The sequence below is a fragment of the Dermacentor andersoni genome, chromosome 5, assembly GCF_023375885.2.
Source record: "Dermacentor andersoni chromosome 5, qqDerAnde1_hic_scaffold, whole genome shotgun sequence".
In the NCBI taxonomy this organism is placed as follows: Eukaryota; Metazoa; Arthropoda; class Arachnida; order Ixodida; family Ixodidae; genus Dermacentor; species Dermacentor andersoni.
The window spans coordinates 8,734,094-8,806,182 of NC_092818.1; the positions used below are offsets into that span (position 1 = coordinate 8,734,094).

The 72,089-nt window shown below is 46.7% G+C and overlaps 1 long non-coding RNA gene across 1 annotated transcript; it reads right to left on the reverse strand.

Annotated features, from left to right (window-relative positions):
* Positions 1-4,655: 4,655 nt before the first annotated feature.
* On the reverse strand, positions 4,656-35,777 carry LOC129384517 (uncharacterized). Its single transcript, XR_011894578.1, has 3 exons — positions 35,422-35,777; positions 8,915-9,169; positions 4,656-4,779 (listed from the first exon to the last, which is right to left on the reverse strand). It is a non-coding gene; the product is annotated as an uncharacterized lncRNA (long non-coding RNA).
* Positions 35,778-72,089: the final 36,312 nt, after the last annotated feature.

Here is a 72,089-nt window from a genome sequence, read left to right on the forward strand (position 1 = left end):
AAGTCGTCAGTCCTCACATCACCGACAACTGCGCTTTCCGTGCTCGTATGTTGACATTTCTAATTGCATTGCCGGACATTTATGTCATTCTTCTGCCTGTCCGTGTCGAGGCTTGGTTAAGATGTCCTCTTTGCCACATTAGGGCGAGAAAATTGTTTAATAAATCAAGATTAACATAAAATACATGTTTTCTTTAGATCGTTGCTTTGATCTAGTGCCTCACTTGACCCCCCCCCCCCCCCCCCCCCCAATGCTTCATAGGCCTCATCGCCTCTTTTGTTTCATGGTGGCGGCCAACCAGGCTCCAGTTACTTCAGCGTCCAGTGCAGGTATGACATGGAGCAGCAGTGTCTGCCTAACCGGGCCCTTGAATCTGATTTGCAACTAGAGACAAGTTTTACATTTAAAATAGCTTGAGGCTTGGAACCGATCTGATAGCACTGCAATGCATACTAATAATGCGGCAGAAGTCGACCGTGAGGCAGCCCTATTACACAAATCCGGACTTTACCTTAACACGCCCCTAAATCAATTTTCCATTTCGTTTTCTTCAAAGTGTGGTCGCAGTAGCAGATCCGGCGAAATGCATAGATATTTCAGTGGCATGAACATAATGGTCACACTTCATCATTACCTCCGTGCATTAGCTTGAGAAGCGGCTAATCACTTTGAGCACGCTAAAGTAAACAAAAATTGAGGGCTCACTAGAGCATCGAAGCACTGCCATGAAAGAGCGAGCTACTCGAATATAGAGCCGCATCGTGCTCGCAGACACTTTTCAATTGCTATCTCGAAGCATAAATTCATATACGGTGTAGCAAAGTAAAAAAAATCATTTTTTTGTGTGTTTCCGTTGGTATGATTGTTGGCACCCCAGCAAAAAAAGACCCCTTCTTTCACACCGAAAATATGCGCAGTAGTGCAGAACATTTGTGATACGTGAAAGCAAATAATTTTGCGGTTGGCTTCAAGTAACAAAGCAAAATTCATGCCATTTCTGTTTCTCTAAGCAAGAGCGTGCATGCAGTTTCGATATTATCACAACACTGGCAGACCGGTCCCACCATGCCAGTGTTGACTCAACTTGCCATGCGAAGCACTGATAGTTCTGGCTCCAACCTGGGTAGTGCTAGAAGCTTGTACACTATTGTGAAGGGAGACATCTGTTTTTTATAGGTTACACTTAATGAATTGGCACACAGTTATTTTTGTAGAATGTCAAAATATAGAAAAATGAAGAAATTTGTTCCCCTCAACCTAAGCAATCTGAAATCCAAATTTCTGCAGGTAAGGTGACGCGGTTCATGTTTTGAAACGAAAAAGAGATCACCTTGGACTATATTTAAGTGGTTGCTACAGTAACAGCAGCGACTTATTTATCACTGATGGCAAAATGAGGCCGATTAGATCGACAGGCTTTTCAAAGCAGGTTTATCCTATAGGCCATGCGTGCCATGGCCGATTCCATTTCCTGAAAGCTGAAGAGCAGCTCGACAAGGACTTGCTAATCAGATTGAAGCGGGACAGACGCCACTGACATGAGGTGCACAAATTGTACGCCTCATGCACAAAATGTGCAATGTACAAATATATGCATAAATTTACCCACAGCTTCAAGAACATGCCTGCTAGATACAATGTCCCGATTGTTCCTTTACACACCTGTCAAATTAGCCCAATTGTGTTCTGGTACCGCGAGACAAGGGTGTATGAAAAATCACGCCAACCATTTTGTGCACTGTTCTGTGGATTGGTCTATAAGATACCTCTCAGCTGTAGCCAGTTCTATGCGGACCAAACGGCCTAATGCCTGAATGACTATTTGAGGGAGAATTCAAACAATTTAAATAAAACGGATGGTGCAGCGCACATTGCAAGGCCTGCTCACGTGAGCCGTGCTTTCTCACATTATGATCCTGGGCAGGAGTAGCAACAAAACAGCACATGAGCTCAGGAAGGTATATTTATCAGAAAGTTTGTGCACATGTTAGTAGCACTTCAACTGCCTTAATTCCCCAGAGGTGCACTTGTTTAATGCAGATTTGTAATATTACTACACAAACTAGCACTGTAACAACAGTTGCCTCTTGCGTGTATGCAAAATTTGTACCCTATGTTGAATCCTCTGAATCACTAAACCAGTTGGTAGTTCGCACTTTCATGTGTCTTTCCTCTATAAATATCTTTTTGCGCACAAAAACAATGTGCAGCAGACTTCCCCAACTTGCCCAAGACAATGTCCTAGTCCGACTCAAAAATCTCCTTCAGCGATTTTCATATTGTAATGAGAATTTGTCACTGCACGGCACTCTGTTCGAACACTCTTCAGTGATAAGATGGGAGAAAAGAAAGGTTATAGACGCAAAAATTGTCCCATTATCACCCAGATATATCCCCTAATGCAATGCCCAAAAGATTTTTTTTTTTTTTTGTTGAACAAGAAGAGCAGGGTAAGACTCAAGACCTATGAGCATTATTTTGCACAGATGAAGGGATTAACCAAACAAGCCCTGCGAAGTCCAGGAAGATTCATATAAAGGAAACTTAGCATTTGCTTGAGAGTGGCATGCATGGACCTGCAAACCCACACCGGTCATATTAGCCTGCATCTCACATCTATAACCTAATGCAGGTTCCTGCAATGAACCTACATTGTGTTTAAAAACAAGTTGCGAGGAACATTTGCGTGAACCTGGTACCTCGCATGGCGCCATCAAAAGAAGCAATACTATATAGGAGCTTAGCAAACTAGCTGGAATAAATTGAAGAAAATATCTTGGTCTTCAAGACAGTCAAGCTTTACAACAAAATTGAGGCAGAGTAGAACTATGAGCGGCTGGGCCACGTTCTGCAATATTCGTCTTCATAGTTTGCATTTGGGTTGCTGAACATGTGCCTTTTGAACTGTGGTGAGCAGGTGCTCAAGCAAGTCGCGATTCGCTAGCCGCCAAAATCCGAGTTAAACAAGGAAAGTGTATGAACATGCAAGACAAGAAACCGTAGAGGTAAATGCAACATCGAATGACATAAAAATTGCAACAGCTCACCTACTAAGGCTATCTGCAACAGCAATCCTACGAAGGATGCAACAATTTTTTTTTTCGCGATCGATGCACAAAACTAAGCGGCAACTGCACCAACAAGTGCTTAGAACGAGTTTTAAAGTTTTTACCGCAACAGAAAAAGTGCTGCCAAACTGAGAGCCCACATATGCCCCATTCACTAGCTAGCTGCCAACGTCTTAGCTGATGCAGGTCCTAAAACACTATCTGTTAGGGCCAGACACGCCCGCTTAAAATTCATCTACCAACTAATGCACGACAGTTATAAGATAGACCGAACTAAGTACGCTACTTTGTCTACATCACGCCTGTCACGAAAAAATCACACATTTACACTAAACCAGTACAGTATTCGTAATGACACGTTCAAGTTTTCACTTTTCCCACGTGCGATCAGAGAATGGAATCTCCTCCACTCAGACATAGTTTCCTCTCCATCACTTTCATCGTTCATCAACCTACTAGAGACATCAAACAGAGAAGACACCACTTAACACACCCACATATCTGTAATACTTATTTCTGTGCGTGGAATTTCTGCATTTCAACCCCCAAACTCGCCGCTTCTGCGCGGTTATCTCTTAGCTGCATAAGCTCTCTAATCTTACAGGTGTCATTCATTCGCTATTTTTTATATAAATTCTAGTAATACATTATTGTTATATTGTTATACCAACTACATTCTTATATTGTTATAGCCATATTGTTATACCAACCAAAAGTATTGTATTATTGGTGATTTCTGCAGTAGTTAAGGGAGCGTTTTCCTTTTTTTCTTCTTTTAATGTACCATGTAACATGACCTGTTCGTTTCTTTCTGTAAAATTGTGCCCACCTGCTTTGGTCTCAACTGAGACTGGCAGTATCGCAAATAAATAAATAAATAATTCACAACAGCAAATTCAACAAAGAAGAGCAAAAGCACTAAAAAACGGTAACAGGAGCTGCACAAGACCGCACTGCCAACCATAAACGCGCTGCAAGGCATAAGGAAATGAGCTGCTCCAGCGTTGCGCCCAAGTGTCGCTAGAAATAGCAAGCTCGAACACCATCCGGTTCTTCCAGCGCAACTAAGTAGAACAACATTCCAGGGCACAATACAGTAAGAAATCGTAAGATTGTGTTTTAGCTAAGCTGAAAAGCTGAAGCAGCTCCAGCAGCGCGAGGAAAACTATAAACCGGACCACGCCATACTTGTTTAAACAACGTCATCATAACTGAGACGTTACTTCCGTGCGTTGCAGCAGCGTTTTCGTATGGTATTCCGCTTCTACCACGCGCGTGTCACCAGTTACCGCCAAATATATTGAACAAGAGCAGACACTCCCGTAGAGCACAGCGGCCAAATTTGCTGTAGCGCAACAAGGGGTGGGATTAACTCCTTCCGCTTGTGGTTTTGGACGCGTGCGTTTTGAACGCTAGCTGGCACGTGTTACGCCGGCTGCGCTATTCGGGGCCTTTGCTTCTGCTGCTCAATCACGCGCGGTCTTAGGGCGAATCGTTTAATCAAAGTGACTGCGAATGGTCTTTACGAGCCTCCATCGAAGATGTGCCACGTGCAGTTTCATAAAGTAGACACACAACCCCTTGTAAATGAGGAAATGTTTATTTCTCTCTATATAAATGCTCCTTCCGGGATTTTTGTGCGTTGATCCACCGTTGTGGGACCATGTAAGCAGCAGTAGTTCCCGTACGTATCTCCACCAGACGGCATCAGCTGAAAAAATTAAATTACAAGCATGTGTCATTTTGCCATTTAGCCATTACCGCAATACTACATGCAGAGTGTAAACGTCCGAAAGTGGTGATTAGGTGACATTACAAACAAAAGCAATTCGCTTTTACGTACATGGCGTCGAAAATACCCGTCTTATTCCAAGCCGTACTATAAATTATGAAGAAAACATCTGACTTCTATACAAGGGCACACATACAGGAGCGACTACGCGTTTCCAAAACAACTTGGCCACAGCCGACGCGATAGTACGCTATATACACAGAGGTGGTGACAACGCAGGTTCTCAGCCAGACCATGCTAGACGCTCGCAGAAGTCGTACTGCTCACATTCGAGAGAAATGCTTGGGTTCAGCCTGTTTTAATTGCTATTTATTTAGAAAATACGGCCGGCCTGTTACAAGCCTTAGGCAGGAGTGGGGTACAGAAATAATAGAAACAGAGAAAACGTACATTGCAACAAAAGAAGCAAACAACAAGACTCGACCAGAGTACAAAACACAGTAGAATAAAAAAACAAAACACTCTACTCAAAACAAATTACATGTGTGCCCCATTGTTCACTCAGGGCTTGTAAAAACAAGTTCACCGTTTCGGAACTGACCACGTTTCCAGGCAGATCATTCCACTGAACAATGGTGCGGGGAAAAAATGATTATTTAAAAACATTTGTTTTACACAAAAATGCGCCGACTTTTTTAGAATAATAGGAACGCGTAGGGCGGTGAGTAAGGGGCTGAACTAAAATGCCTTCCTCTAGTTTTATTTTATTATGATAATATAAGTAAAATAATTTTAGTCGTTCGCGGTGACGTCGGATGTCCGACTGTTCGAGTCCTGCGGTGTGCAGCAGGGCTGTTGGGCATATATTCCAGCTCTAACAATTAAATATAAACCTGACCTCCTCGCGTTGCACATTTCCTAGCTTCACTTTGTTACTTTCGGTCCAGGGATCCCATACTGCCGCAGCACGTTCTAATAGCGGTCGTACATAGGTTTTATAGGCTAAAAGCTTTATTTCTTGAGTAGATTGTGCTAGTGTTCTCCTCAAGTAATGCTGTTGTCTTAGGGCTTTTTTTTTGATATACGAGATATGCGCATTCCATCGAAGATCAGAGGTTATGTGAATTCCTAAGTATTTAAAGCTTTTTACAACTAAGACAGGTTAGTTGACTATGCCATATGTAAAACTTAAGGGATTCTTTTTACGTGTGAGTCATTGCTAAGGTCTTTTTCGAATTCAGAGTCATTTGCCACGTTTAGCACCAATTTTCTATTGTAGATAGGGAATCGCTTAAAAGCAGTTGATCGTCAGAACTAGAAATTCCTTGATAAATTATACAATCTGCGAGCAGTCGCAGTTTAACACTAGAAAGAAAAGGGGACCTAGGACAGAGCCCTGCGGAATACCGGAATCCACTGGGACCGCATCAGAAAGGACACCATCGACAACTACACTTTGACGTCTGTGCGAAAGATACGCTTCCATCCACGAGAGAAGGCAATCGTGTTTTAGTCTGGGTTTTAATTTTAGCAATAAGTTGTGATGTGATACGCGGTCGCACGCCTTCTCGACATCAAGAAAAATAATATCGACTTGACTTTGCCTATGTAATGCTGCTGCCAGGTCGTGGAGAGTTGCGAGCAGTTGCGTAATAGTGGAAAGACAGCGATGGAACCCATGCTGTCGGTTATCAATAACGTGAGTCGCCTCGAGAAAATTGGTTATGTGTTTACAGATTAGGTGTTCTAGCAATTTTACGGAAGTACAGAGAAGAGAAATCGGCCTGCAGGAAGAAGGTGCTGATGGGTTTCGTTCTTTAGGAATCGGAGTGATTTTTGCGAATTTCCAATCTGACGGCAACTCTGAACGTTTCAGCGATTTCTTAAAAACTAAGGTTAAGTACTTTGCACACCACTCAACATACCGCACTAGAAAGTTGTTGGGTATTTCATCGATAAATGGCGACTTATTGGTGTATAAGTTGAGCAGAAGAGCTAACACGCCTTCCTGAGTTATACAAATGTCAGTGATTGGAGGTAAATCAACCATGGAATAAGACTGCGGTGTGAAACCGTCGTCATGTGTGAATACCGAACTAAAGCACTGGTTTAGCGCTTGTGCAATTTCTAACTTGTCGTGCGTAGTCGCGCTATCAGTAGAGAGGCCAAGAACCGATTTTTTGCGCGGCGCGATATACCGCCAGAACTAATAAGACAAGAATGTTTTTCATATGCACAGTGTGGAAATAATGTTTAGCCTTACTGATAGAGTGCCGTACCGACTGACGTAGTGCGGGAATCTTATCGGCTGTGGTCTGTGAAAGACGTTTTGTATGCTGACATCTTCCTTTTTTCAGTTTACGCCCCAGACGCGCAATGTCCTTTGTCATCCATGGATTGCAGCTGTGCACTATTTTCCGTTTTCTTGGCACAAAATCATTTATGCATCGGTGAACTAAGTTTTTGAAGAAGGCCCACATGTGTTCAACAGAAGAACTCTGTGATTCATACAAACAAGAAAAAGAAGAAAACGAACTGTATAGTTCATTTAAAATATCGACGTCACTTGCTTGTGAGAACAAGGGAATAACTATCTCTTTCTTCTGAAGCTTTGGTGTTGTGTGCAGTTCCAAAGTTAGATTTAGCATCTTGTGATCTGATATTCCTTCTAAGACATTCACATGGGGCTTACGACGTAGAAGGTTGGCGGTAACAAGGAAGAGGTCCAGAGTTCACTGTGAGCAATTTTGTACGCGGATTGGCTAAGTGACTGGCTGAGTCAGATTATGCAAGAGCACAAGAGCACCACGTCGAGGAATGATTGACCGGCACTAGTTAAAGCGTCTGGAGTATCGGTTAACTAAATTATAGGCGGAAAGTTCCCTATCAACAACCAGTTAGCAGAACGGATTTCAATTTGGCATAAGAATTCATTGTGCTTTTTTTTACGAACGCATTATAGGAGTTCGGGGGACGATAAAATTGGCCAATGATTAAATGGAATGCCTCGAGGAATATTTTGACTATTACACTTTCTAGCCCGTCAATGTTTGGTAACCTTGAAACTCGCAGAGATTCTTTGTATATTATTGCGACGCCACCACCGCGACCACTTCTGTCACTACGGAAAATATTTAACTGCGCGGTGTTACTTCACTGCCATAAATATCTGGATATAGCCACGTTCCCGTCACAACTACAAAGTGAGGGTGATGTGTTAAGACAATGCTATCTAATCAGTTAATTTGTTCGCTATACTTCGGGCATTGACATTGATGCACCGGAACGTCTTTTTAGGGCAATCATTTATTCATTGTGTTCGTTTTACACTGCAGCTTTCTAGAGCAATTGGAACCCTTTTCATCAAAGTGCTGTCGCATTGAAACATGTCATCATCTATCCTAATTTTATCGTATACAAGTTTCCCTTTCTTGCCTTCTTTTCTGTCCTCAGATGCACTCACCCAGAGGTTTCTTCAACTTGGCCTTCTAGCAGCGGAAAAATCCTCAGACACAGAGATTTTCCTTCCCTTAAATTCATGACAATCTTTAACTATATTCACGTTTTCGCAGTGATTGAAGAGTTTAAGAATTATTGGCGGAGATGCGTTTGCTTGTTGGCGCCCTAGCCTATGGATTCTCTCTATCGAGGAGACCTGTACGCCTAACTTGTCCTGAAATAAGTCCACCACTGTCTCAGAAAGTGATGCCGAAGTTTCGTGCACCTTTTCGCTAATACCAAATAAGATAAGATTCATGCGGCGGCTTCCATCCTCAAGGTCGACAAGTTTTCTTTCAAGACATTGGACAGTGCTTTCCAAACCGGCAATCTTAGAGCCCAGTTCTTTTACAGTTGACATAGATTCTTCTACCTGTTTTAACTAAATTTCTATTGCACCCAACCGTTTTTGCATGGTTTTCTGTCCTTTCAGTACCTGGCGAAGCAGTTCCTCAGTACTACGGGGCCCAGGGTTACACTCAACGTCCCCGCAGAGCATGAGAAGAGCAACAAACATGTTCCATAAGTGCGAAAATAATGTACACAAATTACGAGGGCACATCAGCTGGACGAAAGAAGGATCACTCTTTCGAATAGAACCATATTTGTTACTAACCTGCGTGAAAAGCAGGAATGGATTCATCGTGATGTTGTTGGGCTGCCAGCCGGTGTGCCCACTGAAGGAATCCCAGACCAGGCTATTCCTTATGTAGAGTGAAGACGACGACGATGAAGGGTATGGTGTCCAGCTGTTGGCGCCGACTTGATGCAGCAGTCCTTGTACGCAGACTCCGTTCGAGTGACCCGAGCCGACTCGACACACAGCTTCATTCGTTGCACTGGCCGTCTCTGTCGTTCCAAGTGGAAATACCTGCGGGAAAACCAGGAATGGATTCATCGTGATGTTGTTGGACTGCCAGTTGGTGTGCCCACTCAGTTGTTCAGAAGGCAGAATTTTCGAGTTCTTAGTTTTTCAGCTCCTCCGCGTTACCTTTTGCAAGTTCTGCCAGCGCCAACAACACACTCCAGTGTCATCACCCTTGGCAATCGCTCATCGCGTCTTAGACGAGCGTGAGTACCGAAAGAAGGTATACGTTGCAGGGACATAGAAAGCGTCACAAACTTGTCTCACTAATATTGTCACGTGGTGGTAACGTAGAAGAACACAGTAGCAATACTGTGAACGACAAAACTAACTTTTGTTGGGCGAACCTGTGCACACAAGACAGGCTACACTTATAGCACAACGATAGCGGCGAACACGGTCAGCGATCGTCGAAAATCTGATCAGCGGGTCAAGCGCGTCGACTTTTATACAGCAGTCGTCGAATGTTCCAGACTAATCGTAGGGCCCCGCATGCCTTCCACAAAGTTCTACACCATACGAGCCACGCGATGAAATCAGATAACATAAAGTTTGGCGACAACAGACAGCGGATAGAAGCATCGATAACGTTCCAGAAACTTCCGATACATGCAGGCGCGTCCCGCGCTGTGCGATAACATTTGTTGGGCGGCGAAACGTGGTCGCCTGATAAAGATAAGCACACGTGTCATCAAAAGCATCGACCCGATGCTGCAAACAAACAAAAGTAATAAACAAAAGCACTCGTAGCAAAGAAACAACAAAAATAAGGAAGTTTGTCAGCGTCCGTAAAAGGGTTTAAGGCGCACTACGTGGACCACTTCAGATCGTGCGCGGCGCCGCTGTGAATGCGAAATGCCGTCTGGCAAGACCTCATAGTTCAGAGCGCCAATACGTCGGATGACCTTGTAGGGTCCGAAATAGCGTCGGAGTAGTTTCTCACTGAGTCCTCGTCGGCGTATCGGGGTCCATACCCAAACACGGTCGGGCTGGTACTCGACAAAGCGCCGTCGGAGGTTGTAGTGTCGGCTGTCGGTTTTCTGCTGGTTCGTGATCCGCAGGCGGGCGAGCTGGCGGGCTTCTTCGGCGCGCTGGAGATAGATAGCGACGTCAAGATTGTCCTCGTCAGTGGCGTGCGGCAGCATGGCGTCGAGCGTCGTCGTCGGGTTCCTGCCGTAGACCAGCTTAAATGGCGTGATCTGTGTTGTTTCTTGCACCGCCGTGTTGTAAGTGAATGTTACGTACGGCAGGACGGCATCCCACGTCTTGTGCTCGACGTCGACGTACATTGGTAGAATGTCGGCGAGGGTCTTGTTCAGGCGCTCTGTGAGACCATTCGCCTGCAAATGGTAGGCAGTTGTCCTCCTGTGACTTGTCTCGCTGTATTGCAGAATGGCTTGCGTGAGCTCTGCGGTAAAAGCCGTTCCTCTGTCGGTGATGAGGACTTCTGGAGCACCATGTCGCAGCAGGATGTTCTCGACCAAAAATTTCACCACTTCGGCTGCGCTGCCTTTCGGTAGAGCTTTAGTTTCAGCGAAGCGGTTGAGATAGTCCGTCGCCACAACGATCCACTTATTCCCGGATGTTGACGTCGGAAACGGCCCCTACAAATCCATCCTAATCTGCTCGAATAGTCGACGAGGAGGTTCGATCAGCTGTAGTAACCCTGCTGGCCTTGTCGGTGGTGTCTTGCGTCGTTGACACTCTCGGCATGTCTTGACGTAACGGGCGACGTCAGCGGTCAGACGCGGCCAGTAATACCTTTCCTGTATCCTCGACAGCGTCCGGGAGAATCCGAGGTGCCCTGCGGTTGGATCGTCGTGTAAGGTGTGCGGTACTTCTGGACGCAGCGCAAACGGAACACGAAGGTAGTTGGCGCGGGCTGGTGAGAAGTTCTGCTTCACGAGTAGGTTGTTTTTAAGCGTGAACGAAGATAATCCACGCTTACATGCCCAAGCGACAACGTCGGTTTGCCCTTCCAAATACTCGACAAGGGATTTTAGCTCCGGGTCCCCTCATTGTTGATCGGCGAAGTCTTCCGCGCTTATTATTCCAAGGATGGCGTCGTCATCCTCGTCATCTTGCGGCGGCGGGTCAATGGGGGCGCGTGACAGGCAATAGGCATCCGAGTGTTTTCGTCCGGACTTGTATGTTACAGTGATGTCGTATTCTTGTAGTCTGAGGCTCCACCGTGCCAGCCGTCCTGAAGGGTCCTTTAATCTAGCTAGCCAACACAACGCGTGATGGTCGCTGACCACTTTTAATGGCCTGCCATAGAAGTAAGGGCGAAATTTCGCTGTAGCCCAAACGATGGCGAGGCATTCCTTTTCGGTTGTAGAATAATTGCCTTCCGCTTTTGACAACGACCGCCTAGCGCAAGCTATTCCGTGTTCATGTCCATCTTTTCTCTGGACTAGGACTGCACCGAGGCCTAGGCTACTGGCGTCAGTGTGTATTTCGGTATCGGCGTGCTCGTCGAAGCGCGCCGATACCGAAATTGAGTTCTTGAAATGCGTCGGCCTGCGGTGTTTCCCACTTGAACTCGACGTCACATTTAGTTAGCTTTGTCAGCGGCACAGCGATGCGTGAAAAGTCCTTGACAAATCGCCTGTAGTAGGCACACATGCCAAGAAATCTACGCACTGCCTTCTTGTCGATGGGCTGCGGGAACATTGCGATGGCAGCTGTCTTCTGCGGGTCGGGGCGGACTCCACACTTGCTGATGACGTGGCCTAGGAACAGAAGCTCATCGTAAGCGAAGCGGCACTTTTCTGGCTTCAGAGTGAGCCCTGATGACTTGATGGCCTCAAGTACTGTTGCTAGCCGCCTAACGTGATCGTCGAAATTTCCGGCGAAGACAACGACGTCATCCAAGTAAACGAGAGAGATCTGCCACTTCAATCCTGCCGAAACCGTGTCCATCATGCGCTGGAACGTTGCAGGCGCCTAGCACAGTCCAAATGGCATAACCTTGAACTCGTAGAGGCCGTCTGGGGTGACGAAGGCGGTCTTTTCGCGATCTCTTTCGTCGACTTATGTTTGCCAATAGCCAGACTTGAGGTCCATCGACGAGAAATATTTAGCGTTGCAGAGCCGATCCAACGCGTCGTCTATCCGTGGGAGGGGGTATACGTCCTTCTTCGTGATCTTGTTCAGTCGACGATAATCGACGCAGAAATGTAAGGTTCCGTCTGTTTTCTTCACCAAGACAACAGGGGATGCCAACGGCCTTTTCGACGGCTGGATGATGTCGTCGCGCAGTATTTCGTCGACTTGTTGTCTTATAGCTTCACGTTCTCGCGGCGAAACTCGGTAAGGGCTCTGGCGGAGTGGTCGAGCGCACTCCCCAGTGATTATGCGATGCTTGGTGACTGGTGTCTGTCGAATCCTCGATGACGTCGAAAAGCAGCCATTGTATCGTCGGAGCAGACTTCTGAGCTGCTGTTGCTTAATCACGGGGAGACTTGGATTAATGCCGTAGTCCGGGTCGGGAACCATGGTCGCCGGGGTACATGCGGTGGAATCCGATAGGACAAGCGCATTACTGGTTTCCAGAATATCCTCGATGTACGCGATCGTCCTGCCCTTGTTGATGTCCTTGAACTCCTGGCTGAAGTTTGTCAGCAACACTTCAGTTTTCCCTCCATGCAGTTGAGCGATCCCTCTGGCGACGCAAATTTCACGGTGTAGCAGTAGACATTGGTCGCCTTCGATGACGCCCTCTACGTCGGCAGGTGTTTTGGTGCCGACGGAAATGACAATGCTGGAGCGAGGCGGGATGCTGACGACTTTCGAGCACGCTTAAGGCATGGTGACTACGAGAGCTCGCCGGCGGTGTCGCTCCATCTCCCGGCAGCACTATCGACTTCGACTTCAGGTCGATGATTGCGCCGTATTGGTTCAAGAAGTCCATGCCGAGAATGACGTCTCGTGAAGAATGTTTAAGGATAACAAAGGTGGCAGTGTAAGTCCAGTCATGAATGGTGATTCTTGCCGTGCAGATTGCAGTCGGCGTAATGAGGTGTCCTCCAGCGGTCCGAATTTGGGGACCCTGCCATGCAGTCTTAACTTTCTTCAACTGGGCGGCGATGTGTCCACCCATTACGGAGTAATCGGCCCCTGTATCAACTAAGGCGGTGGCTGCGTGGCCGTCGAGAAGCACGTCGATGTCGGTGGTTCCTTGTCTTGCATTACAGTTAGGTCTTGGCGTCGGATCACGGCTGCGTCGTGTTGAACTGAAGCTGGAACGTCGGGTCGTCGTCTTTCGTCGGTGTAGTCTTGGCTTCCTGACTTCGTCAGGACGGCGGCGTGTCGTTATTATGTCGTCGAGATGGTCTTTTCGTCGTCGTCGTCGATGGCGCAGGATCTTCGTCAGTTCGACGAACAGCAACCGCACCTCCATCGGTTGCTGCTGTTAGTTTTCCCGGATATGGGGTCGCAGAGCGGCCCCGGGCTGGGCCGGTGTATGGTCGGCGCCGCGGCGACAGGTAGCGGCTTGGTAACGGCGAACGGGACGGTCGTCGAGGGCTCAACTGAGTGGCGGCGAGGTAGTCGGCGATATCGCGAGGTCGTTCGCCAATCTGTGGTCGCGGCGCGTTAACGGCGAACGCTCGGAGTCCCATCTCCCGGTATGGGCATCGGCGGTAGATGTGCCCGGCTTCTCCGCAGTGATAGCAAAGCGGACGGTGGTCGGGGTCGCGCCAAACGTCAGTCTTTCTTGGAATGCCACGTGGGGTGACGGGTTGGCGTGCTGGCGACGGGGGTGGTGATGGACGACGAAACTGTGTCTTCACTGGGCCCTGCCTTGGGCGCGGAGAGGGAACGTGATGGCGGGCTGCAGCGGCGTATGTCATAGCCTGCGGCTGAGGCTGCGGCGTTGCAGGGGCTACTCCGAGATGTTGTTGGAGCTCCTCAAGTACGGTGTCGGCAATCGAAGCCACTTGAGGCTGAGATGAAGTGAACAGATTTTCTGCTCCTCCCGCACAACCGCTCGGATAGTCTCGTGCAGGTCGTCGGTGGCCAGTGACTGAACTCCGGCGTTGTTTGTCGAGGTAGTGCGCGGTTGAATTGCCGGTTCCGCATTTCCAGTGTCTTCTCAATGCTGGTAGCCTCGCGATGAAACTCGTCGACGGTCCCCGGTGGCTCCATACCATTCCGGCGAAAAGTTCCTCCTTTACACCACGAATTAGTAGGTGGACTTTCTTTTCCTCGGATATTTCCGGTTCGGCGTGGCGGAACAGGCGGTTCATTTCTTCTGTAAAAATCGCGGTGGCCTCATTAGGCAGAGAAAAGACGACGACGACGAACGTGCCAGTAAGCGGCGAAGACCGGCTACCGCTTCTGAAGATAAGTTCGGTGATTTAATTTTAGCCCAGTTCGACTATTTCAATGCCAACGGACTCTTTAAGTTGTGGCGATCCCGTAGACACCCGACTCTTGAAGGTGGGTGGCGTTGTTGCGATTTTATCGGCCTTTTCCGTCCAGACCACGCCGCTGCGACGCTAACCGAAGCCGCGCTGGTGTTAGCGCGGCGAGGTGCTGCTGCGGCGTCCGCTTTTCTTGTCAGTGTCTGCAGTGATGGAATGTGAAGTGGAAGGGGAGCTTCTGACTCCCGTGGAATTTTCCAAAGATCCCGGATGGTAGAGAGAGAGAGAGAAAAAACATTTATTCGAACCATCGAGGTGGTTGCTATGAGGTCGAGTGGGTGGTGTCCTCATTCCAGGACTCCACTGGCCATGGCTGCTCGACGTACGTGCTGGACGAGAGCTTCTTGTCCCGCCAGGGTATCGCCGGTCAGCTGTACCTCCCACCGCTCAAATGACGTGCTAGGCGTCTTTAAGTGTTGAGGTTTGCCCCCGCACCCCCACGAGATGTGGAAGAGTGTAGGGCGTGTGTCGCCGCACCAGGGGCAGATGCCGCGATATGTATGTGGGAACATCTTACTGTATTTGTGTAGGTTAGGAAATGTGTTTGTCTGAATAAGTCGGAGAGCTACGGCATCTTCAGTGCTGAGCTTTCTGTGAGGCGGAGGATAAATCCTGCGGTTGAGTCGCTGGATCTCCAGTCGGTCGCAGTAATTGGACGGCAGGGGCATGAAGGTAAATGGTGGGGATTGATGAGACGATTCGTCTTGCCCCGCTCGGTTGATGAGCGCTCGAGCTAGGGCGTTCGCCCTCTCGTTCCCCTTCAGACCCGCATGGCCCGGCGTCCACGTGATTTGATGGTATTCTTGCAGCCTCGGGCCTAGAATCTGAGCCGCCAGCAGCGGTGTTCGTCCGTTGGTAAAGTTACGGCAGGCCTGTTGCGAGTCGGTAACAACATGGACTTCCCTACCTACCCTGTCTTCTTGCTTTATTACCAGCGCCGCAGCTATGGTTTCAGCCGCAGCTGGGGTCTCTGCCCTTACGGAGGCCGCGAGAGTCAAGGAGTTGTCTCTCCCGTTCACGGCGGCTACCGCGAAGAGGCCCCCACAGGGTACGCCGCCACGTCCACGTACGTTACGTACGGGTCACCCTTGAATTGTCGGCGCTGTCTGTCGACGCGAGCCTTGCGTCGTCCTTCATGGAGTTCATGGCTCATGTGCTTCGGTATCGGGTTCGCCTTGATCTTGCCTCTGACCTCAGGCGGGAGTGATCGTTGCCCATCGAGGGCACGGAGCTCCGTTGCCGTTCCGGTCCGGTGGAGGATGGCTCTGCCCGCCGCCGTGTTCTGTAGTCTGGCCTTTTGCGAAGCCATAACCGCGTCCGACAGCTCAGCGAAGGTGTTGTGGATCCCGAGGGCAGCTAACTTCTCGTTTGAGGTGGTGACAGGGAGACCCAGGGCCGTTTTGTACGCGCCTCTGATGATGGCATCGACTTGTTCTTGGTCGCGTTTGTTTAGCGAGTGATAGTGATACGGCATGCTATACGTGATTCTGCTGATCACCAGAGCCTGGACGAGGCGAAGCGTGTCCTCTTCTCGCATGCCCTTGCGGCTTCTTGTAATTCGTTTTATAATCCGCGAGATCTGGTTGGTGGCAGACCTTAGGGTTTGGATGGTGTGGGAGGCTTTCAGGTTGCTCTGGATCCAAAAACCCAGAATCCTAGTCTTATTGCCTTCCGTGATCTTCTGGCCCTCAAGATAGAGGTCGATAGGGCCGGGGGACTTGTAGATTCCTCCTCCGTGCACCCGGATCACCTCGGACTTTTCTGGCGCACAACGCATCCCGCTCGCTGCCGCAAATCTCTCCACGGCCGTCGCGGCCTCTTGAAGGGTCGCCTCTTTTCGCGCTAGGGAGCCCTTGGTGGCCCAGAGCGTGATGTCGTCTGCGTACAGGGCGTAACCTAGGTCGGGGATCTTCTGCAGCTCTTTGGTCAGCGCTAGCATCGCGACATTGAATAGAATCGGGGATATTATCGCCCCTTGCGGTGTTCCTTTGTTCGGCATGTCGATCGTATCCGATCGAGTCTGGCCTATTCCGATGGTTGCCGTCCGGCCCGTCAAGAACGATTTAACGTGATTAAAGATGCGCTCCCCGCAGCTGATGTCGTTCAGTCCCTTGAGAATGGCCTCGTGAGAGATGTTATCGAAGGCCCCTTTTAGGTCGAGTGCGAGCAGGAGATGTTCTCCTCCCTTCGGGATGCCCTTAAGAACTTCTTCCCTTAGGATTAGGAACGCATCTTGCGCAGAAAGTCCCGGCCTGAAGCCAAGCATGGTGTGCGGGAAGAGGTCACCGTCCTCTATGTAATGTTGGAGGCGGGTTTCGATGACCCTCTCGTACAGCTTGCCGAGGCACGAAGTCAGCGAGATGGGACGCAGGGCGTCAATCGCGGGCTTCTGGCCGGGTTTGGGAATGGTCCCGATTTCCGCGTGTTTCGACTCGTTCGGCACGTGGCCCTTGCTCCAGAGTTCCTCGTTTAGGTATTCGGTGAAGTCCTGGATGTGCATCGGGCTCAGGTTTCTAATCATGGCATTGGTGATTTTGTCAACTCCGGGAGCAGTGTTGCGCTGTGAGGCTCGTGCCGCGGCATACACCTCTTCCTCCGTGATGGGAGCGTCCAGTTCTGGTCTTGGTTGTCCTTCATATTTTAGGAGGCAGGGTTGTATGGGGTCGCTACCAAGGTATCTGGTTTTTAGGGTGTCAATCAGATCCTGGTCGTTTCCGGGGAACTTGTGAGCGATTTCTAGGAGCGTCCGACTGGTTGTCGATTTCGCCTTGTCGGGCTCGATCAGGCAACGTAGGATGGCCCACGTCTGCGCCGTACTCAGGGTACCCTTGAGCGAGGTGCAAAACTGTACCCAATTTTGCTGCGTCAGCTCGTTTGCGTAATTTCTGGCTTCGTCTGTTATTTTCTCGATTCGTAGACGTAGCTTCCGGTTTAACCGCTGTCGCTTCCACCGTTTGAGGAGGCCCTCACGGGCTTCCCACAGGTGTAAGAGCCTGCGGTCGACTTCGGGCGTCTCGACCGTGCGCTGGATGGTTTTAGTGGTTTGGATGTGGGCGTCCCGGAGGTGCAGCATCCATTCCCCTATGTCCGTTATACCGTTTTCGGGCGGGGGGTACTGCCTGAATGCCTCCCAGTCCGTAAGCCTAATTTCACCAATTGTTCTCTTGAGTTTCGGCGTGGATACCGAGATGCTGAGGATGTAGTGATCGCTGCCCAATGTTTCGCCCAGGTGCGCCCATGAGTATTCCCTTACGTTTTTGACAAATGACAGGTCCGGAAACGTGTCTCGACTTACACTATTGCCTACTCGGGTTGGTTGGAGGAGGTTGGTTGTCAATTCGAGGCCCATTTGGTCAACCGCATCGAGGAGCGACCTTCCCTTTTGCGTGTCTTGTTGGTAGCCCCAAGTCGTGTGTCTAGCGTTCATGTCTCCCACCACTACCAGCTGGTTGCCGCCAGCGGCTCTCACGCTCTCGTAAATGATGTTGCGGAAGTCGTCTTTCTGAGCCCTCGGTGGACTGTACAAATTCAGGATGAAAGTGCTACGTCTACCCCTCTTCTGCGGGAGGACTTCCACTAGCATATGATTAATGTCATGATGTTGATAATGTTGTCCCACGGCCGTCACCGTTTTGTGAACTAAAACCGCGACCTTCGGTGATCCCGCGTGTTTAATTACGTAGTAACCCCGCAGCCTGATCGGCTGGTTCCCGACCTCCTGAAGGCAGATGACGTCGGGGGGGTATAGGTGATTTTGGATGAAAAGTTGGAGTGAACCTGCCTTCTTGTTGAAAGAGCGACAATTCCACTGCCAGATCACGAGGTGTTCGGGCGCGCTGCGTGTGGTGTTAGCCATTGCTGACGTTCATGGCACCGCCGTCGCAGTTGTCGGCGTCCCTGATGTCACCCGTGTTGTTTATGCGCCTGTACGCCTTGATGCGTGGGTTGCTGCTCTCGTCGTCGACCCGCTTGCGCGAGCCAAACTCAACCTTACGTATTCTTCTTTCAAGGTCTTCATGGCTTAGTGTGGTCTCCTTGACTTTATTGTTTAATTCACCCATCTGGTAAAGCATCTGTTGTATCGTAGCATAAATACCTTCGAGGGTGACTACACTTGACTGACCTGCCGCTGCCGAGGCCGCACCGGGAAGCGATGAGGGCGTGGTGGTTCTTGAGGGGGCAGGAATGGAGATGGCGGGCTGGTGGCCTTTCGTGCCGCTTTGCGGCCCTGTCTGTGTGTTGTTGCTTGTTTTGCTTAGCAACGCTTCTAAGCGTTGCATGCGTTGGTTTAGGTCGTTAACCTGAGCCTTGAGTTTTTTATTTTCTTCCCTGATGCGCGTACATTCTGGGGAGCATTTACTATTTTCACTGGTATTTTGAGCGGAGGAGGTACTAGACTGATTCCGGCTCACCTTGTTGTTGTTGGCTTGGTTCTTCTTGCCCGATTGGTTCTTCTGCTTCGACGTGGATGTCGAGGTAGAAGGCTGCCGCTGCCCTTGCTTCTCTCCTAGCTTTGGCCACTCCGAGCGGAATCGGGATCTGGACCTAGACTGGGACTGGGACCGGGATCGGGACCGGGACCTTGACCTGGACTGGGCCCGGGACCTTGAGCGGCTCGCCGAGGATTCTGCCAGGCGCTCCGGAGCCAAATCGGCGCCCGTCGAGCGAGTTGGTGCGATTTCTACCGGCGCTAAGCCAAATGACAACGCGACCGCAAAGGGTCGCCGAGACCGCAGCAGCGCTAAAGCCAAAATTATTCGGGGTGGAAGGATGCCTCCGTTGCCCAAAGAAGACGCGAAGATCATCGTCAGCCCGAAAGGAGGTCTGAACATCAGCAAGGTGGGGCCGACAGTTGTGGCCGAGGCCATATGAAATGCAGTCGGTTTCGACCAGGCGAAGCGGGACTCAGACACGATGTGCCCGAATTTCCAACAAAATATCATGGTCATAAGCACCCCCACCAGAGAGAATGCGACCCTCTACGTCAGGGTCGAGTGCATCGCTGTTGGCACGATGGCACGAGGTGAACGCGTACAAGGCAGCGCCCAACTCTACGTGCAAAGGCGTCATCCGCAGCATCGCACCGAGTGCAGGCCCGGAGGAGCTCGATCGCAAGATTGTCAACTCGAAGAACCCGCTGGCCTTGGGAGCCAAACGAATCAAGAGTACGGGCACCGTGGTTGTGGTCTTCGACGGCTACAAGGTGCCAAACTACGTGTCATACGGCGGCACACTTCTCAGGTGTGCATTATATAGGAAGCAAGTGGAGGTGTGCTATGCCTGTGGCCGCCTCGGGCATCGAGCGGATGTCTGCCCCTCGCCGGACGAAACTATGTGCAGGGGATGCGGCATCGCCAACCCGGACGAACAACACAAGTGCGACCCCAAATGCAAGCTGTGCGGAGGCCGACACTTCACCGCTGCCAAGGAGTGCAAGCAGAGGTACCAGACGCCGTACCTCGTCAGACGCAGGCGCGGGGACCGATCCCGAGCCACTGGAAGCAAGTCTCCGGCCCTCGCCATGGGCGAGCGACAACTCCCGGCCGCCGCCGGTCTCTCCGCGGCTCGCGGGAGCTCTAGATCCAGGAGCCCATCACCGCCTTCCGGACGCCGTTCCAGGTCCAGGTGAAGATCCGGGTCCATGGGCAGATCTATGTCCAAGGGCACATCCGGAAGCCGCTCCAGGAGCCGCTCTGTCTCAAGGGCCCAGTATGGGTCCAGTGCCGGCCAGCAAAGGAAGAGAAAGTCGACGCTATCGTGGGCAGATATGGTTGCTGGCGGCGCCCACGCGAGATCCTCCCGGGGTCCACGCCACCCGCTTCCAGATCAAGCCATGGACGCCGAGGTAGCGCGCCTTATGAAGGAAAATGGGGACTTAAAAGAAATGATTCGAAAGATGGCTAGCGAAATGATTAAGAAATTGGTAATCAGTCAGAGTGCTACATTCAACGCGTCGGCGCCGACCGCCACAGAAGCACCAGTTCCGGCCTGCGACTCGGCCGGGGCCGCCAAGCGTAGGGCAGTTTCCAGTAAGGACGATTCAGATTCGCAAACTTATGAGATCAAAGGCATGCTGGCCACGCTCACTAAGAGCGTGCAGCAGTTACAACAAGGCTTAGCACAGGTGCAAGTCGCCCTAGGAGACCCGAAGAGAGGCCTAGGCGCGTTGGCCGATCGCATGGACGCCCTCGAGCGTCTGGTGATCCCAAATAATACGTCCGTAACTCCGACGCAGGTCGTTGTTCTGAACGCGTCGGGGACTCAAATCAGGGCTACGAGCACATCGGCACGTCATAGTGGGGGGAACTTCTTGCGTGCACCTGTGCTTACAGCGGGTACCCCAGACAATTTATTTAATCATGGATAGTTCCAAAGAGGAGTTCAAAATTTGGCAGTGGAACTGCAGGGGGTACTCCAATAAGAGGGCTCCGTTGCAGCAATATTTAAGATCGCTACCTAACAAACCACAAGTAATGGCATTACGGGAAACCCTCGTCTCTGCTGCATCCCTCTCTGGTTATCGTGCCGTCTCCGTGCAGGCCGAAGGTCGGCGAGTGTGCACGTTAGTTGACAGGAGGCTTACACACTTGTCTCACGACCTGAAGCTGGCGAGTTGCATGGTCGAATACGTCATGGTGGAGGTTCTGCTCAACACGAGACAACGCAACCAGCGGAGAAACAGCGTGTTTATACTCAACTTCTACAGCAATCCTTGGGGCTCGCAACAGCAGTTCAAAACGATACACGAAAAGTCCGCCGACCTGGCTGGCAACCATCCCCTGGTCGTCGTCGGAGATTTCAACGCTGCGTACGGCGTGTGGGGGTACGTCTACGACACGAGCAAGGGCCGGGGTCTGTGGCAGAACACCAACGAAGTGGACCTCACGCTCATCACGGACAAGGCGTTCCCCACCCCAATCGGCAAATCGGTGAGCCGGGACACCCCCCCCCCCCCCCCCCCGCCCCCGATCTGGCGTTCGTGAAGAACATCGAGGGAGCCGAGTAGAGTAACACCGCAATACATTTTGGTAGCGACCATTATGTGCTCGAGACCCGCTTCGAAGTCACCCGAAGTAAATCCAGAGAATTCACTGTCACGGACTGGGACCTTTTTCCCAAGCTCCGCGGCAACGACAGCGCACCCGTCCCCAAAGACCTGGAAGATTGGTGCGAGCGAATCAAGAGTGACGCAGAGTCATCCACTAAGAAGATCGTCAGCGACCTGGAGGTAGAAAAGATGGACAGTAGGCTGGCCCATCTGATCGAGGCCAAGCAGGCGCTGCTTCTAAGATGGAAGCGACAAAGGTTTCACCGAAGATTGAGGAAAAAGATCTCCGAGCTTAGCAAGGCCATCGAAGATCACTGTCGGACCCTCGGCAAGCAGCAATGGGACGAGGTCTGTGACTCGATCGACGGGCAGGTACGTAACGGCAAGTCCTGGGGCATGCTAAAACATCTCCTCGACGAGGGCAGCACCAGACCCAGTCAGAGACACACGCTCGTCAGAGCCCCTCACGAAGCTACCACATCCTGTTCCGGGAACGAGCTGGTTGCCAAGCTCATGAAGAAATACCTTCCCATAAAGCACGGAGACGAGGAAGAGTGGTTTCCCGACTGCCTCGGCCCAGCCCGTCCGGAATCGGACGAAGACTTCACCGTGAAGGAAATTAGGCAAGCCATTTTCGCGCTCAAGGGGAAGTGTGCGCCAGGTGCCGACAGAATCACAAACAAGATGCTGCGGAACCTTGACGACGGTTCGATCGCATACCTCACCGAGAAGATCAACGAGGCGTGGAAAAACGGCAGCGTCCCAGAGCAATGGAAGACCGCCAGCGTCGTCCTCATCCCCAAACCCGGCAAGGCTCCGAACGTGGACAACCTCCGACCGATCTCTCTCACCTCCTGCGTCGGGAAAGTGGCGGAGCACGTCGTCCTCAACAGACTAAACAGATATCTCGAAGACAACAACATCTATACTCACAACATGATTGGCTTACAATGTTCTCCACGAATACATTCTGGCCTCCGTGGCAGACCTCGACCTGGGCCCCAGATTATATAACTACGTCCGTTCGTTCCTGACGAGGAGGAAAGCGAAGCTGCGGATCGGCGACTTTCTCTCCGACGAGGTGATCCTGGGCCCACGGGGCACGCCGCAAGGCTCAGTCATTTCGCCTGCTCTCTTCAACATCTGCAGGATCGGCCTCTGGAGGAATCTGGCCCAAGTTGAAGGTATCAAACACACCATCTACGCAGATGACATCACCATTTGGTGCACCGGCGGTAGCGAAAGGCAAGTGGAAAGCGCCATGCAAGAGGTGGTAGACGTCACGGAGCAGTACCTGCTACCCACCGGACTCAGATGCTCCTCGACCAAATCTGAGCTGCTTTATAGAAAAGAAAAAGGCCGCAGACCCAAGGGCTGGAAACCGGTCGCGGAAAGTGACATTCACCTGTTCACTCGGAGCGGTGACCCGATACCCAGGGTCGACACCATCAGAGTTCTGGGTGTGTTCATAGAATCACGCGGCGGCAACGGCACTGCGTTACGCAAGATAATTGCGAAAACCGACAATGCTTTTCGCCTCGTCCGAAGGGTCACGAACAGACAGCGCGGACTCAAGGAGGACAATCTGCTTCGGCTCATCAACGCCTTTGTGCTGTGTCACTTCACCCACACGGTGGCCATGCACAACTGGCTCAGAGCCGAGCGGGAAAAGCTTAATGCCCTCATTAGAAAATTCTTCAGGAGAGCCCTCGGGCTGCCCGTCAGAACGCATACAGAGGACCTCCTTCGGCTCGGCATGCACAACACCATGGAGGAGATAGCCGAGGCTCAGGAACGGGCCCAGCTAACTCAGCTGTCCACCACGCCGGCCGGCAGGCGATCGAGGAGATCGGTCTCGTACCCACCAAGAACTTGGCTGAAGACACCCAAATCCCCAGAGAAATCGGGGAAAAGATCGCGGTCGCCCCTTTGCCCCGCAACTTTCATCCCGTTCAGAACGCAGGTCGTCGCAAGGCAAGAGCATTGAATATACTAAAGCAAATAAACAAGGACAAAATCGCAGCAAGCTTCGTGGACGCAGCTGCATACCGAGACGGCAAGGCTTTTCCAGTTTCCGTCGTTGACACGCTGGGCAACGTCATCAACTGTGCTTCCGTCCGGATGACGAACCCAGAGGTGGCCGAGCAAGTGGCCATTGCACTCGCCATGCAAGACGGTCGAAGAGACAGGGTGTATAGCGATTCGAAAGCCGCCATCAAGGCATTCCAGAAAGGCCGGGTAGCCCGGCAGGTAGTTCAAGTTCTGAAAGGCGCCAAACACGGCAACACCTCCATGCACTCGATCCTTTGGTTTCTGCACACTTCGGGGCGATTGAGGGGGTTCCTCTGAGCCTCAACGAATCTGCCCACGAGGCTGCGCGTGGCTTTACCGACCGCGCTGCCCTCGGATCGGGCGACTCTCTCCCCGGACAGAGAGACGCTCCTCTCACACACAACGAAATCACTAAATTCTTTTACTTAGAGAGAAGGGTTTTCCCCCGCCGCACTCCAAGCTAAGCAGGCCGCAAGCGGTCACACTAATACTTCTGCAAACGAACTCCTACCCAAATCCGGCGTCCCTTAATAGCATATATCCCGAGATTTATCCGAATTGTTCTTGCGTGGCCTGTGGTGAAGTAGCTAAGTTGCCTCATATGCTCTAACGGTGCGGGTAGCTGGGCCGGAAGTTCACCAAGGAAGAGTGCGACGCGCTCCTGCGAAGTCCCCTCTTTGAGGACCAAATCCTGGCCGTCCAGCGCGCCCGCGATCGGGCCGACAGACTAGATCTGTCAGTGCCGTCATGGGATTAGCCGGGTGCGCGTTTTATCGCGCTTTGCTGGACCAAATAAAAGTTTATTCACTCACTCACTCACTCATTAGGCAGCTGCCCTCGGGTTTCTAGTAGTGCTTGGGCTCCTTCTCAGCGTACGACGCTTGTGAATGCCTGCAGGAAGCCGCTTCGGAAAATGTCCCAGATCGTTAAGGTAGCTTCTCGGTTCTCGAACCACGTCCTGGCAGCGTCTTCCAATGCGAAGAAGACATGTCGTAGTTTGCCGTCGCTGTTCCAGCTGTTAAATGCAGCGACCCTCTCATACGTCTCAAGCTAGGTTTCCGGGTCCTCGAATATTGAAACGCGGAACGTCGGAGGCTCCCTGGGCTGCTGCAGCACCATGGGGGAAGCTGGGGCTACCATTGGGGTTGCCTTGGCCACAATCTTCTTGGTCTTCTCAGGTAGAAGTCCGTGCTCCCGGGGCAGCTGTTGAAGACGGCGGCTTGCTCGATGGTCCGGCACTACGTTGGTGTTCTCTTTGCAGTCCGGGCTTGGATCACGGCTTGTCGGGGGCGTCCGGTACATGAACGAAAAGCGCCTCCACCAGATGTCACGTGGCGGTGACGTTGAAGAACACAGTAGCAATACTGTGAAAAACAAAACTAACTTTTATTGGGCGAACATGTGGCCACAAAAACAGGCAACACTTATAGCACAACGATAGCGGCGAACACGGTCGGCCATCGTCGAAAATCTGATCAGCGGGTCAAGCGCGTCGGCTTTTGTACAGCAGTCGTCAAACGTTCCAAACTAATCGTTGGGACCCGCGTGCCTTCCACAAAGTTCTACAGCATTCGCGTCAGGCGATAACACAAGGTTCGGTGACAACAGACAGCGGATAGAAGCATCGATAACTTTCCAGAAACTTCGGATACATGCAGGTGTGTCCCGCGCTGTGCCATAACATTTTTTAGGCGGTGAAACGGGGTCGCCCGATAAAGATAAGTACATGTGTGAATATACTTAAACACTCTAGCAACCAATTTACCCGCTTTCATATTGATCAGCCATTCTTCGAAATCATTCGTACTCTTAGCTTCCTTCACTTCCAAATTTCTTCATCCCATGACCGTCCAATGAGAGGCGCCACACTGACTTTGGCTGCCATCGAGTCCTGTGTGTACCCCTGACTACCAAGAAACAACCGCCTTTGCATGTGTAAGCCCTGGAACCATTACGCATTTCCACATACCCCGAGTCACCTCATACTTGTATTCCCATAGCTGTTTGCGTTGACTACGGCCGCATTTCTCTTCACCTTTGCTATTACTGGTATTTCTTGTGTTTCCTTATATTTATGCGTTTTGCTTATCCATACACAAAGACATTTGTATTCTTGCAACCGAGGAACTTTCTGGACCTGTATTGACGCTGTCTGCTAACTGCTTTCGCTGAATACAATAAAACCTGTTTTTAACCCTAAGTTTCAGTCCTAAATTATGATCTGTTTATCCGCAGATAATAAAGAGCCAGACGTTGCACATCGCTTAGCTTGTTAGAAAGCAACGCAATGGATTCCGCATAAAACAAAACTCAAAGGTACTGCTCCGCTATTGTGCCACCTGTTTCTATAAGATTAAAACGGATACTGGATCTTTCTAGCACCCTTTTCATTCTTACCATGTGCAGTCGGCGTGCCACTTGTGTAGAGCTCGGAAACGGCGGCCTCTGGGGCGCTCCGAGGCAGCCAGTGGCCTCTAACGTTAGCTTCTGGGCCCGACGTCAAACGGTAACTCCTGGGAACGTTTGAGCCCAGCAACTACCGTTAGAAGTTGCTGTTTGGCTCCTGAGCGCTCCGGAGGCCACCGTTACCGCGCTCTACACAAGGGCGACGCCGACTGTACATGACAAACAGCAGCGGAGCAAACGGCACCGCACCCTTGGTGGTATTACGTTTGTTCTCGCTCATCATCCATTCCGATTCAGCGCAAACGGTATTTTCTAAGTGCACATTCCTCAACAGCTGTATGCACTGGTTTCCTAAGCCTTCCCCTTCTAGAATATCCAACAACACGCTGCGCTCTACGACACCCTCCAGTAATGTCCAGGAAAGCCCCATATTATAGTCTGCTTTCTTCTCTGGATATTTTAATATATTGATTAAGAAAAAATCTACGGCCACTTAGGTATCCTTACGTCATTTGAATGGAAAAGCCTAATGACTTCTGTAATTAATTGGTTACGTCCATGACGTCATACATTGTTATGTATACTTCATAATTCTACCTTATAGCACCTTGTTCTAATGTATCAATCTTAATTCAATTTAATTAGCTTTATTTGACCTTAATCCACATTATTCCACCTTAATCTTTCTTGCCCTAATTTGTATCATCCTTAATCTTGCTCAATCCCCTTTAATCGACCTTATTCCATTTTATCTTCACATTCATTCACTTTAAATCACCTGAATTCCCTTTTCTCCACCTAAAGTCACCTTACTCAAACTTGTTCTAAGTTTAATTCTGCATTACTACTAATATCATCCATGACGTTGATGACGTCCCTGGTGAATATGATCGTTTTAGCACTCGTTGACGACAACGCCAGCTTTTCAACCTCATGGGACATATAACGTTTTCGCGGTAATAAATGAGTTATCACGGCCACGGCGGCCGCATTTCCATGGGGGTGAAATGCGAAAACATCCGTGTACTTAAATTTAGGTGCAGGTTAAAAAACCCTTCGTTGTTGAAATTTCCAGAGTCCTCCATTACGGCGTGCCGCATATTCGGGAATTGGTTGTGGCGCGTAAAACCCCGTAATTTAATTTTAAATGTGTTATCAATCAGACTCCTACCGATTGTAACGCCATTCTTAAATTCTCCAATATGCTGTTTAATCTGCTTATGCTTGCAGTTTTAATTTAATCGCTTGCATTGTTACCTCAATATCACCGATGTAATGGTCAACGGTCTATGCAGATGAAATTGTATATTTTCCACCTTTACCTTTATAAACTCAATTTACTCAACTTTTTCTCCAACAGCCTAGTATTTTCTTCCTTGTAAGCGTTCCGTTCTGTTTACTGCGCAATACTGTTATGCAAAGAACAAAAAAAGCGACTGAGACACATGCGTGCGAAATTTCAACTGTTCATTATTCGGTGGCGCACGACAAATATATAGACGACAGGGCGACTGAAAGCAAAAAGAAAACATCAAGTGATAGACACAAATGAAACAAATCTACGCACATCTGGTTTAACAATTACAAGTGTGGCTTGACCTAACATTCGTCTATGAATTTAAAAGCGGTTTCCCCCAGCGCCAGAGATGGTGTGCTAGCATGATTTCTCCGAGTCATTTTTTACCATGGAATACGCCTGCTAGTGTTCACGTGCTTTTTTTTAGAGCTGCAACGACCGAAAGCTTTCGTTGCGTAGAAGAAAAGCTTGCAGTCGCATCGTGCGCAGTGTGTCGGCAAATGTCCTCGTGACTGGAGTATTTCTGTCACATATGTGTGCTCTCTAGGCCTAATGTTATTACATCTGGCTGTCTGCCCTATGTGTGATTTTCCGCACGTTAAAGGGACCTTGTAGTCAACGTTGTCGACAACATTCCAAATGCCTGTTTCTGTGCTATATTTGGCATTTGTGCATGGCTGAATTTTTCGTTTCGGTGTTTACTTTTTTACATGCGCCTTTCATTTTGAAAGGAGCTCAAAAAAAATAAAAATACTTGTGTGCCGTACTTTACGCCAGCTTTTTGAGGCCATGCGAAATTTTATGCATATAAAGGATGAAAGTTTTTCGCTATCTTCTAAGCTTTTTTAATGCCTTCAACTGCGTTCATCTGTGCCCATGTATCCACCCGCTCGCTTTATTTATTTGTTATTTATTTTCAAATACCCTTGGCCCTTCCGGGCTGTTACAGGGTGGGAAGAAAGGTGTAGGATTGTGTTTGTGGGTGAAATATGCTTTACTGCTTTGATAACAGCGCAAGCGCAGCAGAGGAGACAAAAGAGAGAACAAAGCACTAAAAGCGCTCTATTCTTGAGTGCTTTGTCTTCTCTTCTGTCCCCTCTGCTGTCCTTGAGCTGTTATTTAAACTGTAAAGGGCAGGAAGGGTACATTCAATTAATAGAGCATAGTTCGAACTCTTTTTCAAAAGCTTCTATTGAACAAGCGTTATCAAATACACGTCGCTCAGCACTTTTTCATTCAACGATTATTGTAGGCAGAAAGGAATATTGCACTCTTAGCACGTAGGACATAATTGCAAAGGAATGTTTGATGATAGTCTACTGCGCGCCCTCAAGTACACGGGAATCCAAATTGAATCTGTTCTGATAGAGCTTGTAAAGGTACTTCAGCCTAGCAATTTTTCTGCGAACAGCAAAAGTTTGTGGCTCTGCGCGTGAAAGAAGTTCTGTTACAGACTGCATTCTTCAGGAACAGGAAAATACGGACCTGGCTGCCAATCTCTGAACAGGTTCAAGTTGGTCAACGAGCTATTTCTGATTTGAATCCCAAATTATACTTGCGTATTCCAGTGCTAGCCTTACTATTGATTTATATGTATTTAGTGTGACAACGATGGTGCATCTTTTAGCTTCCGCCGTAGCAATCTGAGCTTTCGTTGGGCTGCTGCACATATATTTTGTACATGATCACTCCAGTTCATGTCATGAAAAATTGTAATACGTAAATATTTTAATTTACTGGAACGTTTTATTTCCGTTATGTTAATTATGTACGCGAACGCAAATGACACCAGCATAGATGTGTCAAAGTGCCGTGATTTTGAACACCAGGTCTTCGTCGGTCACTCCTTGTTCCAGTTCATGTAGCATGCCTGCAACGACGTCTTAGGAGATTTTGATATACGCACTTGACTTTGTAAACGATTCCTCCTACTTCGATTTCCTGGATCACGAATAGCACTTTGTGGGCAATTCAATGTCTGGTATGCTGGGTAAACTACATCATCTTGCTTTGGCGTTTATTGTACTGCAGTTTTGTCGTTGAAAGTGTGCGGGGATATTCCACATGCCCTGTCTATTGCTTGCGCTATGGTGAGCTGCTATTGTTTACCAGATTGCAGAAATACCTGCCATCGGTAGACAATCTTGTCTTACTCTCTTGTTAGTTGGGAGAATTGCGACCTCCACTTTTTTTCCCATTTGTGGTTTTCTCAGAATTGCATGCTGCTGCAATGGTTCCTCTTGTTGGGACTGTTCTACGTCCGGCGGTTTTATAACATTCTTCTTTTCGCCTTAGTTAACCACGGGCCTTGGTTTTCGGTGGTTTTTTCGCTGCTTTCGCCATAAATATGTTGTTGCTATCAGCTTTCACTATCCACTTGCACCTCTTGGTGATTTCCCACTTGAAACATCAGAAAAAGTGAAAAAATCCGCCCCCATTACACTTTGTGAAAGTCGATGTCCAGCGAAGCTGGTGCGGGCGTTGGACGACGATACACAGGCACCAGCACCAGAAGCGAACTACGTCACGCTCGCATGTACGCGCGTGGAAGTACCGCATACATCGTCATTCTTAATGCAAAGAAGGGATAAGGCGTGCAGACACGGACACAAAAGGAGAGAAGTGGGCAGCACGAACGCCACAATAAACTGAAGGACACAGTGTGGCGAAAAAGAGAAAGAAGACACAAACTCCTCTGCGCGTGCTCTGGAAAGATAGCACCACATGGCAATCGGGTACATGTGCCGGTCTACGTGAGGGGTACGTAAGGCATTTGATCTCTTCCTTATTTAATATAACCGAAGTCTGACTCACGCACGCACTTCCTCCATTATAGATATGCCATTCTTCAACTACAAGACGCGTTTCTTCATTCCTATGCCTGTACAATATCGCGCATTCGTCTAACTTAGGCGTGCAGTTACGATCTTGGCACTCTTCGCAGCGTAAGCAAAATTTAGAAGGCGATCCACCGGTTCATGACCGAATCATCATTCTTCCAGGACGTCCGCCAACATCAAGTGCCTTATTGAACTAACTTAATGGTGAAAACTAGATTGCCTCAGAAAGTGCGTAAGGTACGACTTCAGCACAAGCGGCAGACACGACAGCTTCAAAATGTTATTCGAATGTACGAGAAAGCCTAAATCTGTTAAGCGGTATCTCATTAGTCAAAGCCTTTTTGAAGCGGCCATTTGAGGTCTGCCTGAGTGCCTCCGCCGCTAGGTAGTGTTACCGTTAGCACATCATCATCACCATCAGCCTGGTTACGCCCACTGGAGGGCAAAGGCCTCTCCCATACTTCTCCAACTACCCCGGTCATGTACCAATTGTGGCCATGTTGTCCCTGCAAACTTCTTAATCTCATCCGCCCACCTAACTCTCTACCGCCCCCTGCTACGCTTCCCTTCCCTTGGAATCCAGTCCGTAACCCTTAATGACCATCGGTTATCTTCCCTCCTCGTTACATGTCCTGCCCATGCCCATTTCCTTTTCTTGATTTCAACTAAGATGTCATTAACGCACGTTTCTTTCCTCACCTAATCTGCTCTTTTCTTATCCCTTAACGTTACACCCATCATTCTTTGTTCCATAGCTCGTTGCGTCGTCCTCAGATTAAATAGAACCCTTTTCGTAAGCCTCCAGGTTTCTGCCGCGTAAGGGAGTAGTGGTAAAAGACAGGTGTTATAGACTTTTCTCTTGAGGGATAATGACAACCTGCTGTTCATGATCTGAGAATGCCCGTCAAACGCACCCCAGCCCATTCTTATTCTTCTGATTATTTCAGTCTCATGATCCGGATCCGTGGTCACTACCTGCCCTAAATACATGTATTCCCTTACCACTACCAGTGCCTCGCTACTATCATAAACTGCTGTGCTCTTCCGAGACTGCTAAACATTACTTTAGTTCTCTGCCGATTAATTTTTAGACCCACCCTTCTGCTTTGCCTCTCGAGGTGAGTAAGAATACATTGCAATTGGTCCCCTGAGTTACTAAGCAAGGAAATATCATCAGCGAATCGCATGTTAGTAAGGTGTTCGCCATTTATTTCTTTATTTATTTATTTTACCCTCAGGGCAAAGCATTACAGAGGGGAGTGGGTAATACATAACACTGAAAATACAAGCAACAGCAGAGAACAATTACCAAGACATAGATAAGTTAGAATAAGTGATCAACACAATATATCATTCAATAGAAGCGGTAACAGCCGTCCGAAACAATACAGGGTCAGGAATTGTGGCAATTGAGGAAGGAAGGTGGTTCCAGTCATATGATGTGCGAGGAATAAAAGAATCCAAGAATGTTTTAGTTTTGCATGTAGAAATGCCTACCTTATGTATGTGATCTGTGCGGCGTGAAACATATGAAGGGCGAAGAAGCAACTCGTAGCCAATGGACTCATGATGAAATATTTTGTGAAAAAGGCACAGGCGTGCAATTTTGCGTCGTGATGCAAGTGAAGTTAGGCCCAGGGTAGTCTTCATAGTGGTTACGCTTGATGTACGCCGAAAGTCAGAAAGAATAAACCGCGCTGATTTGTGTTGTAACATCTCCAGTAGGTCGATCGAATTCTTAACACCAGGGTCCCAGATTGACGAAGCATATTCCAGTTGTGAACGTACGAGTGTGGTATAGAGTAGAAGTTTGATGCTAGTTGGGGCTGCGTGAAAGTTGCGTTTCAGATATCCGAGCGTGCGATTAGCCTTGTTAGTGATGTGCTCAATGTGCGCGTGCCAGCTAAGGTTAGACGTAATATGAATTCCGAGGTACTTGTACCTTGTAACAGGATCAAGTACCACACCATTAAGAGTATATACTGACAATTCACTATTAACACGAGAGATGCGCATAAGTTTGCACTTTTCAGCATTTAAAGTCATATTCCAAGTTTTGCACCATGTTGAGATAGCGTTAAGGGCAGACTGAATCATGTGCTTATCACTATCATTTGTTATTTGCCGAAAAAGGACGCAGTCATCGGCGAAAAGATGTACAGAAGAAGAAAGGTTACTGGGTAAGTCGTTGATAAATATAAGAAAAAGCAGGAGCCCCAAGACGAGACGGTGCCTTGGGGCACACCGGAAAGAACAGGGTGAACGGTGGAGTTAACGTTGTTGACGGAAACAAATTGCTGACGATGGGTAAGGAAGACTTCAAGCCATGTTAGAATGTTAGTGTCTAATCTTACCATGCGCAGCTTTAGTAACAAAAGATGATGGGAAACCTTATCAAATGCCTTCGCGAAATCTAGAAAGATGCAGTCGGCGATAGAGCGGCAGTCTAAAATTGCGTGAAGTTTGTGCGTGAATAATAGTAGCTGTGTTTCGCATGAATAGGACTTCCTAAAACCGTGCTGAGAAGGATGAAAAAACGAGTTTGATTCAAGGAAAGTGACAATATGTGAAAAGAGTATGTGCTCTAAGATTTTGCATGGGATGCTGGTAATAGATATGGGCCGGTAGTTAAAAGGCGAGTGTTTATTACCAGATTTATGTACAGGAACCACCTTACCTATCTTCCAATCGGCCGGTAGTTCACCGTTTTCCAATGATTCGTGAAATATTTTAGTTAAGGCAAGTGATGAATACGTTTTAGTACTTTTCAGGAACTTTGTAGTAATGCAATCGACACCAGCACTGGAAGATATCTTAAGATTGTCAATTATTTTAGCTATACCATCAGGGTGGATGGCTACAGGGTACATTGGCAGGAAGTTGCTATGATCCAGTTGAGGGTAATCCGTAGTTTCACCATTTGAAAAAAAGCTCGAAAAAACAGCGTTCAATAAATTTGCACAGGCAGTATCGGATATAGGTTCGTCACTTGAATTGGTTAGTATTATTCTAGACGTTTCAGAGGGGTTAATGACGCTCCAAAATTTTCTTGGGTTATTGAGCAACATACCCGGTAGAGTGTTATTCTGGTAATTTGCTTTAGCGTTCATGACCGCAAAATTGTAAGTGTAAGCTGCAGACCGATAACGGGACCAATGATGTTCAGTGCGTGATTCTTTAGCTGAACGGAAGAAGCGTTTTTTACGGCTAGACAAGCGCTTAAGATGCGCGTTATACCATGGCGCATGCAGGTGATAAGATATTACGCGAGTGGGTATGAAACGGCTGGTGAGATCTAAGATTTTGTTTTTGAATAAGAGCCAGTTCGCGTTCACCGATCGCGAGTCGAATTTGTCGAAAAAAGTGGCCAGGAAAGAGCCTAGTTCAATATTAACTTTGTTAAAGTCAGCGCGATGATACATGCGTATTATTTTAGTGTGACTAGCAGATTTTTGTATGGGAATGTTTACAGAAAAATTTAGCGAAGAATGGTCGCTTAACTGGGGCATGTAGGTTATTTCTGAACACAGTTCTGGGCATGTTGTTAGTACGAGGTCGAATATACTTCTTGTAACTTCAGTAATTCTTGTAGGCTGAGTAACAATTTGGGTAAGATTGAACAGTGAACATAAATTAGTGAATTCCTTGCATAGCGCCGAAGAGGACCAATTGATTCCCGGAAAGTTAAAATCACCCAATAGAACGATAGATGACGAGGGGTAACGCGTTACTATGACATTAATGGTATCGTGAAGTTCTGCAACAAATGTAGGAGAGGCATTAGGCGGTCGGTAGCATGCGCCTAGGATTATTCTGCGGTAGCCTAGTTGAAGAGATACCCATATAATTTCGATGCTTGACGTTATGTGAAGAGAATATGACTCTATTTTTTTGCTGACTGCTATTAGTACGCCGCCACCTTGCCGATCTTTCCTGTCACAACGATAGAAGTGGAACTGATTTGATGAATCGAATATCTCAGAATCACGTATGTATTCGTGCAGCCAAATTTCAGTTAGGACGACGATGTCAGCGGAACACGCACTTATGGCAGAGGAGAGTTCAGTGCGTCTTTTGATGACACTTCGGATATTAGTAAATAAAACTGATGTTTGAGCTGCGCTTAAACAACGGCCACTGCCCCTCGGTAACTGTTAGGCAGATTTACAAGAGCTAGATGCAGCGGGGAGAGGCGAAGGCGTGCGCTGGGTCACTGGCTTGGTGCGTTCTGCGGTAATCTCAAATGTTTTATCGTTTACAGGGTCATACATGTAGGATCTGTCGTTTACGACCAACTTATGGTATTTTAGCTTAAAAAACGGGGAGCCGGGCAGTGATTTGGCGAAGCCAATAAGTTTTTTGCGTGCTTGGCGTGTGGCAAACGAGTAATCTTCTGCCACTTGAATGTCTTCTTTTATGTCTTTTTTACACTTCAGAATTCTTTCTCTGGTTTTGAAGTTGTTGAACTTCACAATCACCGGACAGCATCTAGAATCAGAATACCGCCCTAATCGATGAGCCCTATCTATGTCATTCGGCGAGAGTTCGGGGACAACGTATTTTGACAGGACATTTAGAAGTTTTTGTTCCGTTTCATCCCATGTTTCATGGGCATTCTTATCGGCGATACCATGAAAAATTAAATTATTTCTAAGACTCTGGTCTTCTAATTCATGAATTCGTGCCTTCAGCAGATGATTTTGTTTGCGAATATCAAGAGCAGTGCATTCGAGGTCCTGCTTTACTCCGTCAATTGCTTCAAGTGAGTGTTCAACTATCGTAAGCCTGGAATTCATATTTGCGAGAGCTGAATTAATACTCTGCTGTCCGCTCCGTAGTTCTTCCATGGTTTTCTTTATATCTCCGTTACTCGCTGAAAGCGCGACTGACTGTGCCTGCAATTCCTTCAACATACGAAGTATTTCCATGTTTTGCTCTGATTGTGTTAATATGACGTTAGCGGCACTGCTGCTTTCCTCGCTCGGGGTGTCTGTGCTCGAAGCACCGCCGATAATTTTGGTACGCGTGTGAGAAGGACCTGGATTTACTTCCACATCTCCCGACAATAGCAAAAGAAGACAGCTGTTGAGACATTCAGTCAACACGCTAAAAAACACCCGTGGGCACGGGAACAGCAGTAAGCATCGATTGTCACTTTTCTTAGCATTCAAAGGAATGTGGTTACGAACCTGGATGGCAAACAAAGGCGGTCTCTTAGTCATTGTCGCTGCGACGCTGCTCACGTGCCCACTGAAGCGGTCCCACGGATACCGGCGCTTAAATACTGGCGTTGAACTTGCTGTCGATGACCATGCCGCAGCTCTGGAGTGGAAAGGACTGTTCACAAATCTTGAGGGCGCCGCCTGATGAACGAACGGAGGCAATTGACAGGAGGAAAACTGCGTCACTTGATGCGAAGGAGCCCTGTCACGGGCAGGATTGCAGATACTGTAGATGCCGTGCGCCAAAAGTGGAAGCAGCACCTGGATGGCAAACAAAGGCGGTCTCTTAGTCATTGTCGCTGCGACGCTGCTCACGTGCCCCAATCCCGAATTCTTCCCAATCCAGGTCTCTGAATACCTCCTGGAAGCACGCTGTGAATAGCATTGGAGAGATTGTATCTCCCTGTCTGACGCCTTTCTTTATTGGGATTTTGTTGCTTTCTTCATGGAGGACTACGGTGGCTGTGGAGCCTCTATACATATCTTTCAGTATTTTTACATACGGCTTGTCTACACCCTGATTCCGTAATGCCTCCATGACTGCTGAGGTTTCGACAGAATCAAACGCCTTCTTGTAATCAATGAAAGCTATATATAAGGGTTGCTTATATTCCACACATTTCTCTATCACCTGATTGATAGTGTGAATATGGTCTATTGTTGAGTAGCCTTTACGAAATCCTGCCTGGTCCTTTGGTTGACAGAAGTCTAAGGTGTTCCTGATTCTATTTGCAATTACCTTCGTAAATATTTTGTAGGCAACGGTCACTAAGCTGATCGGTCTATAATTTTTCAAGCGTTTGGCGTCCCCTTTTTTATGGATTAGGATTATGTTAGCGTTCTTCCAAGATTCCGGTACGCTCCACGTCATGAGGCATTACGTGTACAGGGTGGCCAGATTTTCTAGAACAATCTGCCCACCATCCTTCAACAAGTCTGCTGTTACCTGACCCTCCCCAGCTGCCTTACCCCTTTGCATAGCTCCCAAGGCTTTCTTTACTTCTTCCGGCATTACTTGTGGGATGTGAAATTCCTCGAGACTATTCTCTCTTCCATTATCGTCGTGGGTGCCACTGGTACTGCATAAATCTCTATAGAACTCCTCAGCCACTTGAACTATCTCACCCATATTAGTAATGATATTGCCGGCTTTGTCTCTTAACGCATACATCTGATTCTTGGCTATTCCTAGTTTCTTCTTCACTGCTTTTAGGCCTCTACCGTTCCGGAGAGCATGTTCAATTCTGTCCATATTATTCTTCCTTATATCAGCTGTCTTACGCTTGTTGATAGCACATCAGATATCCTCATTCTTGTAAGCCCTCCGCCTACCAAAAATGTGTTATTGAAGTAATTGAATTTCTCAAAATAAAATGAGGCATAAAATTCGTAATGTAGGCCTTATACGCAACTACCGACATGATAGCGTAGCACTGTAAAATAAATTTATGCGAAAAGGTTGTTCTGTTACGCGGACACTTATACACAAACCTCACTTCCTGCTGCCGTGTTTTTCTCTTTCTTTCTTTTTTGGTAAGCACGCCCCGAAAAATTACGGATCGCGGGCACCTGGTTCACGAGGCACGAAGTTCCATCACGAAGCACGAGCATGGGCACGAGGGGCGTGGCCTCCTGGACCAAACGTTGGCAATGCACAGTACGATTACAAGTGCAGCCACTGCCTTGCAAATTTGCCGCTAAATAATTCTGTGAGAAATCAACTCACGGAGTAGCGAGTGGTCTCTCTGATTGCCGCTTCTCCAGCTGCGTTTAATTAGGTATATATTGCGGTGCTTCCAGGTAGCAATGTACGGGAATTTCGCGTTGAATTTGGTGCACATGTGGAACGGTGATGATGACGATCACTTATTGGCATCCGCTTTGAAGCGGCGCGGTAACAAACCCTCACCTAGCCTGCTTGATTTAGTCAGCTAAACTGTATTTATTTATTTATTTATTCATTCATTCATTCATTCAATCATAATACTTTACAGACCCACTCGAGCGCACTGAGTAGGGCGGGTTACAGTTTGTACAGAAAAGAAATATAGAGCACCAAAAGGAAGAAAAAGGGAAAAAAATAAGAAGAAAAACGATAAAAGCTCAGTGCCCTTCCACTCTGGGAAGAAGGATCATCAGCGCAGCTGTGTATGTTTGCCCCTTAATGGCGAACTGCACCTCCACCGCAGGTCGGCTCGGCATTGCACAATCTTCGGGATCGGCCCACGTATGGGGAATGCTTAACGCCTGCTTCACCTCCGCATAGAGTCGGTTCGGAATCGCCCTAACGTCGCGATCGGCCCACGTATGGGGAGTGCTCAACGGCTACTTCACTTCCGACGTGGTCACCCGGCATAGCACTACCTTCGGGATCGGGCCATGCATGGGGAATGCTTAACGCCTGCTTCACCATCGCCGTGAGTGATCCGCATAGCTCTATCTTCGGGATCGGCCCACGTATGGGGAGTGCTTAACGCCTGCTTCACCTCCATCGCGGGTGGGCCGGGCATCGCACTAGCTGCGGGATCAGTCCACGTACTGGGAATCCTTAACGCCTGCTTCACCTCCGCTGCGGGTCACCCGCACAGCACTATCTCCGGGATCCGCCCACGCATGGGGAGTCCTTAACGCCTGCTTCACCTTCGTCATGGGTCGGCCCCGCATTCCATTATCTTCGGGATCGGCCCACGTAGGGGAGTGCTTAACGGCTCCTTCATTTCCGTCGTGGGTCACCCGGTATAGCACTTCCTTCGGGATCGGCCCACGTATGGGGAGTGCTTAACGCCTGCTTCACCTCCGCCGTGGGTAGGCCCGGCATTGCACTATCTTCGGGATCGGTCCACGTATGGGGAGTGCTTATGCCTGCTTCACCTCTGTCGCGGGTCGACCAGGCATTGCACTATCTTCGGGATCAGCCCACATCAGGCGAGTGCTTAACGCCTGCTTCAACACCGCCGCGGCTCGGCCCTACATTACATCATCTTCGCGATCGGACCACGTATTGAGAATGCTTAACGCCTGCTTCACCTCCGCTGCGATCGGCCCGGTATTACACTACCTTCGGGATCGGCCCACGTATGGGGTGTCCTTAACGCCTGCTTCACCTACACCATGGGTAAGCCCGGCATTGCATTATCTTCGTGATCGGCCCACGTAGGGGAATGCTTCACGCCTGCTTCACATCCGCCACGGATCGGCCCGGCATTCATAGCTTCGGGTTCGGCCCACGTGTGCTTCACTTCCGCCGTGGGTCGGCCCGGCATTACACCATCTTCGGGATCGGCGTACGTATGGGCAGTGCTTAACGCTTGCTTCACCTCCGCCGTTGGTCGGCCCGGCATTGCACTATCTTCGGGATCGTCCCATGTGTGGGGAGTGATTAACGCTGCTTCACCTCCACCGTGGGTGTGCCCGGCATTGCACAAGCTTCCGGATGGTCCCACGTATGGGGAGTGCTAAAGGGATAAAGAATAAAAATTCAACAAAATTGCGAAAGCACCACAATTGCATTCCTAAGACACGATTGCTCTCGTATATAGTCATTATTCGGGTTATTTTTGAGCGGATGGCTTTATTTCTGACGCTCTGTGAGCGGCCACCGGGCCACACGCAACGCGCTCCTAACAAGCCGGCGGATGTGACGTCACATCTACCTTCAGCAGCGACAGGGCGAACTGACCGGCTTCGGGCTCTGGTTCTTTCTCCGCGTTGCGCCGTGCGCAATGCTGAATTCTAGTAAGAGTGATGACATGAGCGGAGATTGTGACTGACTTCGATGAGCGGCCGAGTGAACGACCACCAACGACCGTAACGAACGACATTCCGGTGGCACTCCATCAGAGGTAGCAACCAGTACTGGAGGCAGTGGGGGTCAGGTGAGGGAGGAGGGGCGTTGCGCTCCGGTGGCTGCTAGGGTGCCTCGATGTCCTCCTCGACCCAACGTTACTAGACTAGGTTCAGTTTTCAAACTCCCGTGACTGCGTGGACCCACCACCAATCCTCGCATCTCGTGGCGCTGCTGTCGCACTTTGCTCGGTCAGCACGGCGCGAACGGGGCGACGGGGCGACGAAGCACTGTCCAATGTTTATCTGTTTTGGCACGTTGTATACATGCGTGTTTTGCTGCAGTCTCGGAGCATTATTGCGACAATCTTGTGCGTTTTGAAGAGCTTACGGGTCGTATCATCCAATTTTATTTGGTGACGCGAAAGCATACTTATGCTCCGGTCCTGCAGCGATAACCTACTTTGAATGTGCAAGTCTGCTCGCAAGGGAGCAAAGCTCACGTAGGTTTCAACATTGCACTTGTGAATGCGGTGCTCTGATGAAAGAAATAGTGCTAGCTTCATTTTTTTTTCATCCCGAAATGAAGTGCTGAGAGTGCGTATATACCGTGTGTCCCAGCTAACTTCAGCCAGTTTTAAAATGTGCGAATGCCGCGTAGCTGGTCACAACCAAGGTAATGTCGTTTGCCGTAGCTTGGAGATATTCAAATTATTTCAAATCCGCCTAGTTAGGTAATGCGTAGTTAATTCATGATTAATATATATATATATATATATATATATATATATATACATATATATATATATATATATATATATATATATATATATATATATATATATATAATCATTCAATTGATTGTTAGTGAATTACCTAATTTAATCATTAATTGTATAATTCACCTAGTTAGGGCATTCATTGCCACCACCAAAGGTCGATGCTTCAGCTCTCACCAACGACCGCGGGTTCGAGTGCCTTAACTATATCTTACAAACTGGGCCTTAATTAACATCGCCCAAATTAACACCAATGGTCGCTGGTTCTAAAGGTTCCCCCAATGGTCGTGGGTTCGAGTGCCTTAACTCTATTTTAATCTACTGTGCCTTAATTAACTTCGCCTAATTCACTCTGCCTTAACTGGCGTCGTGAACTGCCTCGATTGGTTCGCTTGGGCTCCCGTGACTTTTTTGGAACATCGTGTGGTCGCGCCAACATCACCTCATGAGTCATACCATGCGTTCGCATTAATAATTAGTACTAAGCAGCAACAGCTGATTACAACTACTAATCAGCTACTTACAGCTACTCATCAGCAACAGCTGATTAATAGAGCGCAGTGGACGGCCTGGGCTGCTGCGGCACTCGACTAAGAATTCCACAGCGCCTTCTCGGGCAGCGCAGCAGTATTTTCACAGGTACGTCAATTTTTTTTTAATCAATCTCCTAAACGCGACACTATGCAAACCTTTAAAGACGCATCGGTAAAAACACTTGCTGAGTACGTAAGTTAAGTTGCGAAGTCGGAGGACCCGAAGTTCCCGAACCCCTTCGCAAACGCAGAGCTGCGCCCGCGTAGAGCTACCTGCAGCGCTCCCGCCCTCTGGCGGCAAACCAAGAAACGGGGGTACCCGCGATGTACGGCGCCTACGGAGAGTTTGACAACTGAACCTAGTCTAGTAACGTTGCCTCGACCAACGCTCCGTACAGAGCAGAGACAACCGCGACGTCTACTACGGCGTGGGCCACGCGAATCGCGGACAACGTAGCAGACGCCCTTGGCGGACGCCGTAGGGACGCGTTTCCAGCGCTCGTGTTTATTTTGTGCTTTTTGGCACTACTTTACTGGCCTTCCCCCAGCTCCGCTGATCTCCGGTGTATGCGATAGCAGAGCAACGCATATTCGCCTTCTCTTTTCAGACGCGCCTTTGCACTTCCTCGAGAAAACAGACGGTACAGCGTCAGGCTTGAGGCGCTGCCTATTCAATGACACCCCGAGGCGTTGCTATCGCTCGCAATGGGTGGGAAGCAGTGAGGCAGGTAACTGTGACGCAATATCCGGTTTCGCCGGAGCCCCCAGATGACGCCGCTAGGTGCGGCGATTTGAGAAATATTCATTACAGTAATTACTTTTCGCTCATTTCTGTTCAGAAAGAGTGCTGTTTTGGTCACTCTCGGTGTGATAGCTGTCATTGAAACCAGAAATATTGGCGACAAATTTTTTATTCAGTATCCCTTTAACGCCTGCTTCACCGCCACCGCAGGTCGGCCCGGCATTGAACTATCTTCGGGATCGGCCCACGTATCTGGAGTGTCTATCGCCAGCGTCACCTATGCAGCGGGTCGGCTCGGCATTGCATACCTCCGGGATCGGCCCATGTATGGGGAGTTTCTTGCTTACCATGCCAACGACATGGAAATTTCCTTTGATGGTAGACGTATACAGCTTCGCTGTAAAAAGTCCCAAGACAGTGATTACAAAAAGTACAGTGTAGTATCGTTATGCAGTGTTATGAAAAAGCGTACTCAGCTTATCGCGAGAAGTTTCGCGGTTAGGCATGGATGCGATGTAGTACGGAAGGCGGTTCCAATGTGCAACAGCGGGAGGTAGCTATGACGAGTTAAATGCTTACGTTTGACCATGTATGCGCATGAAACTGAGGGTGTTGTGAAGACGCCGTGACGTGCGCACATGTGGATGAATGGGAAGTCTGTGAGATGTACTGATATAAATGCACTGTGAAACAGAGGACAGCTATCATGCGGCGAGTTTCTAATGACTGAAGTGAAGTTTCTTTTTCTTTCGGGTATTCCTAGAAAGGTGGTCAGGATTACGCGAGACTAATCTGACGGCTCTATTCTGAACAGCTTTCAACATGCTGATAAGGTACTCCTGATATGGTGACCGTGTTGATGAAGGAAGTTGTGTAGCACACCTTCCAATATGAAGAAATTAGCATATCGTAGCTACGTTCGTGGGAAACTACAAATTTCTACGCAGGCAACCTGGGGAATTAGAAGCTTAAAACATATGGTTGCTGTATGTGTAACCCAGGAAAGACGAGGTGTAAGGTGGACACCAAGATATTTGTGAGAAGGGGTATTACAAATTATGGTATTACTATTCCAATAGTGAATAGTTAGGTCATTTGCGGCTAAACAAAATTAACATTCATTTAGTGGTGTTAAGAGATATCTGGGATGTTTTACACCAAATAAAAATAAGAAAATGTCCTTTTAGACAGCGAAATGGTAATTGAAGCACTTATTAGTGCGGAGGACTATGCAGTCATCAGCGAACAACCCAATTTAAGACGGAAGATTGGAGGGTAAATCAATACCGTATATTAAAAAGAGTAATGGACGGCGGACACTACCTTGAAGGGCACTAGACGAGACGTCGCAAAGGTCAGATGAAAAGTTATTCACGGCTGTAAATTGCTGCTGAATAAACAGGAAGTCGCGAAGCCAAGATAGTGTTAATGAATTTAAACAAAGCACAGACAACAGAATTCTAGCGGCAGTGAAGTACAGCATCGAAAGCTTTAAAGTAATCAAGAAAGAGGCAGTCAGTCTGGCCATTAGCATTCATGTTAAAGAATTGAAGTGTTACACTTCATGTTAAATTCATATAGCTGTGAGTCCCGTGAGTATCCTTTCCAGAAACCTTGGTGATTAAAGACGAAAAAGTTATTGGATTCAAAGTGAGAGTAGAGATAAGAAGCTATCAGATGCTGAAGTAGTTTGCGGCATATGCATGTTGGCGAAATAGGTCGATAATTGCCAGGCAGGGGCGTAACCAGGGGGACGAGGGAGCATATAGGGCTTCATCCTCCCCGCCCCCAAAGTTTTTTCGTACTTTCATGCACCGCCGACGAAAGCAACCCTCGGTGCCGGAAATCATTCTGTATGTCGTCTAGAGTGTATTGCTCGAAAATAAATTTCGGCGCGAAGATAGTGGTCTCGGGCTGCATTTCGTGGCAATGCCCATGTACCTGGAGTCAGATAACGCAAAGAGCTCCATCCGAGCACAATGTTTCAAGGGCGTTTTCATGGCGAGCAGGCTCGTCGCAGCATCTCGCGGATGCCGCTGAATCTACAGAGCGCATGGATTTGAATTCCGAAACTTTATGGTTATGAAGATCACATAAACGTTTTATCCCAAAAGTACATTGACATTTAGAAAGTCGTGCTTTACATTTTCAATACCAGATTTTTGTGGGTTTGATGTTCTTACGAACATTTGACGCCAAAGGTGCATTGACTTATCTAAAGTCGTACATTGAACCATACAACGAGACAAGCCAAATCTATACACTGTCAGATAAGTTGACAAAGAGCTATATGAGGTCCTATGAGACGAAGCGTTGTGATGGTTCATTTGTGCCGTCACGTCACAGAAAAGAATAGCAAGATATTTTTCACCTGCGCCAAAGCACGCACGTCGGAACACTAAATCCAGAAGAGGTTATTATTTATTTTTTGTACTTTGACTTTTATTCGCGAGGACAAATTGAGCCGCTTCAATTTTCTTGTTCTCACTACCCACGTGCTGTCAGAGCCAGCCAGAGGTCATGCGTTTTTCACGTGTCGCCCTGACAACCGCGCGGCGCACTTCGATGCGCCTGCATTTTCTCTGGCCGAGTGGATTTTGGCCTGATCGGGTTTTGGACGCTTTCTGGTTAGCAGACGAGAAAAAAAAGCAATGGTCACTTGCCGCCACCACTGCGGAGACTCGACAGATTGCAACGCGTTAATTTGTAGGCATCACCTTCATTTCGATGTTATCGCAGCTTCTCCGGAAAGTCCTTTGTGTCGCCAGTGTAGGTTAACGAGCAGCATGCATATGGTTGTCTGTTGACCAAGTGTCTCACGTTTTTTTCGATATTCCATCGGTAGCCACATTAGGAGCCCAAAATAAGCATTCGTTTGCGGCCAACATGCTTTCCTTTGCGTTTTTTTTCATTTCGGTGTTCCGCCTCACAAAAGAAAGAAAAAGGCGTTGTTGCGGCGCAGCAAATTGTCGCATGGTGAAAGTTCGATTTTATTACTTCTTCTTTTCCGGAAAGAAATGGGCCACGGGCCTCTTCAGTTGCCGACTGCTCTTATAATATTATTGCGATAGCAATTATATGGACACTCAAGGTGCATTCCTGTCATCGCCGTCGCCGTCATGTTCCCTATGAAGTCAAGGGCGATGACATTGTCAAAGCGCGCCGCATGCTTTATATGCAGGTGAAAGCACAGGGCACGGGGGAGGGGGGAGGGCATGGGATGAGCCGACTATGATGGGTAAGTCTTGTGTGCGCAACGGAGAAAAGCGGGGAGGAAGCACGCTGTCTTCCGTCGCGTGCGATGCATCAGGGAGTGGCAGGAGTTGGGGCGGGCCTCACGATCCTGTGATTGCGCAACACGTTGATTTGCATTGTTTGACGCATTATACAGGGTGTTTCAGCTAACTTTCGCTAGCGTTTAAAAATGTGCCGATGCACTCTAAGAACAGGCGACCAAATGCATGTTGCTCACTTTTGTATCCAGTGTGTCTCACTCTTTTTTGTATTTTGTTTAATTACAAAATTAGTGAAGAATAATTAACTAACTTCTGAAGCAACGAACCTAGAAAAATATTGCAGTTAGAAAGTCGCAGAGCCGTTTGAAAAACGTCCGCATAAACCGTTTCTGTCTTTCTATCTAATGAGTATTAGTGTTTTTCAGCCTACTCCGGATGCCTGCGAAATACTAAAAAAGCACAACGTGACATGCCCGTTTGCGCGTCGGGATTGTACAGCTCCAAAGCGGTCTTCGCACAAACAGCCATAGGTCCGCTGCCGCTTAAGAAGCGACAGGGCAGCGACACAAGCGTTAGGTGTTCGGTTTAAGATAGCTACCGTTATCGCTTGCGCTGCGTAAAACGACTAACGGACGTGGTGGTGGTAGGAGGTAGTAGTTCCAGACAGAGCTAACCAGATTATCGTACATCAGCTACTAAAGCACCAGCAATTTCGTGATGCCTTTTTCCAACGAGGAAAAACCAGACATGATCCTTGTCCTAGGAGCTGCAGGCGGACAGAGACGGCAGGCAGCAAGAATATTTCGAAGCTGGCACCCGGGTACGCGACCGAGCCCGATGCAATATTCAATGCCTACGAGTCGCTTACGCAAGCCAGCAGCTTCACAAGAAAGATGCAGAGTGCTTCAGTCATAAATAATGAAGTTCCGTCCAACGTTTTGTCTTTCATGGCAGCTAATCTGCACGTTAGCCTTCGCAGCGTGACACACAGCTCTGTGTGTCCAACTCAACTACCTGGAGGGTTTTGAAAACAGCTGAACTGCACCCCTATCATCTGCAGTTGCATCGGTGTCTGGAGTCAAGGGCTCTCCAAAAGAGACTCGGCTTTGTGAATTCGATTTTGACTCAGGAGCAGCAAGATTCTGCCTTTCTCACCACAGTACTCTGGACTGACGAGGTAAACTTTCCCCGAATTCGCCAAGTAAATAACCACAGCGCACACTGTTGAAGTGAGCAAAATCCCCACTGGCTGGGAAGGTCCCGCCACCAATATCAGTGGTCTTTTAATGTTTGGTGCGGAATATATGACGGCACAGTCATTGGCCCAGTGTTTTTAACAACACACCAACCAGCAAGACGTATGTGAGTTCCTCAAAGGGCCGGTTGAAGACTTCTGCTGCAACATGCCACTAACCTGGCTTGACGCAATCTGGTATCAGCACGACGGGGCTGCAGCCCACAGCTGCAGGCAAGTACGAGCATGGCTTGATGTTACCTTGCAAGGGCAATGGCTGGGAGAAACGGGGCTTTCCAGTGGCTGGCAAGGTCACCCGACCTCAACCATCTTGACCTTTTCTTGTGGGGCTCTATTTAGGATCACGTATACACGAAGGGAACCCCGACTTAAGAAGTCTTACAGGACAAGGTAATTGAAGTCTGCCGCAGCATTTTACGGATGGTGTTCAAGGCAGCGACAGCAACCCTTCTCAGAAAATCACAGTGTTGTATCGCTGCAGAAGGTGACCTCTTCGAGCACCTGCTGGGAAAGCGCATGAAAAATAAACTTACATTGAGTGGAAGACTGCGTCTGGCCATTTACGATACTCCTATTCTACCATTTTCAGCCTTCCGAAAACTGAGTTTTTTTTTTATTTAGGATGTTCATTTTGCTTACAGCTATCGCGAAATGACGGAGCTGTTGCTTTCAGCAGCGCAAGCGATGAGCGTTGCGTCCGCTGATCGCTATAACGAACTGTCGCGAGGGGAGCACATCGCTGGCATGCACCGCAGCGTTGACGTAGGCGTTGGCGAAGCACAGCCAACGCCTACGTTACTTCCCTGTCGCCTTTTAAGCGGCAGTGCGCCTATGGCTCTTTGGGCGCAGAACGTTTGCGAGCAGCGCAATCACTACGTGCAAGCGGGCATGTCACGTGGTGTTTTGTATATTGCGGGCATCATCGGTAAGCTTAAATACAATAATCCTTAATCAACGAGAAGATAGGGGGTTAACCGAGGGGTAACTATTACCGAGAGTAACTAATACTTAATAGATAGAAAGACAGAAATATATATAGAGAAATAGAAAATAGATAGAAAGACAGAGGGTAATTATTACCGAGAGTAACTAATACTTAATAGATAGAAAGACAGAAAGTGCTTATTCGGATGTTTTGCAAACCACTCTGCAACTTTCTGATTGGAATTTTTTTCCTAGCTTCGTTACTTGCGAAGTTGTATAATGTTCCTTGACTAATAATTTCACTAAGCAAAATAGAAAAAAAATCGTGGCACACTACATACAAAAGTGAGTAACATGTATTTGGTCGCCGCGTCTTAGATTGCATCGGCATATTTTTAAACTCTGGCTAAATTCAGCTGAAATACCCTGTATACAGTGAATTTTGCTTAGATACGTAGATTTATTGGATACTTATACGTATATATAAATATCTTGTAGCAAGGTTTTGTGGATGCATGCAGTGAAGTTTGTTCCCAGTGGCACTTTTCTGCCCTTTATCAAGTTATATCTTCGCATTCGTATATTCCATGGTATTTTGGCAATTCTAATGTATATTTTACAGAAGTCCAGCTTTCTATATGTGCTGTCTGTTGCGACCACAATTGCGGTGCAATTGCTCAAAATACACGACCGGGCACAGCTTCTCCTAGGCAATACATTGGAACAAAGGACAGCGTCATTGCGAGCTTTCCCTGGCCGTTGCATGTGTACAAAAATACAAACAAGGTTCTTGAATGACAAAGTTTCATTAAAACATTTGCCCTCAACTCGTTCATTTCACGGCATTTACATTTATCATACCAGCGGCGTGCACTGCTTCGCTGGTTTCGAACTGATATAGTTCTAAAGTTCGTGTAATATTTTCTTTACTTATTAAATAAACGAAAAACGTGGAAGCAATAATATCAGATATTTATGGAAAAATTTTTGGGACATGCGAATACATTCTTTCATGAAAAAATACATACTTTAGTTGTCTTGACAGTGCGTACTGTCTAAGAATTCGTTTGCAGCAGCTTTTGCAAGGACAATGCAGTTATTATGCATGTATTTGATGCCTCGACCAATTCTGTAAAGAGCAGGCCGAGCTCCAACGTGAGCACCCCCCCCCCCCCCGGCTACAGCACTGTTGCCAGATGAGTGCTTCTTGCCTGATTTAAAAAGGGGAATGACGTTAGTTATCTTGTAGTCCTTAGGTAGGGCACCAGATGATAATGACTGGTTAAAAATGGGACACAGAATGCGACTAGAAACATCTCTAGTAATCTTTGTCATATTTATGTTTATGCTATAAATACCAGATGAAGTAAAAACATGATTGGTAATCACGCTAGGGATTCCGTCGGCAATGAATGGTATTGGTGCCATGAAGGCGAGTTCTTGCAGTATTCTCCCTTATGATATCTTCAATGAACCCATGGCCCTCATTCCCCAGCTGCTGCGGAGCACCTCACCAAGGCGGTGGTGAGACCTGTAGTGCAGGAGAGGGTGATAAAAATCTCTGGATCCGGACAGGCCACCAATGGAAACTGACCCTTGAAACGTTTAACACCCGAACCCTCTCGAGTGAAGCCAGCTTAGCAGGACTCTTTGAGGAATGATCAGACATTGTTTGGGATATCATCGGCCTTAGTGATATTAGAAGAACTGGTGAGGCTTATATATTGCTGAATAACGGACATGTCCTCTGCTATAGAGGTCTCTTAGATAAGAAGCAATGCGGGGTAGGATTGCTAATCCATAAAGACATAGCGAGCAACATTGACGAATTCTACAGCATTAATGAGAGGGTAGGTATAGTCGTAATCAAACTTAATAAGAGGTACCGATTAAAGGTAGGACAAGTCTACGCTCCAACATCCTGTCACGATGATGAGGAAGTAGATCAGTTTTATGAAGATCTTTATTTAGCGATGAGAAAAGTGAAAACTCAATATACTGTAATATTGGACGACTACAATGCAAAAGTGGGGAAAAAGTACGCTGATGAACAAGCTATTGGCAACTACGGCATCGATTCTAGAAACGCTAGAGAAGAGATGCTGGTAAAATTCGCAGCAAGGAATAAGCTTCGAATAATGAACGCCTTTTTCAGGAAGCGTAGCAAGAGAAAGTGGACCTGGAAAAGCCCTAATGGTGAAACAAGAAATGAAAATATCTTCATACTTTCTGCTGATCCCAGCATAGTTCAGGATGTAGAAGTGACTGGTAGGGTAAAGTGCATTGATCATAGTTTGGTGAACGCTAGGATTCATCTTAATTTGAAGAAAGAAAGAGTTAAATTGGTCAACAAGAAACAGGCCAACCTAGAGGCAGTAAGGGTACAAGCAGACAAATTCAGGCTGGTACTTGCAAACAAATATGATGCCTTAGAACGGAGAGATGATGATGACATAGCGCTAATGAATCAAACCGTAACTAGGTTGGCTTCAGGGGCAGCAATTGAAGTAGGAGGCAAGGCACCAAGGCAACCGGTAGGCAAGCTCTCCCAAGTAACAACAGACCTAATACAGAAACGACAAAGAATGAAAGTATCCAACTCAAAATCTAAGGTAGAATTCGCGGAACTGTCAAAACTAATCAACAAGACGAAAATAAGGGATAATCGAAACTATAACATGAGGACTGAAGAAGCCGTCAAAATGGACGTGGACTGAAAACGGTGAGAAAGAAACTTGGCATAGGACAAACCAAGATGTATGCACTGGAAGACAAGCAGGATAATGTCATCAGCAATCTTTAAGATATAGTAAAAGCATCGGAAGAATTCTATACTGACCTCTACAGTACACAAAGGAGTCAGGATACCTCAATTAGAAAAACTAATGAACAGGATACAGGAACTCCTCCTATAACTAGCGATGAGGTCAGAAGGACCCTACAAGACATGAAACGAGGAAGAGCGGCAGGAGAAGATGGAATAACAGTCGATCTAATCAAAGATGGAGGAGATATAATGCTTGGAAAACTGGCGGCTCTTTATAGGAAATGTCTATGAACTGCAAGGGTCCCAGAAAACTGGGAGAATGCAAACATTATACCAATCCACAAAAAGGGAAACGTTAAAAAATTCAAAAATTATAGGCGCATTTGCTTACTCCCGGTATTATATAAAATATTTACGAAAGCAATGTCTAATAGAGTGAGGGCAGCGCTGGACTTTAATCAACCAAGGAAACAGGCTGGCTTCAGGAAGGTATACTCTACAATGGATTACATTCAAGTCATCAATCAGGCTATCGAGAAATCTGCAGAGTACAATAAGCCTCTCTATATGGCTTTCATAGATTACGAAAAGGCATTTGACTCAGTAGAGTTACCAGCAGTCATAGAGGCATTACGTAAGCAAGGAGTACAGAACGCTTACGTAAATACCTTGGAAAATATCTACAGTGGTTCTACAGCTACCTTAATTATGCACAATGAAAGCAGGAAGATACCTATAAAGAAAGGGGTCAGACAAGGTTTTCGGCTGTCAGCCTGCACGCCTGGCTGACAGCCGAAGAATCATCGTGCCGAACTTCGCATCGATAACTGCGGACAAGCCACGTGACCACACTCTGGTTGCAAAAGGACGGACACCACCGGCTCTGCTGGCATTCACGCAGTGGCAGCAGTGGACGGCAGACTGAACGCGTTCTTAAAAAATTCTACACTTGTTCACAGGTTGGTGATACTTTTAGCCTCTCTTGTAAGGACTGTAGATCTAATTATGTCCACTGCTGCCACAGTGAAGTGTCTATTAGAGCATTCTTGGTGATCTCGGATATGGAAGAAAAGGAGTGTTTGACATGTCATAGTGCGTTGCCTGAAGATGGCATGTATATTACATGCACTGGTTGCAAGCACTCGTACCATCTAGGGAAATGCTCGGGGGTGAAAACATCCAATTTCCGTGCCAAGGGTGACTCACTGAAATATAGCTGGAACTCTGCAACATGTGAACTTGGAAAAAAAGGATGTGGCGACACCGTAACACCAACAGAAGACTTAAACATTCAGAAGAGATTGAAAGAGCTAGATGAAAAGATAACCCTCATGCTTCCCCTCGTGACTAAAGTTGACAATTTGACACAACTATTGAAAACAGTCCGTGACATTCAAATATCGATACAGCCCCTTTCTGACAAATATGACACAATATTAAGTAAGTGAGGCAAGCAAAACTCTCACATTGCAGTCTTGGAAAGTAGGGTCGAGGCCATAGAGTCAGGAATGTCCGCAAGCACGAAGGAAGTCAAACTGCAGCTAAATGAGCTGGAACAGTACAGTCGCAGGCAAAACATGGAAGTACATGGCCTCGCCGTGGAGGCACACGAAGACCGGCTCGCGAAAATGAATGATCTTGCATGCAAACTTCTGCTACCGCTGCTTGAGAACAGTAACCTTGATGCGCTTCATAGGCTACCTGCATGAAAGGGAAAAAAACCTATCCTTCTTGCTCGGTTTTCATCCATCCTACATAAGGAAGAGTGGATGCGCAATAGCTCGCGCCTTGAGAATGAAGCACCAAACGTGAAATTTTTGGACAACCTGACACCTTTCAACAAACCCCTTCTTTGGCTAGCAAGTGGAAAAGGCAGGGAAAAGAACTGTCGGTTTGTGTGGCAAAAGAATGATCCCATATTTGCACGAAAAACTGAAGGCGCCGACGCGTTTCGCATCCGCGATGAAAGTGACATTGATAACATGATATAATGTGCTATTTAGATAGTGTATATCTACTCTCAATGACAGTTCAAATGGATAACAGGCCTTATCACGATGTTAACTCTTTTAAATGTATGAAGGTTTGAAAATCCGCATGCTTTTCCTTTTATCATCTGAATGCATGCAGTTTAAGAAACGAAGAAGAAGAAATTGATATTTTTTTGTCGTCATTAAACCATGAATTTGATGCGCTGGCTTTCACTGAAACCTGGTATACTGAATCGAATGATGTTGTTCGCTTTCCTAGTTATAGGTGTGAAGCGCTATTTAGGAAAACTAAAAAAGGGGGTGGTGAAGCTTTGTACGTGAAAAACACTTTTTCTTACGAAATAATCCCACAGTGCACAGTTTTGACCCCTTCCTATGAATCACTTTTTATTCAGACAAATGCATTCATCTTTGGCGTAATTTATCGGCCACCTTCTGCGTCTCTTCAAGAGTTCTTCAAGTTTTTAGAAATAGTATTGGGCGACCTCTCCTTACAAAGTAGACCTGTGGTAATAATGGGTGATTTTAATATAAACCTACTAGAACAGTCAAATTCTGTGAACGAATTTGTTGATATGATGTTGGCCGACGGCTTTTCCAATATAATCACAACGCCTACTCGTATCACAGGCTCCAGCGAAACACTTATTGATCTATGCCTAATAAATAAACAGTGATATTCGTGGTACCACGGCAGGCATACTCCTGAGTGACATCAGTGATCACCTGTCAACCTTCTGCTTTATGGAAAGGTCAACTAAACAAATATTCGAACATACTTACCCACCAAATAGTTACCACGTTATAAACCAAAGCAAAATTGAATATTTTCGTCAACTCGTCTTGTCTGTCGAATGGAGCCAATTGTAGTGTGACGAAGATCCTAATATTTTATACGACAAATTCTTGCGCAAGATAACAGAGTTGTATGAATGCGCTTTCCCAGTTGCAACAATGGCAAAGTGCAGAAAAGGAAGGAAGCCTTGGATTACACGTGACCTGCTCAGGCGAATCAATGCACGAAATAGGCTTTTCTCCAAGTTTATAAAACCCAAAGACTTGACAGTTCTGAAAGAGTATAAAAAAATTAGAGGACGCTTAGGCTTCGCCTTCAAGAGTGAAACGCGACAGCGTTCCCGTCGACCCGCGAAGGGGTGTAAGACAAAGCGCTACGGCGCAGCGATCACTTACGAGGCGCCCCGCATCGGACTTTGCACCCTCCAATCACGCGGTGAGCGTCGAGCAACGCAGCGTTCGGCGCGGCAACGAAACGTGCGCCTGAGCAAGCGGAACGAACCAAAGAACTCGGTGTCTCAGAGGGGGAAACTATCAACGCCAGCCAAACGTCGTGATCGGCACGGGCAGAAAGATATATAGATAGTGATCTAAAGAAAGGAAGGACGCTTGATTCTGCAACCCGTGAGAGAGCACGGCGAAGCGTCGTCAGGGGAGAGGAAGTCGGGGCTGCGACGTGCCTCGCTCCGGTCGCCGCACAGCCCCAATGCGCGCGTGGCGCGCCACCTGTCGGGGCAGCGCCGTACATTGAGAGGAGGGGGTCTTCTGTGTTCGCCGCAAGATGGCTCTGCGTGTGCGGAAAGCGCAGAAGAAATGTAGCGGAAACGTACTTCGCTACTCGTGTAACTGCAACTTCTGTAAGTTACATGCTCATAATTACCGATATACACCGCAGTATAACTTTCTACGGCACGTTTCTAAGACAACACCGCATTCATTAGAGGCGCTTTTGTACCGCTTTGAAGCGGTACAAAAGAACAGCTCAGATGATCCTAATACCAAAATCTGACGATCCTGTAAAGCGCTTGTCTGTTGCATCGTACCGCCCCATTAGCCTTGCGAACACTGACTATAAAATTTTTATGAAAATAGTGGCGAAAAGGTTACAGAGCGTAATAAAACTTTTAGTTGGAACCCACCAAATGTGTGGTTTAAAGGGCGCACAATAACCACCAATGTACACGTCGCCAGGAGCATTCTAGAATGCGTTGATGCTTTCGAGGGTAAAGTTGCAATGTTGCAGCTAGACCTGGAGAAGGCATTTGACCGTGTGGCTCATGATATTCTCTTCGAGATTTTAGAATACACGAACATAGGATCAGTGATTATAGATGGCTTAAAAATGGTGTACACAGACTGCAGCACATGGCTGATTATTAACAAGTCTCACGAGAAGTGTCAATGTCTGCTCATCTCTGAAACACGGGTGCCCAATTTCGTCATTGCTTTTCGCAATATACCTTGAGCCTTTTTGCTTAGCCATTAAAGAGAACGAGAGAATAAGAGGTTTCAAATTACAGCAAAGTGAGGCGAAAGTGCTTTCCTACGCAGACGATCTAGCAGTGTTTTGCGATGACTATGACAGTGTCAGCGAAGTGGTAACTCTGGCGAAAACTTATTGTGAAAAAACAGGTAGTGCCATAAACTGGGATATGTGCATCGGGTTTTGGCATGGCGCGTGGCAAAGCAAACCACGCAGTTTCGCAAACATACAGTGGGTGACCATGCCTGTGAAATATCTTGGCGTTCCGCTTGAACATTACAAAGACAGTAAGCAGTTCTGGGAACAGGAAACACAGACGGCGAAGGAAAAAGCGCTGGCATGGCAAGGGCGCAATCTCTCAATGTTCGCGCGCTCCACTGTGTGCAACATTTTTCTGGTTGCAAAAATTTGGTACATACTACAAGTGCTATTCATGTCGCGAGTGAATGTACAGAAACTGCATCGAGTGTTCGCTGTGTTCATTTGGAACTCAACTTGGGAACGCTGCAGCCGCTCTAATCTGTTCAGATCAGTTCGCAGCGGTGGTCTTGGACTGTCACACCTATTTGTACGCCAGATTGTATCGCGGTTTATGTTCTTGCGGAACCACAGTGATCCATTTTTGCGCACCATGACACAAGTGCGATTAGGTAATCTGTTACGTGACTTCCTTCTTTCGTGTTCAAATGTTGAATCCCCTCCAGTGAAAGGTTTCCTTCAGGAAGTAGTGTTATCTTTCCGTATGCTTAGTGTTCGATTCTCGCTAGAATATTTAAGTTCCGTCAAAGAAAAGAAATTGTACCATGATATGATAGACTCATTAATGCCAGTTCCAATGTATAGGTTAGCATACTATGGAGGTTCAGGCGATGATGTCCTCAAAAGGGTCAAAAGAATGCCTGTGAAACCATCGGTAAAATCATTCTTCTTCACACAAATACCTTGCCAGTAAAGACTTGGCTGGCCGACAAGGGAATATATGTGCCGTGGACCACCGATTGTATAAGGTGTAAAAAACCAGAGACTGTCCATCACGTCTTCATTGATTGTTTAAATCCCTTTTTTCATTGCGACATCTTACAACGAACATTAAAGAAAGCATTACCAATAACCCCACGTGGTATCAGATACTTAGACACAGGCAATAACGATATTCCATATGACCTTATTATGCTGCTGAGCCTCCATAGTCTATGGTCCACAAGAATGCCGGTATGTCGTGCTGATGTGAATGCCCATTCTGTGCGACAAAACTTTATTGAAAGTGTCGTCTACATGCGTGAAGTGTACAAAGCCCAGAAAGAACCGCCCGATTGGTTGCCGCTGTTCGATGAGCTGGCTAAATTCAAGCGATGTTAATTTCAGAGAGTCAGCATAAGCTAAGCTGATTTCTCTTTTTAACAATGTATTCGCATGGCATTTCTGTAACGAGGAAATAAAGAAAAAAAAAACTCGTGGCTGAGTGGTAGCGTCTCCGCCTCACACTCCGGAGACCCGGGTTCGATTCCCACGCAGCCCATGTTTGCAAGTTGTTTTTATTTATGAATTGCCTGCCGGGATTTTTTGCTCACGGCCAACGCCGCGGACGCCGACACTGACGCCGACACCGACGACACCGGCTTTTCTGCGACACGAGCTCCTTAATGCTGTCGCGTTAATAGTTAGCAATCAATTAGGTGCAGATATAAAAAAATCTAGAATTCAATACTACGCTCATAAATTTTCAGATATCTCCTTTGACCGTCAAAAAACGTGGTGTACAGTCAAAGATCTTCTACAGAAATCAGAAAAAAATATACCTACACAAATGACAATCGCAGGAACGGTTCTGAGTGGTAAAGCTCTTGCCAATGAGTTCAACAGACATTTTTTGGCAGAATATCTCTATTGTTACAGAATATCTCTTTGGTGCGGCACCACGTACCCGAGCACACGAGGGTTGGACCCTCCCGCGTGTAGCCGTGCGCAGCTTAGCCGTGTCTGGGGAAAAGGGGATCCTGGGGGGTTTAGCCGATGCTGGGTGTTTGGACCTTCAAGGCCCTCTGGCGGAGGCAACACACCCCTTTGGCCTCTGCTTCACATAGACGGCACCTCCAGGCTCACCCACCTGGGGGAAATCGGTAGTCGCCTTTTCCTGTCCTCCTCTCCATCTTCGTCCTTCTCTCTCACCTTTTTCTCTTTCCTGTCTTCTCTGCACTTCTTATTACATCCGTATTTCCTGGCGGCAAGGGTTAACCTTGTGCATTATGCCCAGCCTCGGGTATAGGCATTTGGTTATAGTGGGGATGTACCGCTGGCGTGCGTGGAACTGGATACTTCCCGTCCTGTGTCGTCCCCTGGTTGGGCTCCATGGTGGGTGGCGGCCATCCCTGCCGAATATATTATTATTACTTATGGAATCAACTTTCCCTCGACTCCTTGATCGCTCCTTCAAGAGGGGGCGCACCGAAGATCCCTTCAACTTCTTCATGAGTCAGAAAGAAACGTTCCCAAAATACCATGTTATTCACAGTCAACATGAAAGCAAGACAGTCTGAACAATATCTCCTTTTGTTGGGGCAAAATCATTGGCAAACTTCATCAGCCCAGGCTACAAAGTAACGAAAATGGGAAGCGGCGATCTTGAACTTCGTGACAAGACACAGTACAGTAAATTGTCAAAACTAATTGCTTTTGGGGACATTCCAGTTTCAGTAGGCCCACACAGATCTTTGAACACTGTCCGCGGTGTCGTCTCTGAAGATGACCTGCTCGATCTTAGTGAAAGTGAGCTACTTGAGGGATGGCAAGATCAAAATGTAGTAAAGGTCCAGAGAATAACGATTAGGCGGGACGGGAAGGCAATCCCCACAAAACACATGATCTTAACTTTTGGAACTAGAAACTTACCGGACTCAATAGAAACAGGATACTGCAAACCCACGCCGATGCTTCAAAGAAGTAAAACTGGAGGAATGTAGGTTTGCTGAATGCTCAGTTTACCCAAACCTTAATGTTTCTGCTCTATTCCTTGCTACTACTGCACAGAAATGGCTTAATAGGTAGCATCCACAAACGTGGACGCCGTGACTTCCATCTTCTAAGCGTCTGCCTGATCGAAACCGATTCTGTAGTTCCTCCAGTAGACTATATTCTTTTTCATCCACTTCCGCAGTTCTTGTTTTATGGCTTGCACTGCCGTTCTATGTACCACCGACGTTAGCGCAATTGGCCTGTGCGAAGTCCTCTCATCCTTATCACCTCTGCCTTTGTCGATGAGGTTCATCTTGCTTTCACGCCACCCAAGCAGAATTTTCTTTGTTCTAATCACTTGCTCTATGGCATTAGTCAGCAATGACCTGCTTTTTAGACCAAGGTTATTGATTAACTGCATTGGGATTTCGTCGGATCTTGCGGCAATGATATTAGAAAAATTTTCGTCTGCTTATTTCCAACAAAAGTTTTTGATGATAAATTCTCCGCTCCACTGGTCCCCTTGCGGAGGCATCGCCTTCGAATAAGAGAAAAAAAGAATAAGGAGATGTACAGAACATTGCTAGACTGTATAGCAGGCTTCATTAATCCGAGCAGCTTAGGTGACTGTCACCTGCACTTGCCAGCGGGATGCAAGTCATTATCATCATCATCCACAGGGTGCCTAGCTGCGCGCTTTCGCGGAGCACGGCGGTGGTAAGGCTCGTGCACTAAGGCACCCTAGAGTTCAGCAAGGAGGAGGACAGCGTCAGAGGTGGCGCGTCTAAGTGTGTATCGCCGCTGTCAACCCTGGGCGCACGCGGTGTCCAAAGGGGCGTGCCCACCTCGTTGATTTCTACTCAGGCGCCAGCCTTCACGAAGCGTGGTGCGCTATCTCAGTTTGTGTGAAGGAACAAATTATGCTCCAGTGTAGCGCGCACGAGTAACACGCCCGGCGCAGTTCTCCTACGCCAGAGAAAAGCCGGTACTCATATAGTCCAGCCCATAGGCGGAGAGTTTTCATTTTGCCAGGAAGAGCGGTTGGCTGGGGCCCGGCCGACCAGCTTTCCGAACCCCATATATATATATATATATATATATATATATATATATATATATATATATATATATGTGTATATATCTTGCACTTGAAGTACATTTGTGCGACCTTGAAGAACTGAGCGCTGAAGTTGCGGTGTTATATGAGTATATAGAAGGCCTCATAGTAGCAGACAGTTCAATTTCACAGCCTGAGTCCCCTGGGTAGTGCAGTCTTCCTTCGTGTAATTGACACATACTTGGCTATCAGTAATACTGCTGCGCCTTTCCGGCGAAACATGCAGCCTCTCTCTCTCTTCTTTTTGTGTGAGTCGAAGTATAAGCGCTGCGGTGCATCACTGCTCTTTATTCTAATTTTGAGTGAATCCGGCTTGGCCTCATTTCGGTTATTGAGTGAATTATATAGTGATCCCCAACTATCAGGCAACAAGACCTTTAAAAAGAGCAGTTGCGTTGCTCGAAGAAAACCTAGTGCATATTGTTTCCAGTACACTGCCGTAGCCGCCTGTAATTCTTTCGTTACTGAGATTTAATTCGGTAATTGCATTTAATTATCAAATTCGATAAGTACTGTCTTAGTTATCAAAGTGTCAATGAGGCATTTGTAGGCCCCCTTAAATGACATCTAGCTGCGGTGTTTTCATCAACGTACTAATTGCGTACAATTTTTTTCCGACTGGAAAACAAGCCTCACTTAGTATGAAAAATACGACGTCAGTGAGCTCCCACCCGCATCCATAAAGCAGCGCCCTGAAATAAGCTGATTGAAAGCAATTGCATTGCCTGTCGCAAACCTGAAGATACAGCGCATCACCTTTATTAGGGTACGGAAGGAGCACCAACCGCAGGCTTCGTGGCTTCGCATCTATTCCTTCCTCTCCACGTCACACTTACTTTCCGTCTCTCAAGGCCGACTGAGCACACTGATAACAAAAGGCCCTTGATAAAGTGGTCGAAGCGCCGCTCCACAAATGAAATGCGAGAAGTAATGTAGTAGGCATAGAATGTTTCAAAATCTCGGCTATGCTCCCACCGCATACAAAGAGTGCGCGTGAAGCCATATTTTGCGCCAGAAACTTGCTACGGGCCAAAGCCCGAAGCAAGTTTCTTCGATTTTCACCCAACGAAGTGACTTTCTTCGATTACCAACCCGATTGCGAGTTGTCAATCGGGACGCCTGCACAAAACACAAGCAAATAAGATAGATCAGATTTCAGTGTGCCCTTACTACGAATTCATTCGTAAGCGCCGTTCAACACCAGCTGCTGCCTAGAAGACATGTTCAAATAGGTCTCCTATTTTGCAGCTACAAAGTACTGAGTCCGCTTTATCACATCCTCAGTGGCTTTCTTGATGACCAACGACGGAATTCTACGACAGACATCCGTTATTCTTACGTTGAACTAATCTGAAGTCGGGCTCGATGAAGGAGCACCATCTTCCACATAACTCCAAAGAAAGAAATCGAGTGGAGAGAGGTCAGGTGACCTAGCCGGCCAAATTAAAAACCCGTGCCTTCCAATCTATTGCGTATGAAAAGTCGCCTTCAGCTAGTTTCGCGCTTGCCTACTGCTGTGTGCGGGTGCGCCATCTTGCTCATACCACAGAAGTGGAAGACGTAACAGCGGTAATTCCCTGAGAAACTCAGCCACCACTCCTTCAAGGATCTCGTTCAAGTAACGCTGTACATTCTGTGTGATCGAAGAAGATGGGACGGATTATAATACCGGCGTAAATTCCACACCACACATTGTGCGACCACTGGTACTGGTGCCGATTGCGCTGTGGATTTGATTAACTCCAATAATGTGCAGTGTGCAAATTTACATGGCCGTTGCTGCGATAACTGGCTTCATCTGTGCACATGACATTACTAAAAAGCTGATGAGTCACCGGACCGGTGACTCATCAGCTTTTGTGAGGATCCATTTTTGGAAATCAAGATGATTCGACAGGTGGCTCGCTATCTTTGAAGCGTTGGTGCTGGTTAAGGTGGTGCGGGTGAAAGGCTATCATTTATAATCCTCCAAACTGATGACTTGGAAATTGGTATCTGGGAGGCCACGTCCCGCACGCAAGCATGAGGGTTTGAAGCCATAAATGCTAGAACAATCGTTCGCAGGCTAGGACTCAAAGATGGAGTCGTCCGCCGCTGTTTCTTGAAAATAAAATCGAACATTTACTTTTTGTCCAAAGCATGATTACAACAAGAAGGATATGCAGAAGAGGGTCCCAAGGTCACAGTACCGTACCGGAACCCTCTGTACATGATTATTGGATGCAAATTACGAAATTAGCCAAGAAATATAGAATTAACCAAGCCAAGAGAAGAAAGGGTACAAACAAACAAAAAGTTGCCGGTTTGTCTCAGGTTTTCATAATTTCTGATGATGGTCGATGCCTTTGGTCTACTGCCACACTTCCATGTCTGATATACAATGTATATTTGCGGCCTTCCTTTTGTCATTTGCAGCTCCCAAAGCAAGAGTAATTTATACCTTCTGCTCATTAGGGAAAGACAATGCGACTGGAACGAAACAAAACGCACCTTTAAACATTTTGACTGACGTTCTCAATTCGCTTTTGTGGTGATAGGTGTTGTGGCAAAAGAAAAAGAACAACAATCGTGTAATTTACCTACGCTAAGAAAGCAGTTATCACAGCTTGTTTACAACTAACACCAAACGCAACGTGTTACTTTCGCCGGGGCACCGCAGATAAGGCACTAGCTCGATCACGACGTTTTTATTTATTTCCTTTATTTCGTTCTCGATAACTGAGAGGGAGCCTGTTCGAGGCCGCAGCTTTATTATGCGGTTGGAATCGCAGTCACGTGGCATTATGCACATTTCGCGGGGTTTATTTATCAGTCGGAAGCACATTAGTACGCAATTAGTACTTCGCTTTAATACCACAGTTAGACGTCCCTTGGCTGTGCCTTCAAATGCCTCATTGACACTTGATAATTAGGATAGTAGGTCTCGAGTTAGATAATTATTTCACCTTCATCATCAGCCTCGCTACGCCGACTGCAGGGCAAAGGTCTCTCCCATACTTCTCGAACTACCCCGGTCATGTGCTAATTGTGGACATGTTGTCCCTACAAACTTCTTAATCTCATCCGTTCATCTGACTTTCTGCCGCCCCCTGCTACACTTCCCTTCTCTTGGAATCTATTCCGTAACCCTTAATGACCATCGGTTATCTTCCCTCCTCATCATATGCCCTGCCCATGGCCAATTTTCTTGCTTATATCAGATATCACTAACTCGCGTTTGTTCTCTCACCCAATCTGCTCTCTTCCTATCCTTTTAACGTTACACCCATCATTCTTATTTCCATAGCTCGTTGCGTCGTGCTCAATTTAAGTAGAACCCTTTTCGTAAGCCTCCAGGTTTCTGCCCCGTAGGTGGGTACTGGTAAGCCACAGCTGTTATACACTTTTCTCTTCTGAGGTAATGACAACCTGTTGTTCATGATCTGATAATGTCTGCCAAACGCTCCACAGCACATTCTTATTCTTCTGATTATTTCAATCCCGTGATCCGGATCCGCGGTCAGTACCTGCCCTATGTAGATGTGTTCCCTTACCACTTCCAGTGCTTCGGTACCTATCGTAAACTTCTGTTCTCTTCCGAGACTGTTAAACATTAGTTTTCTGCAGATTAATTTTAGCCCACCCTTCTGCTTCAGTACAGTAAGCTTCAGTACAGCTTAAAATCCACAACTGCAGCGAAGACTAAAATTGAGTGGCTCAAAATATCACCATTGGTTAGTCCTCGCATGCATTAGAACAGGCCACATTTGTTTTTGTATGTAAGCGAGCATGCTACAAAGAATGATGCAAATGATGCCAGACAGCACCAATGACCTAGAACATAGTGAAAGTACTTTTGAATACCTATGCTATTTGTATTCGACATCTACATATAACTTATTCTCTCATTTAACACGCAGGTGCAAAGAAAAAGCAGCCAAGGTAGTACCACGCACTCTGAATCAATTTCCTTAGCACTGTGAAGTACCTGAAATTTAAACTTGTCAGCTAGGGAACATGACGAGTTCACAGCAGAATGGGCATAACATGATAACAGCAATCAAACAGGTGAGGTCTCAGGCTGAAGTTAATTCAACAAGGGGACTAGTCGTCGTCAGGGAAAGAAAATCCAAGCAGGCAATTCCAGCTCACACTTACAGTGCCGTACACAGATGTCACTACGTAGGTTCTTGTTGTGATGCACCATGACCTAAGTCTGCATCAGAGAGGTTTATTAAAGAGTGGCACATATGCAGTGGCACACACCCAGTGAACATACACAAGTTTGTGTCAAAAACGTTAATTGAAGAGCTGCATGTACGCAGCGGCCCCAGGCGTTCATAACCAATGCCCACAGTACGAGTCCATGGGGCTACCTATGGTAGCCCCAGGGACACGTACTGAATATTTACAAACATAGGGAGCTTTTTCAAAATTTCTGGCCTCAGAAGACGACTCATATTATAACCCGACATAGACACAAACGGCAAGATCACTTATAGAAATTGGTGTCAGTAACCTGCCAAACTGCTAAGTAGGGGATATTTCCTCACACCTCGCTATCCCAACTAAACCCACATATTGAGAATTTAAACTTGCCTCACCCTACTATATGCACCCCCTCATTTTGCTGGATGTCCATGGAGCAGAGAAAAGTGAACTGTATATAAATATAGCCAAGGAAAACAGTCGTTACCCTAACGAAGATAAGTCACCTTAAAGAAATTTCTTCACCTCATATAATACTTGTTCGACCTCTGCCGATCCCCTTCAGCTGAATATTGCATATCACACAAAGCAGCAATTCAACTATAATTGATAGTTTTATAATAAAACAAGAATTTCTATATGATGTGAAAGAATATATAATACAAGAACTCTTAGCAGTATCCATATGTGTGAAATTTTTGCACAGGCAAGGAAGCCAACACCTGGCCACAAGGGCACACATAAGGCGTCATTACAAACATTCTCTCCACAAGAAGCCCTAACACTCCGACGGCAGGTGGCGTTGCATGTAGCCATTCCTGCATTTCAAAAAGTAGGCATTTGTATTTTCTTCTTCCGCAAGATCGAGGCAGGCAGGCTGATGATGCTGTCTAAGCAGTGGTGGCCTTCAAAAGGGAACGAATCCACACAAAACGTCATGGTACTGTTGAGATGGCAGCGCATAATAGGAAGCATTCTGAAAAACCAAACGTAAATAGATTATGTACTATTGCATTGAAAACTGACACCACATGAATATTTAAACATAGAATCACGAATTATTTGACAGTGTTGTGCCATTCAATGCTGCCACGCCAAGTGTATCTTGGCCACCTCAGATTTTACGAAAAATGATAGCCCATTGTATAGTTGCAGACTAGATGAAGTCGAGAGTGTGACGGAAGCCCGTCTTGTCGGGATGATGCATAATTAAAGGAAGAGGTCCGGATACCAGTCAAAATGGTTTAAAATAGCATTTGCGCTTCAGCTCCCCCAGGGGAGCGTTGTTCACAAGGCTCCCGTGGGGGAGTCAAAACGCAAATAAATATTTTAATAACTATTTATTAATATGCTATTTATAAACGATTTTAAACCATTGTGGTCCGTGTCCGGACCTCTTCGTTTTACGTTGCAGATTGGACACACAGAATGCTTCATGAAAATTTCATATCGTGTGAGCGGCGTTATATTGTAGGCTAAGGTTGAAACATGCCGACACTGAGAAAGCTACAAAAAAGTTTTTCTCTGAATGTGCAAAATGCTTTCCAGAATATTTCATTAATTGAGATGGACCATTAATGTTTTTTGATGTGCAAAGAGTGTCTCCTTATTGTGACATGATTGAATATAATAGACCTTGGAGCAATTTCTGAAAAGTATTTTCATCCAGCTAGGGCGGTTTATAGGTGCCAATAACCAATTTAGGAACTCCTATTTTGTAGCGAAGAGCTTATCATTGAAAGAACCTATAGCTGCAGGTACTAAAAGGTTGTAAAATTTCGAATCAACTCTTTATATGTGCAGAAGCTCTTTAATTAGGTATTAGGATGCCTAGCAGTACTCACAATGAAAGAAAATCATGACAACACATTACAAAAACTAATAACACGAATGTGTTCTTGATAATATGTGTTGTTTTATAAGTGAACAGATTATACAAAAGTACCAGTAGTAATGTGCATATATTCAGAGTGCACAAACAGTTCGTCGTAATAATAAATACAGGTCAACATCATAAAGCAACACATAGGTACTAGGGTTTTCCTTTCACATTCGCCTAAAAAACGAATCACGTGGCCATTCAGCCATCTTATAAACATCACTTGCTTGCATGAACGCAAGAAGCTTTCAGATGTGCAAAATTGTTTAGGAACTTTTAAGCAATGGGCATGACACTACTATCATGGTTAATTTGTCGCCTTTAACAGTGGTAAGACAGGTGAACTACTATTTGTCCTTCCGGAGAAGGATATTGCCGAAAACATGAAGGCAGAAACATTAGAAGAGCTATTTAGAACCTATGAATGTTAAGAAAGATAATATGCAATGTTACCATGCTGACAGAGAGATAAAAGATGGTACAAATAAAATGTGACGTATAGATTAACAGATGCAACCTTTCTGTTTTTTTATTGCTGCGAAACTCGGCAGTTACAGAAATGCTTCATGCCCTGAAAAAATATTTTTAGCAATATGTTCACTATGGAGTTCTATTGAGGATGCATCAAATTTGCATTCTACAAGTGGTTTGGGCTGTTCAGAAACAGACATCTGGCTAGCAAATGCAAGAACATGGTTAAATATTACAAGTGCTCCAGAGCAATGCTTCCGTGGTAAAGGAAATAACAAAAACAAGAATGTGGATAAAAAAACCAAGCTGCCCCAAAGTCCAATTTTAGCAATGTAAGGTTTTATGAACCATAATTACAGTTCTAAGACACAACAAAATACCAACATGATATGCAGAGAATGGGTGCTGGATGTCAATTTACTTTACTAAACAATGATTACGTACATAAAAACCACACACTCGTAGGAAATTTCACAATACACGACATATAACATATGTGATCTATGATGCACCCGCGTCATACATGATATTCAAGTAACCAAATTCTTTATTCAAGACCCCTGCAGAAGGTTTGTTAATACATTTATTGGTTGCTCGGATGGAAAAGGCCTAGTTTACAAATATGCTCTTGCCTGCCTTACATTTGCAAAGTGCATGTGCACAATTAAAATTTGGCACAGTTTGAGATCTTTTACACTGTTTTGTGAGATATCCAGATGCTGTTATCACCTACACCTGCGCACGATGCTCCTTCAGCCTGCCATAACCGCAATTCCTGCTGTATCCTACGTAACACTTGCTGTTGAAGGCATTAAAGGCGCTCAAACGTGCCTCAGACAGGTTGAGCATTCTTCACAGGTTGGCGTGTCAGCAAGGTCTGAAAAACTTGCACGACATTGCAAAAAATGTCAATACACGGCAAAATTTGACCACACAAAATACTGAGGTAATCTAAGGCTAAAATTGCACACTGATAATATAATGGCCATCCCAAACAAACCGATAAATGCAATAGCACACCTTCAATTAAAATCTCGAATAGAAAAAAAATATTACTTGAACAAGATGTATCGTACACGCGAAATAGAATGAGTGATGTACCTTAATGTGACATATAGTCAAATTTTGCTGCAAAGGTGAGCCTTTCATGCATGCATATAATCACACTCGTGTAGTAAAACAAGTTCATGTGCAGTGCTCATCCTGTACATTTCATGTGTTTCATCTTATACTGTAGTAACTATGTTTCCTAATGCCAGTAACCAACTATCCGAGCTTTCAGCAATAGTATGCAAGATTATTTATTCGTAGAAGTATGACAGCATGAAAAAACAAGGAGAAAGACCTATCAACACGACTATGCTGATTTTGCTCCTGGATGGAAACGAGTATTAAAAACTGCAATCATTATCAATGTTTGAATGAGGCAGTGGGTGAAGCCAGAACTTACATGAAAAATAACTACAGTAGCCACATGGCTGCACATATGAGCTGTGGGTGTTTCCCTATCCTCCAGCACATGAGGTTAATTGCAAAGAGCCCTGATAGAGCTGAGGGAAGTCATTGAGGTTTTCCATATTAGCAAACAAAGATGGACATGTGTCAGAATATAATCAACATCTGTCGTCAAAAACATGTAATTTTTATAGAACATTTGCCCTCGATTCATTACACACATTGCGTTAGGTGCCTAATTTGTTTCGCTACTATTCTTAGTGCCCCATACGAGATTAACCTTTTCCATGCCACATTTATTTTCAGAACACCACCGAAATTCCTAAAGTTTCTTTATGAGCTATTCTTTGTGAAGAGTTTTCAATACTGCAATATCAGCAGTTCGTTTACAGTTTTTTTAAGTCTTTTACTAGCTCTTCTTGGTGTTTTTAGGTTGCAAACAGACAAGGACGCGGAAACAGTCTACATGAAGCATATTTTTTGGAAGAAAGTCAAGCGTGATTTTGTTATCCTCCATGAAACATTTTATTGCAGGTGCAGCACGAGAAGTAAACCGCAGAGTAGTAAGCGAAAAAGGTTTTCTTCTAAACAGTTCGCCAGGGGCCCAAATGTTCCTCCCAATCATGAATATTAGGTTGAAGCTCCAAACATGAGTTGTTAGTTTTCCAGCTTTCTAGCTTCAATTCTTTACTTCAGATGACGAAATACATGACATATTTTGATATGATATGATGTGATTCTTGCACTGGACAGGCAACCTTTGTGACTGCAGTCACCTTACTTCGCACTGCTTTTTTTAAAATCCAGGGAAGCCCACTTCTGCATAATTTCTGCTGACTGCGCCCTCAAATATCAGTTTGCTCAGAAACTGGCATCCATCACACCAAACTGATGAAAACATTGCCGCTTGTAATGGCATTCAGTAAGCAAAATTAAATCCCTGGACGGGTCAGACTCATCACTAGCCAAAAAAGAGTGAATGTGGTTATAATTGCGCTACTCCCTCCAAGAATAAAATCGGGTAGTACTTGGTGCCAGCGCTGTCAATGTGTTTCTTTGTGCTTGTTTCTTCGTGCTATTATGTCTACTAGTATGTCTGACTGAGTAGCTTAAGCAGAAGATCTACAACAATATATGTTATCCACTGTAATTTTATTACCGCAAACAAAGCTGGTAATACAATGAGAGCTATATAACGGGGACATAAAAGTTCCCTTGTATCTTTTGTATATTTTATTTCTTTCAAATATAGCGTAATTATACTGGTTCAGGTGAATTACAGGAGGAAAAGGAAATAGCTTAGCTGAAAAGATGCGTTCTTTGCTCCAAAACAGCAATACTATAACTGATGAATGCCCGCGTAGCTTGGCTTTGACCGTTTTGAAGACCAAATCAATGACTTGTGCAGTGTCATGCAGCAGTATCAAGTGCATCTCTTTCGATCCCCTGAAGGACGTTTTAAGCACACGAAGTGTATCGTTGTTGGCTTTTGACTTTAGCAGTTAGCAGAATGCACATGAACTGGCAAGTGACCAGCCATGCCATACCCACTGTGGCGGCATGGCGGCTATGGTGCTGCACTACTAAGCCCAAGGGCTTGAATCCCAGTTGCAGCCGCCACATTTTAACGGGGGCGAAATGCAAAAATACCTGCGTACCGTGCATTGGGTGGATGTTAAAGAACCCCAGAAGGTCAAAATTAATCTGAAGTCTCTCACTACGGCATGTCTTATAGTCAAATTGTAGTTATGGCACGCAAAACCTCCGAACTTAATTTTTATTTTGAAGCCACGACGTGAGTAGCTAGGGATTGGGATTCTTTATTTTGTGAGGCTGACTTTGGGAGTTCTCAATCAGAGCTTCTACAAGATGATGACATCATTTAGCAAAGTTGACTGCCAGTACAGAAACATACTCACTGTAGTGTCATGGATCATGCTTTAAAAAAGCGTGTAGTGAAGCCAAACTTATGGACGGTGAAGCAGAACTTTGTGGTTTTACTTCTGATGGACCTTGCTCATCCTTAGTAGGGAAAGAGTTAAGTGCATATGGCTTCCTAGTTTCAAGTTCTGCAACTACAATATACAATTATGTTCACTTTCTTCTTTTGGGTCGAGGAGCGAAAACCGAATACATAATTAACGAATCACTGATCTATCATGCAAGTGATGTATCATAATCGGGACTAATCAGAAGAGGGGCCAACCGGCAGCAAGGCCTCGGAGAAGATAACCTCGTGAGATTGGTAAATGCGTTCGTAATGTGTCATTTCACTTACGTCACGGCTATGCACAACTGGCAAAGATCGGAGCGCGATAAGCTCAACGCATTAATCAGGAAGGCAATCAAGAGAGCTCTCGGCCTCCCCATATACACTCACACGGAACGCTTACTTCAACTTGGCATGCATAACACGCTAGAGGAAATAGCGGAAGCACAGGAGAGGGCCCAGTTCGTCAGGCTATCTACCACACAAGCTGGAAGACACATCTTACAGGAGCTGGGCGTTCCCCTCACAGTAATCAAAACAAAGTTCTCTAGCATCCCTTGAGAGCAGCGGGACCGCATCATTGTCGCCCCGATCCCACGAAACATCCATCCAGAGCACAACGTGGGAAGACGTCGGGCGCGCGCGAAGGCTCTCCTGGAAAAGGCTCGTGAACGGGCTTCGGAGAACAGTTTCGTAGACGCAGCGCGCTATGCCGACGGACAGGCCTTCGCTGTAGTTAGCGTAGATCATGAAAGGCAAATAACGAACGCAATCTCGATTCGGACGACGTCCTCTGAGATCGCGGAGCAGGCTGCAATAGCGATGGCCTTATTGGACGACAAGAGTACATCAATCTACAGTGACTCCATCCATATCAGCTGTGAGGGCATTTGCCAAAAGAACCATACCTGAGCTGGCCCTAAGGATACTAGGAAGCAAGGAGATCAAGCCACACACATTGATCTGGTTTCCAGCCCACATGAGACAGATCGAGGGTGGCCCGCCCAACCTCAACGAGTCGGTACACGGAGCTGCGCGAGGGATCATCAACCGCGTAGCTACCGGGCAGCGTGACGCTGGGGGTACTGACAATCGGGACTCTCCTTCCTTGTACACCGAAATTACTCAGCACTTTTACTTGGCTCGGAGGATCTACCCCCTCCCACAATGCAAACTCAATAGACCTCAGGCTTTGACACTAAGGCTTCTACAGATGGGGGCTTACCCAAACCCCCTACTTCTTCACAAGGTGTACCCCGAAATTCAGACAACAAATGCATGTGCACTATGCAATGATTTAGCAAATGTACCTCACATGCTCTGGCGATGTCCCGCGTTACGCGGCGATGAAAACAACACTTCTTACACGTGATGCGGTCCTACACAGCCCCAACCTCGAAGAACAGTTATGGGCTGTTCAACGGGCCCGCGACGCGGCGGAGAGGCTCGGCCTCTTCGTCCTGACGTGGGAGCGGCCCGCTGTGCGCTAGTGCGCCCCCTAAAGGACCCTAATAAAGTTTTTCATCCATCCATCTATCCAGCATTCTAGCATTCTTGATACCGAAACTGAAACGAATGCCACAATTACCAGTAACTGCCAGTGAGGCAAGACTCAGATTGCAGGACTCCTTCGTGTGGCCTACGAGGTAAGGGGCACCTGCGGCTGCCTGCAGTGTGATAAAAAACCTGGAGGCGATGTGGACTCTCGTCATATCCACTGACCATCAGGTGTATGCGGCGTCTCCTAATACAATATTAAAAGAATACCAAAAAGAAAATTAGACAGTTACCAGCTCAGCAGCTTTGCCAAGATCACTACAGTAGTATTTAATACTCAATTATTACCAATTTAGGCAAAGTGAAATTTTGTTGCATTTGGAATTTAAGCTTATGCAGTAGGGATGTTCAGATGCGATGATTTCAAAGCTCCTGTGCTTTGTGACCTTACATCACTAGACATTTGGCAAGGCTGTGGTTTTTCTAAGTGTTTTAGATACATAGATATCTTAATTCTTTTACAACCTAACTCTAATATGACACATAAGAATAAAGTAGATTACATTTGAAATTTTTAAGGGGACCAGAAAAGGACTAACCTTTACACATGAGACGCATGGCGAAAGCATTGTAAGCAAGGCTCATATCTGCTTTTAAATATTTTTTCACCTTGGTCACTGTCAGTTCTCTTTTTTCCCGTGACTCTTCCCAACCGGACAAGACTTCGTCAAACTCAACTTCATTAATCCAGTGACAATATGCCGCATATCTTAGGTAAACATTTGATGTTCCCCCTAAAGCATGTTTGCCGAAGTTACCAAACGAGAGTAAAGAAAGGTTAGCTACTGTATGAACCAACGTACACCCATGTTAAACCCACTATTGCCCCAATGTGCCTTGAATAGGCTCTAAAAATGTTGTGTATTCACACAATGCGCAATAGCTTTTGTGCTCAGGTTGGCACGTTCAAGCAACTGGCCTTCCGCACTCTCATCATCAGAATCTAATCATCCCTACTGTGAAAACTTCAGGAGTTGAAAGTAGCAAAAGGCAACAGTGTGCAGTTTGAAGCAGCCAGAGTCACTGCCTCGTGACCGCAGCAGTTGCGCTCACTGAAGAAGGTTGATGACAAATATGAGGCGCCATTTGTGCTTTTGGTTCTGAAGAAGCCACCTAAGCTTTGTTGTCACGCTTGAGTGCAAAAATACAGCTGCTTTCGGCAAAAGGCATGCACCATCGTTCATGAATTGTGGCATTGAAATGGTTTACCAAATAACCATTTACTTGTGGTAAGCTCTATACAAGCCAAATTGGACGCTGCATTGATGAAAGGGCAAGAGAGCGTTTGCAGAATATAAAATCATAAGAATACTAATGCAAGTAAGCATTGTAACACATGCACTTCTCATCCCCAACTTGAAATATATTCTTGGCAGAAGTCGAAGCAGGGATGCACAACTGATATCAGAAGCTTTTTTACCATCAAAGAGTGGGAGTCACTGTGTAATCGTTCATTTTGTAATTTTTTTTTCCATTTCTCACAAGTATGTGTATGAATGTTTCTTGCTTTCGGTTTACACAGATTGCTACACCTCAATTTGTTTGACCCTGTTTCCTTCTTTGTAATCCTTTCTCTCTCCTCCTCTTTTCTTTTATGAATTTTCAGAGAGATTATATTGATAGTTCCTGCTTTCTTAGAAAAGCTGGCACACTGGATTGGCAGTGCCTACCACTGCACGTAAATTCTTTTGTGTTTCTGGTTTTTGTCTCTACTCCTGAAAAAACCCAACATGAAAAGCCCCTTTCTTCTCCCTTCTACCAAAGCTCAAAACCTCCCTTGTCAATCTCCCTTCCACTTACAGTGTCCTTTTTTTCCTTAATTGACATCCACCACTCTACACAGAATACTGCCTTATTCTTCCCCTGCTCCCCCCAAAAGAGTGGGGGGCATAATGAATTATAATCGCTGCAAGGAAAGCAGTTGCAGCACCGACAAAGGTTGCTAATTTTTTCTTGTAGTTTACAGATTTTGGCTCATTTTCTGTTGCATCAATTTAAAACAAAATGATTTTTCTGTTCCCATATGTATTGAAGAATGAGGTGGCACAGTCATGTCCAGAAATTTTGGACAATGCACCTTCCCCTATTTGTCTATCTTCACTACAATGTGTCGTGATCAAGTGACGAGCAAACAACACGACTGGCGAGATGTAAGTATTAACTGACAACTGTATAATAGATTACATGTGCAACACATACACGGCTACATGCCGACTTGGCTCTCGTGGTCTGGTCCACTCTCCCAGAGGTGTCGCTCTGCATCTCACATGATGGTGTACGTAGCGCCATCTCATTGCGGTCGCGCACACACCTCACTTTCTTTAAGGTGGCCCCAGTCATAAGTTGAGCCAACTTGGAGCTCTTACTTCTTATGTTCTCTTCGAACTCTTACGTCCACTTTTTATGATTGCTGCAGGTTGCAACGGCTGTAGATGCCTAATTAAGCATCGAGTGTGACCACTAGCTGTGCTCACCACGTATCAACGTGGCGTGCGAGCTGGCCCAACTAGTGTCCCTGTTGCAGCACCGGACGGGATAGGGACGGCAGTCTGTGGTTGAAAAGGCTCTCTCCAAAGTCCTGAGTCGCCAGTCGTATTACCTGCGCTGCTTTACCGTGTATGCTTCATTTCTTTTCTTGAGTGCCCCGGTGTTCCACAGTGGCTTCAGCATTCTTGGTGCCACCGGCACCTCGGTTCTTAGGCGTCTTCCTATGAGTTCAGCAGGTGTGAACCCTCTTT